The sequence below is a fragment of the Pseudorasbora parva genome, chromosome 6, assembly GCF_024679245.1.
Source record: "Pseudorasbora parva isolate DD20220531a chromosome 6, ASM2467924v1, whole genome shotgun sequence".
NCBI classification, from domain to species: domain Eukaryota; kingdom Metazoa; phylum Chordata; class Actinopteri; order Cypriniformes; family Gobionidae; genus Pseudorasbora; species Pseudorasbora parva.
In genome coordinates this window covers 9,615,887-9,687,975 of record NC_090177.1, presented here as the reverse complement: position 1 = coordinate 9,687,975, position 72,089 = coordinate 9,615,887, and the positions used below count along the sequence as shown (strand labels likewise).

General features: G+C 38.7%; 1 protein-coding gene across 1 annotated transcript; it reads left to right on the top strand.

Annotated features, from left to right (window-relative positions):
• The first annotated feature begins 19,842 nt into the window (after window positions 1–19,842).
• LOC137079149 (complement receptor type 2-like) lies at window positions 19,843–52,303 on the top strand. Its single transcript, XM_067447114.1, has 20 exons — window positions 19,843–19,849; window positions 19,893–20,081; window positions 20,527–20,715; window positions 22,074–22,262; window positions 23,614–23,802; window positions 26,834–27,022; window positions 27,923–28,111; window positions 29,258–29,446; window positions 34,451–34,639; window positions 35,953–36,141; window positions 36,810–36,998; window positions 37,818–38,006; window positions 39,235–39,423; window positions 42,443–42,631; window positions 43,975–44,163; window positions 45,457–45,645; window positions 46,895–47,083; window positions 48,831–49,019; window positions 50,229–50,411; window positions 52,138–52,303. The coding sequence occupies exons 1-19, from the start codon at window positions 19,843–19,845 to the stop codon at window positions 50,408–50,410; spliced, it is 3,402 nt and encodes a 1,133-aa protein (XP_067303215.1). The 3' UTR covers window position 50,411; window positions 52,138–52,303.
• Window positions 52,304–72,089: the final 19,786 nt, after the last annotated feature.

The following is a 72,089-nucleotide window of genomic DNA, read 5'->3' as shown; positions in this document are numbered from 1 at the left end:
GCCTAGAACTGCCTACAATCTGCTAGTTGACACCATGACTAATTGACAACATGACTGGAGCCCAGGAGCTTGCCTTCAAGGAGGCATGACGGGGGCCTACCACCGACTAGCCACTCATGCTAGTGGTACGATGACTGTAGACCAGGAACATGTCCACATGGAGAGACCTATGGGGCCTGTTGCCCAACGGCAAGACTTCTGGGAGGCCTAGTGAGACAATGTGTTTATGCCAGTTACCTGGGCATCTAGATACGGGTCCCTACCTCCAAGGAAACACAATACGGTCTACAACCTGATACCAAGTTTTCGGGGAGACCTGGTAAGGCTTACTACCTGCTAGAAGAGAATGCTAGGTACTCAAACCTCCAAACCCAAGGGTTTACCCTCAGGGAGGCCTACTTAGGCCTGCTACCTGATAGCATCTCATGCTAAATGTCACAGAGACTGGAACCCAGGAACTTGCCCTCTGGGAGGCCTGGTGAGTCACTGAAGCCCATGAGCGGGCAGTAAGGCTTGCTACCCCGCGGCAGGTGTTCAGGGAGGCCTGGAGAGGCCTTCTGGCTGATCTAAAGTCATGCCTGTTGCCTGAGCATGCTGATCCATGAACCCACTTTCAGGAAAGCCTGGTGAGGCCTGCTACCCAATGGCAAGCCTTCAGGGGGGCCTGGTGAGGTCTACTACCTAACAGCCACAAATGCCTGCTGTCAGAGCATCCTGGTCCAGGAACTTGCATCCAGGGGAGGGCTTGTGAGGACTACTACCTGCTAGCAATTCAATGCTAACTGTCACAGTGACTTGCAACTGGGAGCCTGCCTTCAGGGAGGCCTGGTGGGGCTTCCTAACTGATGGAAGGCCTGCAGGGGCGGCTTCCTGATGGCAGGTTGTAAAAACTGACTGCTACGACCCTGGGCTGACATAAGCTCCTCTGCTGGCTGATGAAGAAAATCTGTAAATCCAGTTATTACCTGGGGACTCGTCCTCAGGGAGGCCTCTAAGGGGCTTACTAGTTGACAAGGTTTCCTGCCACTATGCATGTCCCCCAAGGTTGGGACTCTCTTGCAAGTAGGCCTCTTGACTGCCCAGGCTTGGCTGCACATGGCCAGCTGGCCCTAAAACGCCCATCCTAGGGCCTGGTCCATCTTAAAGGCTTCCTATTCCTTCTGAAGCCTGTCTAAGTTATGGCACAGTCTCACTGTCAGTGCCTACGTGCCTGGACCTATTCACATTGCCAATGGCAGTGTACTCAGCAACAAATGCCTTTATTTGGAACCATCTAAAGTGAAGGGGGTACAACTTACACCACCTGCCTTATTAAAGCGGCCCTATTTTCTAGCAGCCTGATATACAAGCAAGGTGCGTTAGCCATGGCAATGCTATGGCTTCAAGGGAGTATCCTACCAAACCATAACAGGGAAAAAATGTTGCAAAGTACTGCTCGACCGAGCCATAAGAGGTGGAGGCAGAAGACACAGAAGTAGGGTAATACTTGAACATATTCTCCACTGGCCTAATTATAAAAGTGGGCCAGGACCTGCTACAAGGTGGCAGCCATACACTAGTCTTTGTGCCAATGAAAGATGGCCTGACCCTGCCTAGTGATCACTGGCTAAGTCGCGCTCCATTCTGCCTCATCACCTATCTGCATTCCTAACATAACCCCAGAATGCTGAGAAGGGGGTGGGCCTTGGCCGGATGACTTTAAAAAGAGAAGGCTCACATTAGGGATGTGGAGCCATCCTTCACATAGTGAAGGGCCAGAGGTGAAGCTTCAATAGAAGGGTCTATGCATCCCTAGAAGCCTAGACCAGCTATCAAGGCGGCTCTGGTCAGGGCCAGCCACAAGCATAGATATAACCTGAGGCTCATACGAACATCGGCCTGAATGACACCCAGGTGATGCAATGTCTACAGTCTACAGAGCTGGACAATTGATCTGAACCACTGAAACCCTGAAGTGGCACAGCCAATGGCTAAAGTTCACAAAGTAAAAACAGGAGAATGCCAGAAAATTACTCTACACTTTAGAGGAAGCCTAACACTGCCTTGCAGGCGCTTGACTGATAATTCCCTCAGCTAAACTGTCCGCATTCTCAAGAGAAATCACTGACCTCTCAATCTCTGTAAGGAGATCAGGAAGCAATGGAGAGCACAACAGAGCCGATAGTTTATGGCCGAGAAAAAATCGATCATTCAATCTAGTACGAGCGATCTCTCCTCAGCCGCAGTCTGCTTGCAGCATGTTCAATGACATTCATCGCCTCAGCATACACGGTCAGGATGGCTGAAAAGATTAAGAGAGCCACTAGATCATCTGCTGGAGAACACCTTGCGACGATCGGTGGGCTCCATCTGAGGAAACCATGATATGCGTCAGTGCTCAGCCTTGGCGTGAGCGGGACTGCATCACCCATCTCAAATGACAAACCTTTCCCTCAAGAAGGGAGCAGACGAGAACAGAGCGATCTCTATTTGACAAACGCTCACATTTCACACATCTACCAACAAACATCTCCATAAGAGCTGACTGTGAATGCTCTTGATCCCAGGCAAAAAACAAAGAATTTGGATTGCCTTAACTTCATTCAGACAGAACAGTCTCTGAAGATGAGAAAGATGGTGTCATTTTTGCAAGGTGCCCTTATATACTTTCTGGTCGGACATTGATGACATCATTGGCTGTCGCTGGTCAATAGGATTGATGTGATTCAATAGTAGTTATGACATCTGTCATGCTGGAGGCATTCCCCATAATGTGTTCTTGGCGCAGTGTCTTGTTCCCTTTTGAAAGGGAACAATAATCAACAGATGCATAAGAAAAAGGAATATACAGTTGTAAAGAGAATATACATTTTAAATGGTGTCCTTACTAAAATAAATTCCTACTCAAGAGAGTGTGTGATTTTGGATGCAGCCCTAGTTTGAATACTTACTCTGAAGCGGAGTTAGACTTCCTCCTAAATTTCAAGTGGTATGAAGAATGCATGCTGCTCACTAAAGGTAGTTTCTTGCTCTAAATTTAATATCAGAAAGACATTGGACTCTTGGTGAAATCAGGTTGACATCAAAACACAACATTGACTTGATATCAACCTCCAACATTGGATAGACATTGAATTTCTGTCACTATATAATTTAACACTGTGTGCATGTTAACATTATGACATTTAGCAGATATTGAGTTTTATTTAGCATAGTTACAATGTTGATATCTGATATTAATATGATGCCATTAGATGTTATCATTATGACAACCATCAGATGTAGGGTTTTGCTTACTGTACATAAAATTAAACTACATGATTGTACATTTGATAGACATTGAATTTGGTGTTGAATCAAAACCAGTAAAATATCAAGGTCAGCTTCTGTCAGTATTCAATTTCAAACTGATGATGGCATTAGACATCACATTGACATTCAAATTTGGTCACTGTTCATCAAAACCTATATTCATGTGCCTTACGATGCCTATGGCCCACTGGTTAGGAATTAAACTTCTAAGTGTAATTCTTGTAATTTATTTATTTGTACTTTTTATGTAAATTGTATAACTTTTATGAGTTGCGATTTTCATTAGTAGATGATAAGATGGGTGAAAGATTAGAACTTGCCTGAACACTTTTTTTAATGGTGTCACATAATCAGGGGTCAAGCAGGGAAGGTCAATGTTTTGGCTTTATTAATAGTTTTTTTCTCCTGGTTTAGATCCTAAGATCTTCTGTTCAGCGCCTGTTGTGGCAAACCGATTGGTAAGACGTGGAGAGAGGCCGCAGTACGATCCCCAAGACAAAGTAACCATCATCTGCATTAAGGGATTTGATCTGTTTGGCTCATCAGTGGTCACATGTGGAGCAGATGGCCAGTGGTTGGACTTGCCTGAATGTCACCCTGAAGGTAATTTAGGCTTTTTTCACACTGCATCTAAAATCAAATACTTCCCTAAGGCTAAAAGACAAAATAATTCACAGTACTCATAAAAGACTCAGCAAAATGTACTCTGATGACCTACTACTTCTGGCGAGATTGAACATTTTACTATACCATGATAGCCTGACTTGGTTATACTCAATTCTAGTCAAAATATGAGTCTGAAACTGCTCCATTGGGCTGTGATTATGTTCGGTTTCAACCGAGTCTTCCCAAGTAAAGACATCAATTGGATAGACCTACAACCAATCAGAGCAAAGAAGCGACACATTGTCAAATATCAACATAGTTAAACTGCAATGTGTTGCCAAGTCCGCGTTTTTTCCCCCGCGGGTTGTTTTTGATGTCCGCGCGTTGAAGCGACTATTATGTGATATATTGACCCATGAGTGCGAATTTTAGCAGGCAACCTTGCCAAAATAACACATTTTACCCTCCAAACACCATTTTTCCCCCAGAGAACCCCCGAGAAGCTATTGATTAGGGCTAGTAGTTGGCAGGTTTTGTTGTAAAAACTTGGCAACCCCGTCTGCAAGCGTGCTGAAATCAGGCTGGAATAAGTGATCTTTGCCGGTGTTGTAAAAAAATAAAATAATTTAATGATACACAGAGTACTTACCCAACATGATCATCATTTCTGAGAGAAATTGTGAAGGTGAATGCATATACAAACAAGCTTTCCGTTTAGGATTTGAAAAAATATAACCCAAGCCCCTTTGATGACGTGCATGATTACGTTACTGTTGATCATCTGTCCATCATCGTCTAAAGACCGCCCTGATGATTTCATTGGTCCGAACAGTTTCTGTTCGAGGATAATTACTCCTCTATGGAGCAAGGCCAGACCCAACTGCCCGACCTAAAAATTTTGTGGACAGGGCTAAATTCGGCTGGCATCTAGGCTAATCCCATGGTACCACAGCGTATAATTTTTTTAAATGATTTTTTAATGATTTTTTTTGGTCAAGGATCAGAAATTATACACTAATTAATGACTAATAACTGCATTTGTAAGTAACTAGTTATGTACTGGAATGCCATTACAATTTATTTATAAGGCCTTTGTTGGCTGTTGTCTTATTTTTGTCTTATATCCCCTTTATACTTGTTTCTGTCCTAACAATGTACTAATTAGCTAAAAATAAAACAAACTAATAGCTTGTATTGTGCCAATTACACACTTTATAAGTTCCCAGTACACTGTATTAATGTGTAGCTAATAAGTATTAAATAGATATAGAATGGGCAATTCAACTGAAATTTAAATTTGTCAGTATTCAATGTCAAGTTGATGAAGGCATTAGACATTGATAAGATAGGTAAAAAGGGAGAACTTGCATGAACACTTGTTTTTAATGGCATCATATATCACCCACTGAGGGTCAAGTTTTTGGCTTTATGATTTGTTTTTTCTCCTGGTTTAGAGACAAAGATCTTCTGTTCACCACCTGCTGTGGCAAACCGATTGGTAAAACGTCGAGAGAGGCCGCAGTACGAACCCCAAGACACATTTACCATCATCTGCAGTAAGGGATATGAACTGATTGGCTCGTCAGTTGTCACATGTGGATCAGATGGCCATTGGCTGAACTTGCCTGAGTGCCACTCTGAAGGTAATTTAGGCTGTTTTCACACTGCATCTGAAATCATATACTTCCCTAAGGCTAAAAATAGTCTATGACAAAAGAATTCACAGTACTCATAAAAGAGTTTGCAAAATTTACTTTGATGACCTACTACTGACGAGATTGGACACTTTACTATCCCAAGATGCAACAAGAGAGAATTTGTTAAGGGAATTGAAATGATGTAACTGATGCTGGTAGGTCAGGAGATTATGTCAACATGTCGGATATATTATTATGTAGTATGTTCTGATTGCCTATATGTAACGGAGGCTAGCTAGTAGTTACTGTGTGAGTAAACCTCACTCCTCTGATCTAAAGAGGTTGAAGCCTTTAGCCTCCTTGTTAAAGCGTCCAGCTCTCATGCTGGCAGACCTGGGTTCAAGTCCCACTTGGAGCGGGTGGTCGGTATGAGGGGTTACATATATAATATACTTTTTAAATGGTCGTCCTTATTCAAAATAAGTACCTACTTAAGAGACTGTGTGATTTCAGATGCATCCCTGGTTTGAGTACTTAATCTGAAACTGAGTTAAACTTTCTCCTAAATTTCAAGTGATATGAAGAATGCATGCTGCTCACTAAAGGTAGTTTCTTGCTCTAAATTTAACACCAGAAATACACCAGACTCCAACATTGGATTGACATTGAATTTCGGTCACTTTATAATTTAATATTGTGAGGATGTTAACATTATGTCATTTAGCAGATGTTGTTTTTTGGTTACCACAGATAAAATGTTGATATTTAATGTTAATATGATGCCATTAGATGTTATCATTATTATGGCCATCAGATGTTGGGTTTTGGTTAGTGTACCGAAAATGTTGGCCTTTGATATTAGTTTGAAATTGCCAAGATACATTTGGTAGACAATGAATTCAAGTGACGTTGACTCAAAAACTTCAGTGTCAAATTGATGATGGCATTAGACATTGTCATTCAATTTTGGTCACCCTTCATCAAAACCTATATTCTCGTGCCTTATACCTGTGGCCCACTGGTTAGGTATAAAAATGATTTTAATGTATTTATTTGTACTTTTTATGTAAATTGTATTACTTTTTATGAGTTGCAATTTTCACTGGTATTTGAGTGAAAAAGGAGAACTTGCATGAACACTTGTTTTTAATGATTTCATATAATTAGGGGTCAAGCATGAGAGGTTAATTTTTTGGCTTTATGAATTGTTTTTCTCCTGGTTTAGATCCAAAGATCTTTTGTTCACCGCCTGTTGTACCAAACCGATGGGTAAAACGTAGAGAGAGGACGCAGTACGAACCCCAAGACACAAAAATCATCACCTGCAATGAGGGATTTGATCTGATTGGCTCATCAGTGGTCACATGTGGATCAGATGGCCAGTGGCTGGACTTGCCTGTGTGTCACCCTGAAGGTAATTTAGGCTGTATTCACACTGCATCTGAAATCACATACTTCCCTAAGACTAAAATAGTCTGTGACAAAATAATTCACAGTACTCATAAAAGAGTTGGCAAAATGTACTCTGATGACCTACTACTACTAGCGAGATTGGACACTTTACTATCCCATGATGCCACAGGAGAGAATTTCTTGAAAGTTTAACTTCCTCCTAAATTTCAATTGATATGAAGAATGCACGCTGCTCACTAAAAATAGTTTCTTGCTCTAAATTTAACATCAGAAAAACACTGGACTCCAGCATTGGACTCTTGGTGAAATCAGGTTGACGTCAAAACCCAACATTGACTTGATATCAACCTCCAACATTAGATAGACATTGAATTCCGGTCACTTTATAATGTAACGCTGTGTGGATGTTAACATTATGACATTTAGCAGATGTTGGATTTTGGTTACCATGGCTAAAATGTTGATATTTGACGTTAAAGGTTAATTACCCCAAAAATGAAAATTCTGTCCATAATTACTTACTCTAATGTCGGTCGACACCCGTAAGACCTCCGTTAATCTTTGGAACACAAATTAAGAAATTTTTGTTAAAATCCGATGGCTCAGAAAGGCTTTCCTTGACACCAAAGTCATCCAAATCAAATCAATGCGATCCAAATCATGAATCAATACACTGATTCATAAGGGTTCGAAACTTTGTTTTGAATTCGGCCCATCACTATATAAGTTGTTACTTAGTATTTTTGCGCACAAAAACTATTCTCGTCGCTTCATAAAATTATTGTAGAGCCACTGTAGTGAGATGGGCTCTGTAACGACGTCTTTAGTGCCTTTATGGGTCTTGAGAGAGGAAATGACATTGGTGTCAATGAAGGCCTTTTTGAGCCATCTGATTTCAACAAAACTATTTTCATTTGTGTTCCGAAGATGAACGGAGGTCTTACTGGTGTCAAAAGACATTAGAGTAAGTAATTAATGACAGAATGTTCTTTTTTTTTTTGGTGAACTAACCCTTTAATATGATGCCATTATAATCATTATTATGACCATCAGATGTTGGATTTTGGTTACTGTACCTAAAATGTTGGCCTTTGGCATTAATATGAAATTGCCATGATACATTTGGTAGACATTGAATTTGACGTTGACTCAAAACCAGTAAAATATCAAGGTCAGCTGATGTCAGTATTCAATGTCAAATTGATGATGTCATTAGACATCGTCCTGACATTCAGTTTTGGTCACCCTTCATCAAAACCTATATTTATCTACCTTATGATGCCTGTGGCACGCTGGTTAGGCATTAGACTTCTTTTAATGTATTTATTTGTACTTTTTTATATAAATTGTATTACTTTTTTATGAGTTGTATTTTTTATTAGTAGATGATAAGATGGGTGAAAAGGGAGAGCTTGCGGGTGCACTTGTTTTTAATGGTGTCATAATTAGGGGTCAAGCATGGAAGGTCATGTTTTTGGCTTTATTAATATTTTTTTCTCCTGGTTTAGGGACATTGATCTACTGTTCAGCACCTGATGTGGCAAACCGATGGATAAAACGTGGAGAGAGGACACAGTATGAACCCCAAGACAAAGTAACCATCATCTGCAGTAAGGGATTTGATCTGATTGGCTCATCAGTGGTCACATGTGGATCAAATGGCCAGTGGCTAGACTTGCCTGAGTGTCGCCCTGAAGGTAATTTAGGCTGTTTTCACACTGCATCTGAAATCACATTGAATCACACTGAAATCACTAAAATTAGTCTGTGACTAAAAACAATTCACAGTACTCATAAAAGAGTTGGCAAAATGTATTTTGATGACCTACTTCTTCTGGTGAGATTCAACACTTTACTATCCCAAAAATGCATGCTGCTCACTAAAGGTAGTTTCTTGCTCTAAATCTAACATCAGAAAGACATTGGACTCTTTGTGACATTAGGTTGATGTCAAAACCCAACATTTCCCTGATATCAACCTCCAACATTAGACACTGAATTCCTTGTCACTTTATATCTTAACATTGTGTGGAAATTAACATCATGACATTTAGCAGATGTTGGGTTTTGGTTACCATAGATAACATTTTGATATTTTATGTTAAAATGCTGCCATTAGAAGTTATTATTATGACGGCTATCAGATGTTGGGTTTTGGTTACTGTGACTAAAATGTTGGCCTTTGGCATTAATATAAAATTGCCATGATACATTTGGTAGACATTGAATTTGGCGTTAACTCTAAAACAGTAAAATATCAAGGTCAGCTGGTGTCAGTATTCGATGTCAACTTGATAATGGTGTTAGTCATCGTCCTGATATTCAGTTTTGGTCACCCTTCATCAAAATCTATATTCCTGTGCCTTATGATATCTGTGGCCTGCTGGTTAGGAATTCAACTTTTTAGTGTAATTCTTTTATCTTTTACTTCTTTATGCAAATTTTATAACTTTTTATAAGTTGTGTTTTTCACTAGTAGATGATAAGATGGGTGAACAAGGAGAACTTGCATGAACACTTGTGTTTAATGGTGTCATATAATTTGGAGTCAAGCATTGAAAGTCAAGTTTTTTGATGTATGAATTGTTTTTTTTCTCCTGGTTTAGAGACAATGATGTTCTGTTCAGCACCTGTTGTGGCAAATCGATGGGTAATACGTCGAGAGAGGAATCAGTACGAACCCCAAGAGACAGTAACCATCACCTGCAATGAGGGTTTTGATCTGATTGGCTCACCAGTGGTCACATGTGGATCAGATGGCCAGTGGCTGGACTTGCCTGAGTGTCGCCCTGAAGGTAATTTAGGCTGTTTTCAGACTGCATCTGAAATCGCATATTTCCCTAAGGCTAAAAATAGTCTGGAACAAAATAATTTACAGTACTCATAAAAGTGTTAGCAAAATGTGCTCTGATGATCTACTAATTCTGGTGAGATTGGACACTTTACTATCCCATGATGCCACAGGAGAGAATTTGTTAATGGCGGTGAAACGATGTAACTGATGCTGAAGGGTGAGTTAATAATGGCAGCATAGTGGATATGTTAGAATATAGTGTTCGGATTACATATATGTAACAGAGACAAGTTAGTAGTTGCTGTGCGGGTAAACCTCACTCCTATGATTTCAAGAGACGCTCTAGTGACTGACCCTAGAAGTTGCAGCCTTTAGTCTCCTTATTAAAGTTTCCACCTCTTATGCTGGCTGACCCAGGTTCAAGAATGTACTTTTAAATGGTCGTCCTTATTCAAAATAGGTACCTACTCAAGAGAGAGTGTGATTTCAGATGCAGAACTGGTTTGAATATTTAATCTGAAACCTCCTAAATTTCAAGTGATTTTAAGAATGCATGCTGCTCACTAAAGGTAGTTTCTTGCTCTAAATTTGACATCAAAGACATTGGACTCCAACATTAGACTCTTGGTGAAATAAGGTTGACGTCAAAACCCAACATTGACTTGATATCAACCTCCAAAATTGGATGGAAATTGAATTCCTGTCACTTTATAATTTAACGCTGTGTGGTTGTTAACATTATAACATTTAGCAGATGTTGAGTTTTGGTTACCATAGCTACTATGTTGATATTTGATGTCAATATGATGCCATGAGATGTTAACACTTTGACGACCATCAGATGTTTAGTTTTGGTTACCGTACCTAAAATGTTGACCTTTGGAATTAATATGAACTTGCAATTATAGATTTTGGTAGGCATTGCATTTGGCTTTGACTCAAAACCAGTAAAATATCAAGGTCAGCTGATGTCAGTATTCAGTGTCAAATTGATGATGGCATTAGTCATCGTCCTGACATTCAGTTTTGGTCACCCTTCATCAAAACCTATATTCATGTGCCTTATGATGCCTGTGACTCGCTGGTTAGGTATTAAACTTTTTTTATTGTATTTATTTGCACTTTTTATGTAAATTGTATTACTTTTTAATGAGTTTGCGATTTTTACTATTAGATGATAAGATGGTTGAAAAGGGAAAACTTGAATATGAACACTTGTTTTTAATAGTGCATATAATTAAGGGTGAAGCATGGAAGGTCAAGTTTTTGGCTTTATGAATTGTTTTTTTCTCCTGGTTTAGGTACAGTGATCTACTGTTCAGCACCTGCTGTGACAAACCGATGGGTAAAACGTGGAGAGAGGACGCAGTACGATCCCCAAGAGAAAGTAACCATCATCTGCAATAAGGGATTTGATCTGATTGGCTCATCAGTGGTCACATGTGGAGCCGATGGCCAGTGGCTGGACTTGCCTGAGTGTCTCCCGGAAGGTAATTTTGGCTGTCTTCACACTGCATCTGAAATCACATACTTCCCTAAGGCTAAAAACAGTCTGTGACAAATTAATTCACAATACTCATAAAAGAGTTCACAATATGTTTTCTGAAGACCTACTACTTCTGGCAAGATTGAACAATTTACTATACCATGATGCCATAGCAGATTTTTAATTTTTTTATTTTTTTACGAAAGGACGTAACTGATGCTGGTAGGTCAGGAGATTATGTCAACCTGGCGGATATGTTAGTATGTAGTTTGCTCGGATTACATATATGTAACAGAGGCCAGCTAGTTGCTGTGCGAGTAAACCTCACTCCTCTAATCTCAAGAGATGCTCTAGTGACTGTTGCAGCCTTTAGCCTCCTTGTTAAAGCATCCAACTATTATGCTGGCAGACCCGGGTTTGAGTTCCGTTTGGAGCGGGTGGTCGGACATGAGGAGTTACATATAGAATGTATTTTTTAAACGGTCGTCCTTGTTCAAAATAAGTACCTACTCAAGAGGGTATGATTTCGGATGCAGCCCTAGTTTGAATACTTACTCTGAAACTGAGTTCAACTTCCTCCTAAATTTAACATCAGAAAGACATTGGACTCTTGGTGAAATCAGGTTAATGTCAGAAACTGACATTGACTTGATATCAATGTCCAGCATTGGATAGACATTGAATTCCTGTCACTTTTTTTTATAATTTAATGCTGTGTGTGTGGATGTTAACATAATGACATTTAGCAGATGTTGGGTTTTGGTTACCATAGTTAAAATGTTTATATTAATATGATGCCATTAGATGTTATCATTATTACGATCATCAAATATTGGGTTTTGGTTACTGTACCTAAAATGTTGGCCTTTGGCATTAATATTAAATTGTAATGATACATTTGGTAAACATTGATTTTGGCGTTGACTTAAAACCAGTAAAATATCAAGGTCAACTGCTGTCAGTATTCAATGTCAAATTGATGATGGCATTAGACATAGTCCTGACATTCACTTTTGCTCACTTCTAAGTGTAATTCTTTTAATTTTATTTATTAATACTGTTTTTATCTAAATTGTATTACTTTTATGAGTTGCAGTTTTCACTAGTAGATGGTAAGATGGATGAGAAGGGAGAATTTGCATTAACACTTGTTTTTAATCGTGTCATATTATTAGGGGTCAAGCATGGAATGTCAATTTTTTGGCTTTATGAATTGTTTTTTCTCCTGTTTTAGAGATTAAGATCTTCTGTTCAGCACCTGTTGTGGCAAACCGATTGGTAAAACGTCGAGAGAGGCCGCAGTACGAACCCCAAGACACAGCAACCATCATCTGCAGTAAGGGATTTGATCTGATTGGCTCATCAGTGGTCACATGTGGAGCAGATGGCCAGTGGCTGAACTTGCCTGAGTGTCACCCTGAAGGTAATTTAGGCTGTTTTCACACTGCTTCTGAAATCACATACTTCCCTAAGGCTAAAAATAGTCTGTGATAAAATAATTCACAGTACTCATAAAAGAGTTGGCAAAAAATACTCTTATGACTTACTACTACTGTTGAGATTGGACACTTTACTTTCCCAAGGTGCAACGGGAGAGAATTTGTTAATGGTAGTGAAACGACGTAACTGATGCTGGTAGGTCAGGAGATTATGTCAACATAGCGGATATGTTAGTATGTAGTATGTTCCGATTACATATATGTAATGTAGGCTAGCTTGTAGAGCTTAGCTTGGGCTCAAAAAATCAAGCCCGACCCTACCCGAGCCCGTGCACATCGTGCCCGAGCCTGGCCCGGAGCGACACATTAAGTGTAATTATGAGCCCAAGCCCTAATTAAACAAGACAATTTTTAATACGTGGGCGTTCTGACGAGAACGAGTCTATAATGATCAAAGCGGACCGGTGCATGTGACTAATGTTAAAACTAACATTGAGCAATTGAAATGAGCTGATAAAATCGTGGTTTTCTCTAGAGCGAATGTACAGCCAAATCAAATTTTGTTGCTATATTTTCCTGTTTAACACTGTGAAGCTGCTTTGAAACAATCATCATTGTAAGCGCTATATAAATAAAGTTGACTTGACCTGACTCAGCTAAATAATCCGCAGGCACACGCTCATGAACCGCTCACCAGTAAAATTATGTTCGCTCAAATCCAGCTCAGGCATGACATTTATCTGTACCTTACTAAATTTGTTGTAGCCATTAAACAATGTTTATTATTTTCATATTTATGTTTAAATATTATAATATTATTTTTACCTATATGATTATGATAAAGATGCGAGTGGGTCAGATATAAGGTTATATTTAGTTTAATATTAAGTTTTGTTTTTTTTAGAAAGCATTTCTTTCGTTTTTTATAAATTGTATCTTAATTTTAATAAAGGTTCCTTTGGCCGGGATTGCCTGGATTTAATAAATAAGAAGCAAATAGCAGACTATAATCATGACATGAAGTCGCGGGAGCGATCGCGTTCATGCTCATGAACTGGAGCGCTCGTTTTATAAATATACCGAAGGTCAGCAGGCTATTTGCCTCACTGACATGAGAAATATGCGTATAGAAAGCTTGAAATATCCACTATTTAAAATGAACGAATGAAAATATTTAATTAAGCAAAGGGCAGTGTTCCTGCGAGCAGCTATTGACACAATGCGTTTCTATTCAGAATGCTGTGCTCCATCAATGCATGGGCTGTGAGTTTAACGTGCATTTTTACACTAAACTTGACTTATGCAACTTTGTAGCCGACAAATTTTTCTCTTAGTTGTACTGAATGAATGAATATTTTTATTTAAGTGTCATGCACTCATGGTGCCCAGCCCACATGGACTTATATGACACTATCCAATCATTTGGAAAGATGACCGTCAAAATTATATACATACAATAAAAAACAATATAATAAGCCCCAACATCCTGACATACTCACAACTAAATTACCTCCTGTCAGGGTACAAAGTCTTTTGTCGTAATGTCCATGCCTTCTCAACAAAGGTTGCCAGACAAAAAATTTCATTTTCAAACAACCAAAACATAATTTCACCTTCAGGCAACCAAAACAAATCTGGATTTTTCTGTTGCATCAAATTATACAAACCGATTCTTAAATTATTATACAGTGGGCAATAAAACATAAAATGAAATTCATCCTCCACCACACATAAATCACATACAGAACATAACCTGTCCTCCTCTGGGAGTCCCTTAAAGCGCCCCACTTCCACCTCTAGGGGCAGCACACCAGCTCTAAGCTGAGCACATAGAGACCTCTGTCTTCTTTTCAAATTATATTTGACATAAGATTCAGTAAAGAAATTTTCCTTAAACTGCACATAAATTCTTAATTTAGGCTTCCGTAGTATCTCTAATTTCCACTGTTCTTTATAAGTATCAAATAATATTTGTCTAATATTGGTGATCTTGCACTTTATACTATTCAAAAACAATTGTTGTAAATTTACCACTGAGAAGATCTCAAGGACCTCCCTGGACCAGGGATGTCCGTGAGCTCTATCCCAGTTAAACACTTTTCGTGTGAGTCTTTCCTCAGGTAAACACACAAGGCGGTTCCATAGCCTAAGGACTTCTGCTCTTTGTGTGACCACACAAGGCTCCCAGCCCATGTCACCCTCTATGGCCGTCCTAGCAGTAAATCTATGTACTCCAAGATAATATCTCATAGCTCTACTTTGGACCATATTACATTCTGGAGCATCTTCAAAGCCCCATACTCCAGCAGCATAGAACAGCACAGGTCTAACAATTGAATCATACAATTTAGTAAATGTATCAAAACTCAGCTCAGGGCAAACCTTCATCTTATTAACCACGGCTCCAAGTGCCCTCCCAGCAGACTCTGATAACACTCGTCTGCCTTCTGAAAAATTCACATTTTCATGAAAAACAAAACCAAGATACTTATAAGTAACAGAATACATCAGTAATGTTTGTCCGAAATAGAATTCATAATTACTCTGAGGTACAAAAGGCTTTCTAAAGTGGACTATTTGTGTTTTATCTCCATTAATGGCAAGTCTCCATTTGTTACACCATTTATACATAATATCCAACATCTTCTGTAGTTTTGCCTCCTCGTCAGCAATCAAAACAATATCATCAGCGTACAATAGTATGTTGACATTCAGATCATCCATGTCTATACCCAAGTTAGCGCTCTTTATTTCTTGAGCTAAGTCATTCACATAGATTGCAAAAAGAGTTGGCGAGAGGACGTCTCCTTGTTTCACTCCAAATGGAGTACGAAACCAACCTGTCCTTAGCTCATTCACCTGTACACAGGCTAATGGAGCCTTGTACAGGGCTTTAATGGATTTATAAAAATGACCATCAATGCCACACATAATTAACTTATATTCCAAAAGGTCTCTGTTTATCCAATCAAAAGCTTTTTTAAAATCAACAAAACAAGCAAAAGTACTTTTACCTTCCTGCAGTCTTGCTCTCACCACTGTGGACAAAACATAAATGTGGTCGATACACGCTCTATTTTTCCTAAATCCATTCTGCTCATCCACCAAGATTTTATTAATTTCTAAAAATTCACAAAGCCGGTTGTTGAGGATACCAGAGAACACTTTATAAACTGTACTTATCAAACTGATGCCTCTGTAATTCAGGGGGTCTCTTGGATCAGCTTGAGAAGACTTGGGGATAGGCTGGATAATAGACTTATACCACACTGATGGTATAAAACCACTTTGAAAACAATATTTAAATAAACAAAACAAAGTCCTTAACAACTTAGGACATTTAAGGACCTCATTAGACAATTCATCCACACCAACAGCTTTATATGGTTTAGTCTTTTCAATAACAATCTGCACCTCCTCCAAAGTAATCTCACGATTTAAAACATCATTAATAAAGGGCAGAAATGGACGTTTATGTTCAAATAACATTTTAGATCTGAAAGTATTTACTAAAAACTCATCATCAAACTGCTGGGTGGCGTTGCATGCATACAAGTTACTATAATCTGTCTCCCATCTACTCATCACTTGCTCTGTTGTAAATATAGATTCCCCTGTGTCTATGACAATCTCATGTGGAATTAGCTTTTTCCTTTTCGGTCCAAGCTTATTAATTTCTCTCCAGAACAGCTGTGAATTGTTACTCTGCAGATACTGTTGTAGCTGAAGAGCTTTTCCTCTCCTAAAGCGTCTTTTATAAAATCTCAATGTTTTATCAAAATTATTCTGACGGTTTTTAAATACAGCAAATAGATCTCTTTTCAAAATCTGTTCTTTGCAATATAAATATTTTTTCTCTGCCATACGAAGATTTAGCCACATACTCTGTAGTTCATTATTCCAATAGGGTTGTTTAATTTTGTATGTCTTTTTATTGCCTCTTCTACTCGATTTGGGTCTATATTTAGCAATTTCTCCATGTAAAGTCCCACAAAGCCGGTCATAGCAATGATTCACATTTTCTTGTGTTTTTTCCCCATTCTCTAATTGGTCTGCAATGTCATTCAGAGCTTTATAGCAGACCTCAGACTCCAGAAAATTATCATGCAACATTCTCATTGGACTTTTACTTTTCAAACCAATATATATGCTTTTTATAAAGCCTGCATCTTGTGTTTTAAAACGTAAATATAACACAGAATGATCAGGGAGCCTACTTCTATCATCTATCAGGTTGATCACCTGCTGCTCATTTTTTCCTACTAGGCCCAAAGGGGTGAAAACTTTAAATTCTACACAGGTATTTAAATCTACATGTGGCGTCACAATATAATCAACCACTGCTTTACCTCTGACAGATATAGAAGTAAAATTATCATTTTCTGGGGTTACTCTTCCATTCAAAACACAACATTTAGAATCTTTAAGAAATTCAATAAACGTTCCCCCATGTTTATTTGAGCTTGTGTCCAACACCACCCTTGAGGGAATATCATCATCCTCAACATAATCTTTGAGGTGCGCGATGCGACTATTTAAATCTCCACAAATATAAACAGAGTCAGCATCAGTCGCATATATTAATGAAAGTAAATGTGCAAAGAAAGGATCCGCATTACGACCCCATGTCGAGGTTTCAGGGGACAAATAACAAGAGATTACCACAAACGAATATCGTGACACATCATGCTCAAAGCGTAAACACAGTAATCCCTCATAAGTCTTGTCAGTTCTCATTGAAAAATTATCCAAAATAGTGTTTTTAACAAAAACACCCACACCACCAGAGCCTTTAACAGCTCTTTTATGCACAGCGCGGTTATGCCCAATCCAGGTAAAGCCATCAAGCTCAGGTACAAAATTATATAGATGAGTCTCGTTTAAAGAGATTATATCTGGCTCCAGCGAAAGGAGAAGATGCGCTCTAAGTTTACAGTTATTTGGCGTCCATCCATTTACGTTCCAATGAACCAAAACAAAGTCGGTACTTACAGGCTGGGCATAATCTCGTCACACCCGTGGCCCTCTTTCCACATCATTCTCCGAACGTTTAATCAGCCTCCCGTTACCCGCCAAATAGTAATCCTTTGCCGATGGGATCTCTCGAAGGAGAGTTCGCAGATTGAAATCCATGAGCCGCTCAGCGTGCGATTTCGCAGACGATACATACACTCTTCGGTAGTTGTCGTGATCCTTAAGCTTAGACTTCCTACGAAGCACAGCCACTTTGTCCTGTACTGTCTTGAGCTCCGCTTTCACCAGCCCTGGTTGTCGACCTCTCGGCCTTACGCGCTCCACGGCCACCAGCTTTGGCACCGGGTCACAGCGCAGACCCTCACGCAACAACTCTTTAACTTTGGCCTCCACGTCTTCTCCTTCCACTTGCGGCAGCCCGACAATAACCAATGAGACGTCTGGATCAAAGGGCTTGCCCCTCACCTCCCTTGTATTCATTTTTTTTTCAATGCTTTCCATTCTAGAACTTAAAATACTGACTTCCAAATCCAAGTTGTTGCGCATTTCGTTGACCACCTTCTCCAGCTCACTTTTAAAAGCGGCTTGTCCATCGGAGATTAATTTCTCCAAACTTCCGCGGAGTGTGTTAATCTTCACATCCATCTGTGTTTCAATTTTGATTTGCATGTTGTCCATTTTGGTCTGCATATTGTCCATTTTAACACTTAGCGCACGCAATTCATTCATTAAAGAGGACTGTTCACCGTCGGCGTCCTTCTTATGGCGTTGACGCGTATTATCAGCCATAATACAACTCCAAACAATTCAAAATTCCCAAGAGTTCGAGGCACAATCTTAAATAGTCAATTACTTACTTATTTAGACAATATAAACACCTAGATATATAATTATTTAAGGATTTGTACTGATCAGGAGAGGACAAACGTGTTCATGCGGCCATCTTCCCAGCATGCGTCAATGATAAAACATAATGATCTGCCAATGGGGGCCAATGTACTATTAGTTCTTACTTTGCTAAAAAAAAAAAATATTGTTTTTGATTATGGCATAGCTTTCTGCTCGCCCAATTAGACTAATAAAGTAATGATTTAAAAAACAAACGCTTGATCAAGGGCCTGGCCCGAACTGAGGATAGTGCCGGGAAATCTCAGACTGACCAGGCCCGCAGTTTCGTTTGGGTCAGGTTTGGCTCGGGAATCTAAACTCTACTAGCTAGTAGTTGCTGTGCGAGTAAACCTCACATTTCTCTGATCTCAAGAGACTCTCTTGCGGCTGATACTAGAGGTTGCCGACTTTAGCCTCTTTGTTAAAGCCTCCAACTCTCATGCTGGCAGATCTGGGTTTGAGTCCTCATTGGAGCGGGCTGTCGGACTTTTTAAACATTTGTCCTTATTCAAAATAAGAACCTACTCAAGAGAGTGTATGATTTAAATGGAGCTCCGTTTGAATACTTAATCTGAAACTGAGTTCAACTTCTTCCTAAATTTTAAGTGATATGAAGAATGCATTAAGCCCACTAAAGGTAGTTTCTTGCTCTAAATTTAACACCAGAAAGACATTGGACTCTAACATTGGACTCTTGGTGAAATCTGGTTGATGTCAGAACCCAACATTGACTTGATATCAACCTTCAACATTCGATAGACATTGAATTCCGGTCACTTTATAATTTAAAGTTGTGTGGATGTTAACATTATGACATTTAGCAGATGTTGGGTTTTGGTTACCATAGATAAAAGTTGATATTTGATGTTAATATGATGCCATTAGATGTTGTCATTATTATGACCATCGGGTGTTGGTTATTATACCTAAAATGTTGGCCTTTTGCATTTTTATGAAATTACCATGATACATTTGGTAGACATTGAATTTGGGCATTGACTCAAAACCAGTAAAATATCAAGGTCAGTTGCTGTCAGTATTCACTGTCAACTTGATGATGGCTTTAGACATCGTCTTGACATTCAGTTTTGGTCACCCTTCATCAAAACCTATATTCATGTGCCTTATGATGCCTGTGGCCCGCTGGTTAGGTATTAAACTTTTAAGTGTAATTCTTTGAATTTATTTATTTGTACTTTTTTTATGCAAATTGTATTACTTTTTATGAGTTGCAATTTTTACTGGTAGATGATTAGATGGGTGAAAAAGAAAAACTTGCATATGATTATAATGTCATATAATTAGGGGTCAAGCATGGAAGGTCAGGTGTTTGACTTTATGAATTGTTTTTTCTCCTGGTTTAGACCCAAGGGTATTCTGTCCACCACCTGCTGTGGCAAACCGATTGGTAAAACGTCGAGAGAGGCCGCAGTATGAACCCCAAGACACAGCAACCATCATCTGCAGTAAGGGATATGAACTGATTGGCTCATCAGTGGTCACATGTGGATCAGATGGCCAGTGGGTGGACTTGCCTGAGTGTCGCCTTGAAGGTAATTTAGGCTGTTTTTACACTGCACTTGAAATCACACCTTCCCTAATACTAAAACAGTCTGTGACAAAAGAATTCATAGTACTCATAAAAATGTTAGCAAAATATACTCTGATGACCTACTACAACCGGTGAGATTGGACACTTTACTATCCCAAGATACAAAGGGCGGGAGAATTTGTTAATGGCAGTTAAAACAATGTAATGTAACGTATCAATGGTAGGTCAGGAGATTATGTCAAAATGGCAGATATGTTAGTATGTAGTATATTCGGATTATATATATGTAACAGAGGCCAGCTAGTAGATTGTGTGTGAGTAAACCTCACTCCTCTGATCTCAAGAGATGCACTAGCGACTGATGCTAGACGTTATTGCCTTTAGCCTCCTTGTTGAAGCGTCAAAGTTTTGTGTTTTATGAATTGTTTTTTTTCCTCCTGGTTTAGAGACTAAGATCTTCTGTTCAGCACCTGTTGTGGCAAACCGATTGGTAAAACGTCGAGAGAGGAATCAGTACGAACCCCAAGACACAGCAACCATCATCTGCAGTAAGGGATATGATCTGGTTGGCTCATCAGTGGTCACATGTGGAACAGATGGCCAGTGGCTGAACTTGCCTGAGTGTGTCCCTGAAGGTAATTTAGGCTGTTTTCACACTGCACTTGAAATCACATACTTCCCTAAGGCTAAAAATAGTATGTGACAAAATAATTCACAGTACTTATTAAAAAGAGCTGGCAAAATGTACTCTGATGACCTACTACTATCAGCAAGATTGGACACTTTACTATCCCAAAATGCTAAGGGAGCTAATTTGTTAACGGCAGTGAAACGACGTAACTGATACTGGTAGGTCAGGAGATAATTTCAACATGGCGGATATGTTAGTATGTAGTATGTTCATATTACATATATCGTAATTCCTTAAATAAAGACCAGGGCCTTTATTTACCCGAACTGCCGAAGGGAACCGGCTTTTATTTGAAGCAGGCTTTTATTAGGGGCAGGCCTGAATTTCTAATTACATCTGATTGGTAAATAATTGCTTTAAATAAACCGTTTAAATTAATAGCGATAGCGTTCCAGTGGACAGAAGTCATTGATTTTTTTTAAGAAACATGCAAACAAATCACCATTTACTACAACAGCCAGAAAGGCGACAAAGCAATTTCGGTCAGAATTACTGTAGCCTAATCGGTAACCACCACTGAGACTGTTTGAAAAATGTAAAATGTTTATTCCGAGCTTAAATTTTATATTGCACGTGAGGTTATAGCCAGACTCAGCTTTCTACAGGCTATTGGTTGCACATGAGGGAAAAAAGCTTCCTTCCACTTAAGAGTTGTATACTTTTAAGCACTTTTTATTTTAATATATCTCTTTAGATAAATATTATTGTCTACTTTAAAAAACCCTTAATCTTGTTATTTTTCTAACCCAACTAATCACATATCTGCGCTTTCTGTAGCCTATTGCACATAAGGAAAAAAAGCTTTCTTCCACTTTAGAAGAGTTATGAAATTTTAAACACTTTTTATTTTACTATATCTCTTTACATAAATATTTTTTATACTTAAACTATAATTTTGTTATTTTTCTAACCCACCTAATTACTCAGTGCTTTAAAAAGGTTGCACGTGAGGGAAACGCTTCCTTCTATTAAGAAGAGTTGTATACTTTTAAGCACTTTTTAAATTAATATATTTCTTTACATAAACCTATATTAATGTGCCTTATGATGCCTGTGGCCCATTGGTTAGATATCAAACTTATTAATAATTAAAATATTAATAAGTGGAATTATTTTATTTGCACTCTTTTATGTAAATTGTATTACTTTTTATGAGTTGCGATTTTCACTAGTAGGTGATAAGATGGGTGAAAAAGGAGATCTTGCATGAGCACGTTTTTAATGGTGTCATATTATTAGCAGTCAAGTATGAAAGGTCAAGTTTTTGCCTTTATGAATTGTTTTTTTTTTCTCCTCGTTTAGATCCAATAATCTTCTGTTCAGCACCTGTTGTGGAAAACCGATGGGTAAACCGACGAGAGAGGACGCAGTACGAACCCCAAGAGACAGTAACCATCACCTGCAAAGATGGATTTGATCTGATTGGCTCATCAGTGGTCACATGTGGATCAGATGGCCATTGGGTGAATTTGCCTGAGTGTCGCGTTGAAGGTAATTTGGGCTGTTTTCTCACTGCATCTAAAGTTGCACACTTCAATAAGGCTAAAACAGTCTGTGACAAAAGAATTCAAAGTACTCATAAAAGGTTTGGCAAAATGTACTTTGATGACCTACTACTTCCAGCGAGATTGGCCACTTTTCTATCCAATGATGCCACAGGGAGAATTTTTTGATGGCGTTGAAACAATGTAACTGATGCTGGTAGGTCAGGTAATAAAGTCAACTTGGTGGACATGTTAGAATATAGTATGTTTGAATTACATATATGTAATGGAGGCATGCTAGTAGTTGCTGAGCGAGCAAACCTCACTCCTCTGATCTCAAGAGACGCTCTAGTTACTGGTGCTAGAAGTAGTAGCTTTTAGCCTCCTTGTTAAAGCGTCCAACTCTTATGCTGGCTGACCCAGATTCAAGTCCCGCTTGGAGTGGGCGGTCAGATGTGGGGTTGCATATACAATATATATTTTTAAATGATCATCCTTATTCAAAATAAGAACCTACTCAAGAGAGTGTATGATTTTAAATGGAGCTCCGTTTGAATACTTAATCTGAAACTGAATGAATCTGAATGAGTTCAACTTCCTCCCAAATTTCAAGTGGTATGAAGAATGCATGCTGCTCACTAAAGGTAGTTTCTTGCTCTAAATTTAACATCACAAAGACATTGGACTCCAACATTGGACTCTTGGTTAAATCAGGTGGTCATTAAAACCCAACATTGACTTGATATGAACCTCCAACATTGGATAGACATTGAATTCCTGTCACTTTATAATTTAACGCTGTGTGGATGTTAACATTATGACATTTAGCAGATGTTGGTTTTTGGTTACCATAGATAAAATGTTGATATTTGATGTTAATATGATGTCATTAGATGTTATCATTATGACGACCATCAGGTGTTGATTATTGTACCTAAAATGTTGGCCTTTTGCATTTATATGAAATTGCTATGATACATTTGGTAGACATTGAATTTGGCATTGTTTCATAACCAGTAATATATCAATGTCAGCTGCTGTCAGTGTTCATTGTCAAATTGATGATGGCATTAGACATTTTTTTGATATTGATTTTTGGTCACCCTTCATCCAAACCTATATTCATGTGCCTAATCATTCCTGGCACACTGTTGAGGTATTAAGCTTGTTTTAATTTATTTATTTGTACTTCTTTGTGTAAATTGTTTTACTTTTTATGAGTTGCGATTTTCACTGATGAGATCGGTGAAAAATGAGAATTTCCATGAACACTTGTTTTTAATGGTGTCATATAATTAGGAGTCAGCCATGGAAGGTCACGGTTTTGGCTTTATAAATTGTTTTTTCTCCTGGTTTAGATCCTAAGATCTTCTGTTCAGCACCTGTTGTGGCAAACCGATTGATAAGACGTAGAGAGAAGACGCAGTACGAACACCGAGACACATTTACCATCATCTGCGGAGATGGATATGAACTGATTGGCTCATCAGTGGTCACATGTGGATCAGATGGCCAGTGGCTGGACTTGCCTTTGTGTCACCCTGAAGGTAATTTAAGCTGTTTTTACACTACATCTGAAATCACATACTTCCCTAAGGCTAAAAACAGTTTGTGACAAATTATTTCACAGTACACATAAAAGGTTTGGCAAAATGTACTCTGATGAACTACTACTTCTGGTGAGATTAAACACTATCCCATGATGCCACAGGAAGTTATATTTTTTAATGGTGGTGAAACAAAGTAACGTATGCTGGTAGGTCAGAAGTTATGTCAACATGGTGGATATGTTAGTATGCAGTATGATCAGATTACATCTATATGTAACAGAGGCCAGCTTATAGTTGCTATTTGCGTAAAGCTCACTTCTCTGATCTGAAGAGACACTCTAGTGACTGACGCTATAGATTACAGTCTTTAGCCTCCTTGTTAAGCGTCCAACTCTCACGCTGGATGACCCGGGTTCAAGTCCCGCTTGCAGTGGGTGGGTAGACATGAGAGGTTACAGAATATACTTTTTAAGTGGTCATCCTTATTCAAAATAAGTACCTACTCAAGAGAGTGTATGAATTCAGACGCAGCCCTGGTTTGAATACTGTTAAGAACCCAATTGGTCTAGGGCCGGATTGCAGCAGAAATAGATGTGGTGGGTGGTAAATTAATGTGCAACAGCAGAGGAAACCCCATCTCCAGAACGCCCAGAATGACTACAATAAGCCCACAAAATATAGAAAACGAAATACAGAAGGCTAAACTAACTCCCTATCTAACATAAACAGGAGATAATAGGGAATACAAAACAAAAAGGCACCCACCTGCCTACTAACCTCAACAAAGGAAAAGAAAAGACATCATATAATAAGGCTAGATCAGTATTTACCTTAGACAACTCAAATCAAGGGTCACTTCTCTCTTTGAAATCACAATCATAGATGTAAGCAATAAGACAATGGACAGAGGTTCTACTTAGGCCTAACACAATGGAGACAGATACAGCAAATAAAACTAAAAGCTTGATCACAGCCAAAGTCAGTCTGGAGATGAAGATGAGACCTCAGCCATTGCACACCATCAGGCCACCACCAATCAGACCACAGTTCTGTAGGTAGCTGCAGTTTAAATATGCTCTCCTCTCTTCCATCATCCAATCACAGCAAATCTCCAATTAGTAGCATCAGGTGGTGACAATGGTTCTGCAGCGACAAAGGAAGAGAAACAACAAGAGCAGAGTTTGGCCCAACAAAAGAACCTTATGGCTCTGGACTAGGGCTGCACGTTTTCAAGTTTTTCATTAACTGTTAACCGAGGTTCTTAAAGGTTAATACTCGGTTAACCATAGTGTGCGTCGCCGTCAGGGTTATTATTTTTAGTTTATTAATTTGATGACCGCCATCTCCGTATAGTGAACGCGCCTATAGAGAGAAATGCACATCATGGATTACATAATCAGAGAGTAGCCTATTTCTTTTCGTTTTAAATTGTTAAAAGACATTTCAAGCTTTCTTAAGACATATTTCATGTTTGTGAGGCCTACGCTGAGTTTCGTTAAATTAGGATGAAATGCGCTCCAGTTCACGAGGAATGCAAGTGGCCGCGAGGGCGCCTGCATGATTAGGGCATTAGTAAAATATGCAGCCGAGAATGATTCACACAGCGTTTGACTCGTTCTCCTGGCAGAGAGTTCAAGCATCTGTGGACTCGTTCCTTCAGCTCTGGCCATCTTGCTTTCAGTCCGCGATTAGCTTTTTTTGTTTTCTTCATTACAGTTAAAGTAACCTCTGCTTTTCGCTAGTCCCTCACAAGTTTCTCGCTTCAAACTTTCTTTCCTCTGCCCCGTTATGCACCGCGGGCGCGGCTCCCGCTCTGCTTCTGCCCTAATGCGACTTATAGTCCAGTGCAACTTGTGTTATTTTCCTCTTCATGACGCATTTTTTGACTGATGCGACTTATACTCCGGAGCGACTTGAAAATGCGGTAAGCACTGCATTGCAATACTTGCATTTTGCCCCGTCACTCTCAATTTTAAAGTGCTCCCACGCTGTACTTTTCTTTGCCCGCTTCATGTTAGAAAGCTGGTCATGACTTCTTCTTGTGGATATTACAAATGTCTGGGAGCGCTCTGGCGGTCTCTAGTGGTGCAAAAATATATTACAACTAAATTCAAAGCACGTCATTGACGCCACTTAACCGAGCAAAATGTTTCACTCGGTTACGCAATTTTTAACGGTTAATCGGTTAACCATGGACACCCCTACTCTGGACATAAAAATACTTAATCTGAAACTGAGTTCAACTTCCTCCTAAATTTCAATTGATATGAAAATCGCATGCTCCTCACTACAGGTAGTTTCTTGCTTTAAATTTAACATCAGAAAGACATTGGACTCCAACATTAGACTCTTGGTGAAATCAGGTTGACGTCAAAACCCAACATTGACTTGAATTGAACCTCCAACATTGGATAGACATTGAATTCCTGTAACTTTATAATTTAACGCTGTGTGGATGTTAACATTATGGCATTTAGCAGATGTTGGGTTTTGGTTATCATAGATAAAATGTTGATATTTAATGTTAATATGATGACATTAGATGTTATGATGACAATCAGATGTTGGGTTTTGGTTACTGTAACTAAAATTTTGGCGTTTGGCATTTAATATGAAATTTCCATGATATATTTGTTAGACATTAAATTTGGTGTTGAATCAAAAACACGAAAAATTTCAAATTCAGCTGCTGTCAGTATTCAATGTCAAATTTATGATGGCATTAAACATCGTCCGGACATTCAATTTTGGTCACCCTTCAACAAAACCTATATTCATGTACCTTATGATATATGTGGCCCGCTGGGTAGTTATTACGCTTATAAGTGTAATTCCTTTAATTCATTTATTTGTTTTTTATGTAAATTGTATTACTTTTGTTATACACAGTTGTGATTTTCACTAGTAGATGAATAAGTTGGGTGAAAAGGGACAAATTGTATGAACACTAAATTATGTCATATAATTAGGGGTCAAGCATGGAAGGTCAAGTTTTTGGCTTTATAAATAGTTTTTTCTCCTGGTTTAGATCAAAAGATCTTCTGTTCAGCACCTGATGTGGCAAACCGAGTGGTAAAACGTCGAGAGAGGACGCAGTACGATCCCCAAGACACAGTAACCATCGTCTGCAGTAAGGGATTTTATCTGATTGGCTCATCAGTGGTCACATGTGGATCAAATGGACAGTGGGTGGACTTGCCTGTGTGTCAACCTGAAGGTAATTTAGGCTGTTTTTCACACTGCATCTGAAATCATATTCTTCCATAATTCACAGTAGTCAAAAAAAAAGAGTTGGCAAAATATACTCTGATGACCTACTACCAGCGAGATTGGATATTTTACTATCCCAAGATGCAATGTGAGAGAATGAGTGAATTTGTTATCAACATTGAAACGACATAACTGACGCTGGTAGGTCAAGAGATTATGTCAACATGGCGGATATGTTAGTATGTAGTTTGTTCAGATTACATATATGAAACAGAGGCCAGCTAGTAGTTGCTGTGCGAGTAAACCTCACTCCTCTGATCTCAAGAGACGCTCTAATGACTGACGCAGCCTTTAGCCTCCTTGTTAAAGTGTCCAACTCTCATGCTGGTAGACCTGGGTTTGAATCCCGCTTGGATCGGCTGTTCGGACATGTTGGGTTACATATAGAATATATTTAAAATAAGTACTTACTCTGGATAGTGTGTGATTTCAGATGCAGCCCTGGTTTAAGTACTTAGTCTGAAACTGAGTTCAACTATCTGCATTTCAAGTGATATGAAGAATGTATGCGACTCACTAATGGTAGTTTCTTGCTCTAAATTTAACCTCAGAACAACATTGGACTCCAACATTGGACTCTTGGTTAAATCAGGTGTTCTTCAAAACCCAACATTGACTTGATATCAACCTTCAACATTCGATAGACTTTGTATTCCTGTCACTTTATATTTTAATGAATTGAAATGTATTACTGTGTATGAGTTGCGATTTTAACTAGTAGATGATAAGGTTGGTGAAAAAGGAGAACCTGCATGAACACATGTTTGTAATGGTGTCATATAATTAGGGGTCAAGCATGGAAGGCAAGTTTTTGACTTTATGATTTTTTTTTCTTCTCCTGTTTTAGGTACAGTGATCTACTGTTCAGTACCTGATGTGGCAAACCGATTGGTAAAACGTCGAGAGAGGCCGCAGTACGAACCCCAAGACACATTTACCATCATCTGCAGAGAGGGATTTGATCTGATTGGCTCATCAGTGGTCACATGTGGATTAAATGGCCAGTGGCTGGACTTGCCTGAGTGTCGCCCTGAAGGTAATTTAGGCTGTTTTCACACTGCATCTGAAATCACATACTTCCCTAAGGCTAAAAACAGTCTGTGACAAAATAATTCACAGTACTCATACAAGAGTTGGCAAAATGTACTCTGATGACCTACTACTTCTGGTGAGATTGTATACTTTACTATCCCATGATGGCACAGCAGAGAATTTGTTAATGGCTGTGAAACAACGTAATTGACGCTGTCAACATGGCAGATATGTTAGTATGTAGTATGTTCAGATTACATACATGTAACAGTGGCCAGCTAGTAGTTGCTGTGTGAGTAAACCTCACTCCTCTGATCTCAAGAGACGCTCTAGTTACTGACGCTTGAAGTTGCTGCCTTTAGCCTCCTTGTTAAAGTGTCCAACTCTCATGCCAACTGACCGGGGTTCAAGCCCTGCTTTGAGCGGGTGGTCGGACATGTGGGGTTACATATAGATAGATATACTTTTTAAACAGTTGTTCTTATTCAAAATAAGTAACTACTCAAGAGTGTGTGTAATTTTAGCTGCAGCCTTGGTTTGAATACTTAATCTTAAATTGAGTTGAACTTCCTTCTAAATTTCAAGTGATATGAAGAATGCATGCTGATCACTAAAGGTAGTTCCTTGCTCTAAATTTAACATCAGAAAGACACTGGACTCCAACATTGGATAGACTTTGAATTCCTGTCACTTTATAATTTAATGCTGTGTGGATGTTAACATTATGACATTTAGCAGATGTTGGGTTTTGGTTTCCGTACCTAAAATGTTTATATTTGACATTAATTTGATGCCATTAGATGTTATTATTATGATGACCATCAGATGTTGGGTTTTGGTTACTGTACGTAAAATATTGGCCTTTGACATTAATATGAAATTGCCATGATACATTTCATAGTCATTGAATTTGGTGTTGATTCAAAACCAGTAAAATATCAAGGTCAGCTGTGTTCAGTATTCAACGTCAAATTAATGATGGCATTAGACATCATCTTGACATTAAAGTTTCGGATTTCAATGTTTTATTCAGAATACAACATAGATGACATATCAAATGTTTAAACTGGGAAAATTTAGAATTTTAAGGGAAAAATAAGTATATTTTAAATGTCATTGCATCAACACATTGTTTTTTTTCCTGGTTTAGCGCCAAAGATATTCTGTTCAGCACCTTCTGTGGCAAACCGATTGATAAAACGTGTAGAGAGGACACAGTACGATCCCCTAGAGACAGAAACCATCATCTGCAGTAAAGGATTTGATCTGATTGGCTCATCAGTGGTCACATGTGGAGCAGATGGCCAGTGGCTGGACTTGCCTGAGTGTCGCCTTGAAGGTAGATAAAATGTTGATATTTGATGTTAATATGATGCCATTAGATGTTATCATTATGAAAACCATCAGGTGTTGGGTTTTGGTTACTGTACCTGAAATGTTGGCCTTTGGCATTAATGTGAAAATGCCATGATAGGTTTGGTAGACATTAACTTTGGCGTTGACTCAAAACCAGTTAAATATCAAGATCAGCTGCTGTTGACATTCAATGTCAACTTGATGATGGCATTAGACATCGTCCTGATATTCCATTTTGGTCACCCTTCATCAAAACCTATATTCATGTGCCTTATAATGCCTGTGGCACGCTGGTTAGGTATTAAACTTCAAAGTGTAAATCTTTTATTTTAACTTTTTTATGTAAATTGTTTTACTTTTTATTAGTAGATGATAAGACGGGTGAAAAAGGAGAACTTGCATGAACACTTGTGTTTAATGGTGTCATATAAATTAGGGGTCAAGCATGGAAGGTCAAGTTTTCGGCTTTATGAATTGTTTTTTCTCCTGGTTTAGAGCCAATAATCTTCTGTTCATCACCTGTTGTGGCAAACCGATGGGTAAAACGCAGAGAGAGGACGCAGTACGAACCCCAAGAGACAGTAACCATCGCCTGCAGAGAGGGATTTTATCTGGTTGGCTCACCAGTGATCACATGTGGACAAGATGGCCTTTGGGTGAACTTACCTGAGTGTGTCCCTGAAGGTAATTTAGGCTGTTTTCACACTGCATCTGAAATCACATACTTCCCTAAGGCTAAAAACAGTCTGTGAAAAAAACAATTCAAAGTACTCATAGAAGAGCTGGCAAAATGTACTCTGATTAACTACTACTTCTGCCGAGATTGGACACTTTAATATCCCATGATGACATAGGAGAGAATTTTTTTTCATGGCGGTGAATGATGTAACTGATGCTGTTAGGTCAGGTATTAATGTCAACATTGCAAATATGTTGGATTGTAGCATGTCCAGGTTACATATATGTAACAGAGGCCAACTAGTAGTTGCTGTTCGAGTAAACATCACTTCTCTGATTTCAAGAGTAGCTTCAGCGACTGATAGTAGATTTTGCAGACTTTAGCCTCCTTGTTGATGTGTCCAATTCTCATGCTGGCTGACCTGGTTTCAGCTCCTGTTTGGAGGAGGCAGTTGGAAAATGGGGGGTTACATATAGAAAGCACTTTTAAAAATGATTGTCCTTATTCAAAATAAGTACCTACTCAAGAGAGTGTGTTATTTCAGATGCATCCCTGGTTTACATACTTAATCTGAAACTGATTTCAACTTCCTCCTAAATTTCAAGTGATATGAAGAATGTATTCTCCTCATTAAAGGTAGTTTCTTGGTCTAAATTTAACATTGACTTGATATCAAACTCCAACATTGGATAGACATTGAATTCCTATCACTTATTAATTTAACACTGTGTGGATGTTAACATTGACATTTAGCAGAATTTGGGATTTAGTTTCCATAGCTAAAATGTTGTTATTTGACGTTAATATGATGCAATTAGATGTTATCATTATGATGACCATCAGACGTTGGGTTTTGGTTACTGTACCTAAAATGTACCTATACCTAATATTAATGTGTAATTGCCATGGTACATTTGGTTGACATTGAGTTGACTCAAAACCAGTAAAATATCAAGGTCATCTGCTGTCAATATTCAATGTCAAATTGATGATGGCATTAGACATCGTCTTGACAATAATTTTTGGTCACCCTTCATCAAAACCAATATTCATGTGCCTTATGACGCCTGTGGCCCGCTGGTTAGGTATTAAACTTTTTTAATTTATTTATTTGTACTTTTTATGTAATATGTATTACTTTTTATGAGTTGCAAATTTCACTAGTAGATGATAAGATTGGTGATAAGGGAGAACTTGAATATACACTTGTTTTTAATGGTGTCATATAATTAGGGGTCAAACATGGAAGGTCACGTTTTTGGCTTTATGTATTGTTTTTTCTCCTGGTTTAGAGACAAAGACCTACTGTTCAGCACCTGTTGTGGCAAACCGATTGGTAAAACGTCGAGAGAGGAATCAGTACGAACCCCAAGACACATTTACCATCATCTGCAGTAAGGGATATGATCTGATTGGCTCATCAGTGGTCACATGTGGATCAAATGGCCAGTGGCTGGACTTGCCTGAGTGTCTCCCTGAAGGTAATTTAGGCTGTTTTCTCACTGCATCTCAAATCGCATACTTCCCTAAGGCTAAAAATATTCTATGACAAAATATTTCACAGTACTCATAAAAGAGTTGGCAAAATGTACTCTGATGACCTACTACTACTGGTGAAATTGGACACCTTACTATATCAAGATCCAATGGGAGAAAAATTGATAACAACAGTGAAATTACATAACTGACGCTAGTAGGTCAGGAGATTATGTGGACATGGCAGATATGTTAGTATGTAGTATGTTTGGATTACATATATGTAACAGAGGCTAGATAGTATTTTGCTGTGTGCGTCAACCTCACTTCTCTGATTTCAAGAGATGCTCTAGCGACAAACGTTAGAGGTTGCAGCCTTTAGCCTCCTTGTTAAAGCATTCAGCTCTCATGCTGGCTGACCTGGGTACGAGTCCCACACAGAGCGGGCGTTCGAACATGAGGGGTTACCTATAGAACAGTGGTTCCCAACCTGTGGGCAATGGCCCACTAGGGAGCCTCAGTGATTCTCTTGGTGGGCCGTGAGAACTTGAAAAAAGATTCGTTGATTTTGCTGAACGAGATTCAAAGATCCGAGTCAGTAAAATGATCTGAACTTCCCACTACTAATTCAGAATTATTTTATTTTTCATTTATATTTTTATGTGTTTATTCATTATGAATGTATACATATAGTAGTTATATGCGATTCTTTGGCATCTCTCTGTGGTCTTCTTGGTATGGCAGGTTGACTTGAACTTATTTGTATTTATTGTACTGTATAACTGAGCTGAGTAATTACTTTGAAATTGTAAAGAATGTCTGCAATGTATGTTTGCCAAAAAGAAAACCTAAGGAAGGTTAATGTATAGTGAATTTATTTTGTTAAAAAAATTATGTAAAAAGTAAAAAAGGTTAGAAATCACTGACAAAGAATGTACTTTTTAAATGGTCGCCTTATTCGAAATAAGTACCTACTCAGATGTGATTTTAGATACAGCCCTTGTTTGAGTACTTAATCTGAAACTGAGTTAAGCTTCCTCCTAAATTTCAAGTGATATGAAGAATGCATGCTGCTCACTGAAATAAGACAATTTACATTAAAAAAGTACAAATAAAAGAATTACACTTAGAAGTGTAAAAACCCATCAAAACCTATAGTCATGTGCCCTGCTGGTTAGGTATTAGATTTCTAAGTGTAATTATTTTATTTGTACTTTTTTATGTATATTGTGTTACTTTTCATGAGATAAGATAGGTGACAAAGAAGAACTTGAATGAGCACTTGTTTTTAAGGGTGTCAAATAATTATTCTTCAAGCATGAAAGGTCAAGTTTTGTGTTTTATGAATTGTTTTTTCTCCTGGTTTAGAGACTAAGATCTTCTGTTCACCACCTGTTGTGGAACACCGATTGGTAAAACGTCGAGAGAGGCCGCAGTACGAACCCCAAGACACATTTACCATCATCTGCAGTAAGGGATTTGATCTGATTGGCTCATCAGTGGTCACATGTGGAGCCGATGGCCAGTGGGTGGACTTGCCTGTGTGTCAAACTGAAGGTAATTTAGGCTGTTTTCACACTGATTCTGAAATCACATATTTCCCTAAGGCTAAAAACAGTCTGTGACAAAATAATTCACAGTACTCATATAGGAGTTGGCAAAATGTACTCTGATGACCTACTACTAGCTGGCGAGATTGTCCACTTTATTATCCCATGATGCCACAGGAGAGAATGTGTTAATAGCAGTGAAATGACTTAACTGATGCTGGTAGGTCAGGAGATTATGTCAACATGGCTGATATGTTAGTATGTGGTATGCTTGGACTACATATATGTAACAGTGGCCAGCTAGTAGTTGCTGTGCAAGTAAACCTCACTCCTCTGATCTCCACAGCCTTTAGCCTCCTTATTAAAGCGTCCAACTATCACGTTGGCAGACCCAGGTTTGAGTCCCACTTGGAGCAGGTCAGAGATATGGGGTTACAAATAGAATATACTTTTTAAATCGTCTTCCTTTTTTAAATATTGACCTACTCAAGAGAGTGTGTAATTTCAGATACAGCCCTGTTTGAATACTTAATCTGAAACTGAGTTCAACTTTCTTCTAAATTTCAAGTTATATGACGAATGCATGCTGCTCACTAAAGGTAGTTTTTTACTCTAAATTTAACACCAGAAAGACATTGGACTCTTGGTGAAATCAGGTTGACGTCAAAACTCAACACTGACTTGATATCAACCTCCAACGTTGGATAGACATTGAATTGCTGTCACTTTATAAGTTAACAGCTGTGTGGATGTTAACATTATGACATTTAGCAGATGTTGGGTTTAGATTACCATGGATAAAATGTTGATATTTGATGTTAATATGATGCCATGAGATGTTAGGTTTTAGTTACTATACTTAAAATGTTGGCCTTTAGCATTAATGTGAAAATGTCATGATACGTTTGGTAGTCATTGAATTTGGCGTTGACTCAAAACCAGTAAAATATCAAGATCAGCTGCTGTCAGTATTCAATGACAAATTGATGATTGCATTAGACATTGTCTTGACAATATTTTTTGGTCACCCTTCATCAAAACCTATATTTATATGCCTTATGATGCCTGTGGCCCACTGGTTAGGTATTAAACTTCTAAGTGTAATTCTTTTAATTTATTTATTTGTACTTTTTATGAGTTGTGATATTCACTAGTAGATGATAAGATGGGTAAAAAAAGAAAATTTGCATGAACACTTGTTTTTAATAGTGTCATATAATTAGGGGTCAGTCATGGAAGGAGAAGTTTTTGGCTTTATGATTTTTTTTTTTTCCTGCTTTAGAGCAAACGATCTTCTGTTCAGCTCCTGCTGTGGAAAACCGATTGGTAAAACGTGGAGAGAGAATGCAGTACGAACCCCAAGACACAGTAATCATCATCTGCAAAAAGGGATTTGATCTGATTGGCTCATCAGTGGTCACATGTGGACTAGATGGCCATTGGCTGAACTTGCCTGAGTGTGTCCCTGAAGGTAATTTAGGCTGTTTTCACACTGCATCTGAAACCGCATACTTCCCTAAGGCTAAAAATAGTCTATGACAAAATAGTTCACAGTACTCATACAAGTGTTGTCAAAATGTACTCTGTGACCTATTACTTCTGGCAGGATTGCACACTTGATTATCCATGATGCCACGGTGGATTTTTTGTTTAATGGCTGTGAAACTATGTAACTGATGCTGGTAGGTCAGCTGATTGTCAACTTGGGAGATATGTTAGTATGTAGGGCCCCACTTTATATTAGGTGGCCTTAACTAGTATGTACTTACATTAAAAAATAAGTACAATGTACTTATATTGTATTGCAAAACACTTTTGCTGATATTGAGGTGGGAAAGGTGTAGATTTAGGGACAGATGTTGTTTTTGGGTCAGTTTAAGGGAATGGTTATGGGTAGGGGAAGTGTCAAAAATGTAATTACAAATGTAACTACAAAAATGTATTACAGATTTAATTACATGCAGGTATTTTTAAAAAATGTAAGTACAATGTAAAAACATGTATGTACAAAATAAGTGCACTGTATCAAATTATTAATTAAAATGTTAGTACATAGTAGTTAAGGCCACCTAATATAAATTGTATCTATACAATATAAAGGGGGTCCATAGTAGGTATGGAATACATATGTACTGGAGGCCAGCTTGTAGTTGCTGTGCCAGTAAACCTCACTCCTCTGATCTCAAGAGATGCTCTAGCGACTGACACTAGAGGTTGCAGACTTTAGACTCCTTGGTAAAGCATTCAATTCTTATCCTGGCAGACCCATGTTCGAGTCCCGCTTGGAGCAGGCGGTTAGACATGAGGGGTTACGTATAGAATGTACTTTTTAAACGGTCGTTGTTATTCAAAATAAGTACCTACTCAAGAGAGTGTGTGATTTTAGATGCAGCCCTGGTTTGAATACTTAATTGGAAACTAGTGATATGAAGAGCGCATGCTACTTACACTTTTGCTGTAAACAAATCACAGACTGGCTTAGCCACCTGGCATGCTATTGGCGGGTTTAACACGATGACAGATAGACAATGACAGACAATGTAGTCTGCTGATTAGCTATTAAACTTCCAAATGTAAATCTTTTTTTCTTTTCTTTTTTTACTTTTTTATGTAAATTGTATTACTTTTTATGAGTTGCAATTTTCACTAATAGATGATATGATGGGTGAAAAAGAAGAACTTGCATGGACGCTTGTTTTTAATGGTGTCATATAATTAGGGGTCAAGCATGTAAGTTCAAGTTTTTGGCTAAATTTATTTTATTTATTTTTTCACCTGGTTTAGAGCAAATGCACTTATGTTCAGCACCTGTTGTACCAAATCGATGGGTAAAACGTAAAGAGAGGATGCAGTACGAACCCCAAGAGACAGTAACCATCATCTGCAGAGATGGATTTGATCTGATTGGCTCATCAGTGGTCACATGTGGATCAGATGGCCAGTGGCTGGACTTGCCTGAGTGTCGCCATGAAGGTAATTTAGTTTTCACACTGCATCTGAAATCAACATTGGATAGACTTTGAATTCCTGTCTCTTAGATTTTAATGCTGTCTTGATGTTAACATTATGACATTAAGCAGATTTTGGGTTTCTGTTATTAATGCTAAAATGTAGATATTCGACGTTAATATGATGCCATTAGATGTTAACATTATAACGACCATCAGAAATTCGGTTTTTGGTTACTGTACCTAAAATATTGGCCTTTGGCATTAACATGAAATTGCCATGATACATTTGGTAGACATTCAATTTGGCGTTGACTCAAAAACAGTAAAATATCAAGGTCAGATGCTGTCAGTATTCAATGTCAAATTGATGATGTCATTAGTCATCGTCCTGACATTCAGTTTTGGTCACCCTTCATCAAAACCTATATTCATGTGCCTTATGATGCCTGTGGCCCGCTGGTTAGGTATTACATTTCTATGTGTAATCATTTATTTTGTACTTTTTTATGTAAATTGTATTACTTATTATGAGTTGCCATTTCCACTAGTCGATGATAAGATGGGTGAAAAACGAGAACTTGCATGAACACTTCTTTTTAATGGAGTCATATAATTAGGGTTCTATGGAAAAAACTATGGAAGGTCAAGTTTTTGGCTTTATGAATTGTTTTTTTTTTTCTCCTGATTTAGATCCAAAGACCTACTGTTTAGCACCTGTTGTGGCAAACCGATTGGTAAGACGAGGAGAGAGGCCGCAGTACGATCCCCAAGACACATTTACCATCATCTGCAGTAAGGGATATGATCTGATTGGCTCATCAGTGGTCACATGTGGAGCCGATGGCCATTGGCTGGACTTGCCTGAGTGTCGCCTTGAAGGTAATTTAGGCTGTTTTCACACTGCATCTGAAATCACATTCTTCCCTAAGGCTAAAAACAGTCTCTTACAAAATAATTCACAGTACTCGTAAAAGAGTTTACAAAATGTACTCTGATGACCTACTACTTCTTGCGAGATAGAATACTTTACTATCCCATGATGCCACGGCAGATACTTTTTTAAATGGCTGTGAAACAACGTAACTGATGCTGGTAGGTCAGGATATTATGTCAACATGGTAGATATGTTAATATGTAGTATGTTTGGATTACATATATTCAACGGATGGTGATGCTCCCTCCTATCTCAAGGAACTCCTCACCATACAAACATCCACACGTAACTTCCGCTCTGTTTCAATATATCTTCTTAAAACTCCCACGACCAAACTCCGTGCTATGGGAGATCGGGCCTTCTGCTCTGCAGCCCCCAGTCTATGGAATGCTCTCCCTGACCACTTGCGGACGCCACAGACTGTAGATGCTTTTAAGCATGGTCTTAAAACCCACCTTTTTAGCGGAGCTTTTGATTGATTTGTTACTTCTTAATTTTTCAGTTTTAATTATTTTATTTTGTTTACTTATTTATTGTTGTTGAATGTTTTAATTATGTAGCACTTTGAGATTTTGTTTAATATAAAGTGTATTACAAATAAAATGTATTATTATTATTATTATTATTATTATTATTATTATTATAAGATGGGTAAAAGTGAGAACTTGTATGAACACTTATTTTTAATGGTGTCATAGAATTAGGTGTTGAGCATGGAAGGTCAAGTTTTTGACTTTATTAATAATTTTTTTCTCCTGGTTTAGAGACTAAGATCTACTGTTCAGCACCTGTTGTGCCACACCGATTGGTAAAACGTCGTGAGAGGTTGTATTATGAACCCCAAGACACAGTAACCATCATCTGCAGAAAGGGATATGATCTGATTGGCTCATCAGTGGTCACATGTGGACCAGATGGCCAGTGGCTGAACTTGCCTGAGTGTCGCCATGAAGGTAATTTAGGCTGTTTTCACACTGCATCTGAAATCACATATTTCCCTAAGGCTAAAAAGAGTCTGTGACAAAATAATTCACAGTACTCATAAAAGAGTTGGCAAAATATACTGACCAGCAAGATTGGACACTTTACTATCCCAAGATGCAACAAGAGAGAATTGTTAAACGGCAGTGAAATGACATAACTGTCGCTGGTAGGTCAGGAGATTATGTCAACATGGCGGATATGTTAGTATGTAGTATGTTCGGATTACATATATTTAACGGAGGTTATAGCCAGTAGTTGCTTTGCAAGTAAACCTCACTCCTCTGATCTAAAGAAATGCTCTAGCGACTGATGTTATAGAGTTTAGCCTTTAGCCTCCCTGTTAAAGCGTCCAACTCTCATGTTGACCCAGGTTAGATGTTTCACTGGTTTGATTACTTAATCTGAAACTGAGTTTATCTTCCTCCTAAATTTAAAGCGATAGGAAGATTGCATGATGCCCACTAAAGGTAGTTTCTTACTCTAAATTTAACATCAGAAAGACATTGGACTCCAACATTGGACTCTTGGTGAAATCAGGTTGATGTCAAAACCCAACACTGACTTGATATCAACCTCCAACATTCGATAGACATTGAATTCCTATCACTTTATATTTTAAGGCTGTGTGGATGTTATCATTATAACATTTATCGGATGTTGGGTTTTGGTTACTGTAACTAAAATGTTGGCCTTTGGCATTAATATGAAATTGCCATGATACATTTGGTAGACATTGAATTTGTCGTTGACTCTTTGTTAAAGCATCCAGCATTTATGCTGGCAGACCCGGTTTCAAATCCCGTTTGGAGCAGGCGGTCAGACATGAGGGGTTACTTTAAACCTGTAAAATACCAAGGTCAGCTGCTGTCAGTATTCAATGCCAAATTGATGATGGCATTAGGAATCGTCTTGACATTCAGTCTCGGTCACCCTTCATTAAAACCTATATTTATGTGCCTTACGATGCCTGTGGCCCACTGGTTAGGTATTAAACTTCTTAGTGTAGTTCTTTTATTTGTACTTTTTATGTAAATGTTATTACTTTTTATAAGTTGCGATTTTCACTTGTAGATGATAAGTTGGGTGACAAAAAGAGAACTTGCATGAACACTTGTTTTTAATGATGTCATATAATTAGGGGTCAAGCATGGAAGGTCAAGTTTTTGACTTTATGAATTGTTTTTTCTCCTGGTTTAGAGACACCGATCTTCTGTTCAGCACCTTTTGTGGCAAACCGATTGGTAGACCGTGACGAGAGGCCGCAGTACGAACCCCAAGAGACAGTAACCATCACCTGCAGAGATGGATTTTATCTGACTAGCTCATCAGTGGTCACATGTGGATCAGATGGCCAGTGGCTGAACTTGCCTGAGTGTATCTATGAAGGTAATATATGCTGTTTTTACACTGCATCTGAAACCGCATACTTCCCTAAGGCTAAAAACAGTCTGTGACAAAATAATTCACAGTATTCATTAAAGTGTTGGCAAAATGTACTCTGATGACCTATTACTTCTGGCAGGATTGAACACTTGATTATCCATGACGCCACGGCAGATAATTTTTTTAATGGCTGTGAAACGATGTAACTGATGCTGGTAGGCCAGGTGATTGTCAACTTGGGAGATATGTTAGTAGTATGTCCGGATTACATATATGTAATGGAGGCCAGCTAGTAGTTGCTTTGTGCGTAAACAAATCAATTCCAAAAGGGCGTCACCAACGGACGTCGCTTAAATGCCTCTGGGCACAACTGGATAGACCTAAAACCAATCTGAGCGATGAAAGAGATGATGTATGCAGAGCGACAGAGAAACATCTGAGACAGCAATTCTCTGTTTGTGATTTCCAGAAAGATTTAGCGGTGACTTCTGACAGCTTTTACCATTGTTGTAAAATAAATATGATAATAGCTGTTGTCCACCGCCGCTCCATCATCATTTTTGATAAATTCGGAACACCTTTTAGTTGTGGGCATTTCAGACTGACTGAAACATCTTGGATTGATCGTTGAACAGAAAACATCAAGCTCCGATCATATTTGCCCCCGTTGTAAAGCATTTGTATTGCGATTAGAACACAATATGCAATATTTTGAAAATAAAATAATATTGATGACTCTTTGGAAAATTGTGTCTCACAAACTTAATTCAAATTTAGTAATTTCAGATTAGAACATTTTCAGACTTGAGCATAGTTACGCTAGTTATTTATTTACAATTATTAAAATTTTTACATGATTACCAGATCTAATCTGAGAAAATAAGCAGAGAAAGACCAGATCCAGAGCTGCTGTGTGGTGTTAGCACATGATCACACTCACCACCCTCCTCATCAAAGTAGCCGCTGTAATGCACATCTGGTAGCCGAGTGTTGTTCTTTGCTCGGGATTTAACGAAATGGAAAAGTTTAAATCGCTTAAAACAGACGCGATAGCTGATTCGAATGAGTAATGTTCCACGGTGGCATCCATCTTTGTAATGTACAAGATCTGCTTCAACGGCGATGCCTGACGTCATCGTTTAAATGCCCGGTCCAAAGTTTCTGATTGGTGCCGTGATTTATGATGGATTAGAAATGGGCTCGAATGGGCTCTTTGCCAGACTTCATGCAGAGCAAATCTAAATTTGCCAGAAGTTATTTTATTATTGACCTTTATTTAACCAGAATTATCTCACTGAGATTAAAAATCTCTTTCAAGCCCCTTTCACACTGCACGTCAGACCCACAATATTCCCGGAACATTGCCGGGTCGCCTTCTGTGTGAAAGCAACCACGTCCAGGGATTGATTACCGAATTCGACCCGGGGGACCTAGTAATATTGCGGGATTCGACCCGGGACGAGCGCTGTGTGAACAAAAGCCGAAATTAATGCCGCAACGTGTACGTAGTTATCGTGCGACTCCTAGAGCTTGTTTTTTTTAATAATACAACCCTGCAGTGCCAGAAGAGCTAGTCGGTGTTTTAAACGCAGAGAGTGTTCGTATACAAAAGAAACTAAAATTAAACAAGCAGAAATGTGCACAAACTGGACACAAGTCGAGACCACGGAGCTCCTTACTATCCGCACTGAAGCTGAGATCGCTCGCCATTATACGTCACATCAGGATGTCACGTGTCAACTCGACCCGGGACCGTTAGGCGTTGTGTGTGAGAGCGCACATATTACGGCATTTCGCTGGCAGTGTGAATGGACCAAATCTAGCGGCCCGGGAACAAATGCCGGGTCGCATTATCCGTGTATTTGCCGGAATCGCAGTGTGAAAGGGGCTTCAGAGGAGAGTCCTGGCCAAGAATGGGGAGCAATTACAAACACAAACTTACAAGACCAAACAAGACAATTTTTAAAACACTTAAAAACAATTACACATCATTGAGTCTTCTCCAAGTGACTGAATAATAGATCTAAAGTGTTCCAAGGAAACCAGAGTTTGTAATTTCAATGTCATCTGGAGTAGATTCCAAGCAGATGGTGCTGCGTATGCAAAACCCCTTTTTCCTAGTTCTAACAAATGGAACAGAAAGAGTATAACAAATGTGAGACCAAAGGGAATATTTCCCAACAATTTTCTGTTTTCGGTCCCAAACATTTTCTGGGTTTTTTTAGGCTAAAACTGAGTTCAACTTCCTCCTAAATTTCAAGTGATATAAAGAATCCATGCTGCTCACTAAAGGTAGTTTCTTCCTCTAAATATAACATCAGAAAGACATTGGACTCTTCGGAAAAATCAGGCTGTCAAACCCAACATTGACTTGATATCAACCTCCAACAACGGATGGACATTGAATTCCTGAAAACTTTAAAATTTAACACTGTGTGGATGTTAACATTATGATATTTAGCAGATGTTGGGTTTTGGTTACCATAGATAAAATGTTAACATATGATGTTAATATGATGTCATTAGATGTTATCATTATTATGACCATCAGATGTTGGGTTTTGGTTACTGTACCAAAAATGTTGGCCTTTGGCATTAATATGAAATTGCCATGATACATTTGGTAGGCATTGAATTTGGCATTGATTCAAAACCAGTAAAATATCAAAGGCAGCCGGCTGTCAGTATTCAATGTCAAATCGATGATGGCATTAGACATAGTCCTACATTCAATTTAAGTCACCCATCATCAAAACCTATATTCATCTTCCTTATAATGCTTGTGACCTACTGGATAGATATTACACTTCTAAGTGTAATTCTTTTAAATTATGTATTGGTACTTTTTATGTAAATTGTATTACTTTTTATTATTTGCGATTTTCACTAGTAGATGATAAGATAGATGAAAAGGGAGAACTTGCATGAACACTTGTTTTTAATGGTGTCATTTAATTAGGGGTCAAGCATGGAAGGTCAAGTTTTTGGATTTATGAATAGTTTTTTTTTTCTCCTGGTTTAGACCCATTGAGCTACTGTTCAGCACCTGATGTGGCAAACCGATTGGTAAAACATGGAGAGAGGACGCAGTACGAACCCCAAGACACATTTACCATCATCTGCAGTAAGGGATTTGATCTGATTGGCTCACCAGTGGTCACATGTGGATCAAATGGCCAGTGGCTGGACTTGCCTGAGTGTCACCCTGAAGGTAATTTAGGCTTTTTTCACACTGACTCTGAAATTACATACTTTCCTAAGGCTAAAAACAGTCTGTGACAAAATAATTCACAGTACTCATAAAAGAGTTGGCAAAATATATTCTGATGACCTCCTACTACCGGCGAGATTGGACTTTTCACTATGCCAAGATGCAACATGAGATACTTTGTTAACGGCAGCGAAATGATGTAACTGATGCTGGTAGGTCAGAAGATTATGTCAACATGGCGGATATGTTAGTATGTAGTATGTTTGGATTACTAATATGTAACAGAGGTCAGCTAGTAGTTGCTGTGTCCGTAAACCTAACTCCTCTGATCTCAAGAGATGCTCTAGTGACTGCCACTAGAGGTTTCAGCCTTTAGCCTCCTTGTTAAAGTGTCACAACTCTCATGCTGGCAGACCCAGGTTTGAGTCCCGCTTGTAGCAGGCAGTCAGACATGAGGGGTTACATATAGATAGATATACTTTTTAAATGGTCGTCCTTATTCAAAATAAGTAACAACTCAAGAGAGTGTTATTTCAGATGTATCCCTGGTTTAAATTTTTAATCTGAAACTGAGTTCAACTTCTTCCTAAATTTCAAGTGATAGGAAGAATGCATGCCCCTCACCAAAGGTAGTTTCTTACTCTAAATTTAACATCAGAAAGACACTGGACTCCAACATTGGACTCTTGGTGAAATCAGGTTAATGTCAAAACCCAACACTGACTTGATATGAACCTTCACCATTGGATCGACATTGAATTCCTGTCACTTATTAATTTAACACTGTGTGGATGTTAACATTATGACATTTAGCAGATATTGGGTTTTGGTTACCATAGATAAAATGTTGATATTTGATGTTACTATAATGCCACTTAATGCTATCATGACAACCATCAAATGTTGGGTTTTAGTTTCTGTACCTAAAATGTTGGCCTTTGGCATTAATTTGAAATTGCTATGATACATTTGGTAGACATTAAAATTTACGTTGACTCAAACCCAGTAAAATATCAAGGTCAGCTGATGTCAGTATTCAGTGTCAAATTGATGATTGCATTAGACATCGTCTTGACAATCACTTTTGGTCACGCTTCATCAAAACCTATATTCATGTGCCTTATGATGCCTGTGGCCCGCTGGTTGGGTATTAAACTTCTAAGTTTTATTTGTAAGCAAATTATATTGTTTTTTATGAGTTGTGATTTTCACTAGTAGATGATAAGATGGGAGAAAAGGGAGCACTTTCATGAACACTTGTCTTTAATGGTATCTTATAATTAGCGGTCAAACATGGAAGTTCAAGTTTTTGGCTTTATGAATTGTTTTTTCTCCTGGTTTAGAGACACCGATCTTCTGTTCAGCACCTGATGTGCCAAACCGATGGGTAAAACGTAGAGAGAGGACGCTGTACGAACCCCAAGAGACAGTAACCATCATCTGCAGAGATGGATTTTATCTGATCGGCTCATCAGTGGTCACATGTGGACCAGATGGCCAGTGGCTGAACTTGCCTGAGTGTATCTATGAAGGTAATATATGCTGTTTTTACACTGCATCTGAAATCGCATACTTCCCTAAGGCTAAAAACAGTCTGTGACGAAATAATTCACAGTATTTATAAAAGGGTTGGCAAAATGTACTCTGATGAACTACTACTTCTGGCGAGATTGTATACTTTACTATCCCATGATGGCACAGGAGAGAATTTGTTAATGCCGGTGAAACAACATTACTGATGCTGGTAGGTCAGGTAATAATGTCAACTTGGCAGATATGTTAAAATGTAGTATGTTCAGATTACATACATGTAACGGAGGCCAGCTAGTAATTGCTGTGCGAGTAAACCTCACTCCTCTGATTTCAAGAGACGCTCTAATGACTGACGCAGCCTTTAGCCTCCTTTTTAAAGCCTCCAACTCTCATGCTGGCAGACCTGGGTTTGAGTCCCATTTGGAATGGGTAGTCGGACATGTGGGGTTACATATAGAATATACTTTTTAAGTATATTATCATTATCCTTAAGTCGTCCTTATTAAAAAAAAAAAAGTACCTAATCAAGAGTGTGATTTCAGATGCAGACCTGGTTTGAATACTTAATTTTAAACTGAGTTTAACTTACTCCTAAATTTTAAGTGATATAAAGAATGTATGCTGCTCTCTCAAGGTAGTTTATTGCTCTAAATTTAACATCGGAAAGACACTGATATCCAACATAGGTCTCTTGATGAATTCAGGTTGACGTTGCAACCCAATGTTCACTTGATATAAACCTCCAACATTGGATAGACATTGAATTCCTGTCACTTTATAATTTAACACTGTGTGAATGTTAACTTTATAACATTTAGCAGATGTTGGGTTTTGGTCACCATACCTAAATGTTGGCCTTTGGCATTAATATGAAATCGCCATAATACATTTGGTAGACATTGAATTTGGCGTTGACTTAAAACCAGTAAAATATCAAGGCTTAGCTGATGTCAGTATTCAATATAAATTTGATGATGCAATTAGACATCGTCCTGACATTTAATTTTGGTCACCCTTCATCAAAACCTATATTCATGTGCCTTATGATGCCTGTGGCACGCTGGCTAGGTATTAAACTTCTAAGTGAAATTCTTTTAATTTATTTCCTTTACATTTTTCATGTAAGTTGCATAACTTTTTATGAGTTTAAATTTTTTCTAGTAGATAATAAGATGGGTAAAAAAGGAGAACTTGCATGAACACTTGTTTTTAATGATGTCATATAATTAGTGGTCAAGCACGGAAGGTCAAGTATTTGTCTTTATGAATTGTTTTTCTTTCTCCTGGTTTAGAGCCGAAGATCTTCTGTTCAGCACCTGCTGTTGCAAACCGATGGATAAAACCTAGAGAAAAGACGCTTTACAAACCCCAAGAGACAGCAACCATCACCTGCAATCAGGGATTTGAACTGATTGGCTCATTAGTCGTCACATGTGGACCAGATGGCCACTGGCTGGACTTGCCTGTTTGTCGCCCTGAAGGTAATTTAGGCTGTTTTCACATTGCATCTAATAACGCATACTTCCCTAAGGCTAAAACAGTCTGTGACAAAATAATTCACAGTACTCATAAAAGAGTTGGCAAAATATACTCTGAGGACTTACTACTTCCGACACTTTACTATCCCAAGATGCCACTGGAGGGAATTTGTTAATGTTGGTGAATCGATCTACCTGAAGCTGGTCGTTCAGGGGATTATGTCAACATTGCGGATATGTTAGTATGAAGTATGTTCGGATTACAAATATGTAACAGTGGCCAGCTAGTAGTGGCTGTGCGAGTAAACCTCACTCCTCTGATCTCAAGAAGCGCTCTAGTGACTGACGTTAGAGATTGCAGCCTTTAGCCTCCTCGTTAGAGCGTCCAACTCTCATGCTGGTGGTCCCAGGTTTGAGTGCCTTTTGGTGCAGGCGTTTTGAACAGGAGGGGTTACATATATAGCATACTTTTTTAGTGGTCTTCTGTATTCAAAATAAGTACTTACTCAAGAGAGAGTGATTTCAGATGTATTCCTGGTTTGAATACTTAATCTGAAACTGAGTTTAACTTTCTCCTAAATTTCAAGTGATATGAAAAATGCATGCTGCTCACTAAAGGTAGTTTCTCGCTCAAAACTGACATCAGAAAGACATTGGACTCCAACATTGGACTATTGGTGAAATCAGGTTGATAATATCAAAACCCAACAATGACATGATATCAACCTCCAACTTTGGATAGACCTTGAATTCCTGTGACTGTATAATTCAACGTTGTGTGGATGTTAATATTATGACATTTAGCAGATGTTGGGTTTTGGTTACCATAGATAAAATGTTGATATTTGACATTAATATGATGCCATTAGATGTTATCATTATGATGACCATCAGATGTTGGGTTCTGGTTATTGTACCTAAAATGTTGGCTTTTGGCATTAACACTTTCTCTGCCAAACACGAAATGTTCCATTTTTATTGATAAATATCATATTTATCAAAACTGCCTAATGTTACTCACTAAAATGTGGACCCAGGATGAGCTACATGACTGTGCAAGGTGTTGATGGACTCGATTCTTTTATTTGTATTGTATTTTTTATGAGTTGCGATTTTCACTAGTAGATGATGAGATCGGTAAAAAAGGAGAACTTGCATGAACACTTGTTTTTAATGGTGTCATATTATTAGGGGTCAAGCATGGAAGGTCAAGATTTTGGCTTTATGAATTGTTTTTTTTCTCCTGATTTAGGGCCAATGATCTACTGTTCAGCACCTGCTGTGACAAACCGATGGGTAAAACGTGGAGAGAGGACGCATTACGAACCCCAAGACACATTTGCCATCATCTGCAGAGATAGATTTGATCTGATTGGCTCACCAGTGGTCACATGTGGAGCAGATGGCCAGTGGCTGGACTTGCCTGAGTGTCGCCCTGAAGGTAATTTAGGCTGTTTTCACACTGCATCTGAAATTACATAATTCCCTAATGCTAAAACCAGTCTATGACAAAATAATTCACAGTACTCATAGAAGAGTTGGCAAATGTACTCTGGTGACCTACTACTTCTATCAAGATTAGACACTTTACTATCCCATGATGCCACAGGAGAGAATTTGTTAAAGGCAGTGAAACGATGTAACTGTAACTGATGCTTGTGCTAATGTCAACAACATGGTGGATATGTTAAAATGTAATATGTTCGAATTACATATATATATATATATATATATATATATATATATATATATATATATATATATATATATATATATATATATATATATAAAACGGTAGGCCTGCTAGTAATTGCTGTGTGTGTAAACCTCACTCCTTTGATCTCAAGAGACACTCTAGTGACTGATGCTCGAAGTTGCAGCCTTTAGCCTCCTTGTTAAAGTGTCCCACTGACCCAGGTTCGAGTCCTGCTATGAGCAGGTGGTCGGACATGTGGAGTTACATATAGAATATATTTTTTAAACAACCTTCGTCATTCAAAATAGCACCTATTTAAGAGAGTGTGTTGTTTAAGATTCAGCCCAGGTTTCAATTCTTAATCTGAAACAGTTCAACTTCCTTCCAAATTTCAAGTGATATGAAGAATGCATGCCCCTCACCAATGGTAGTTTCTTGCTCTAAATTTAACATCAGAAAGACATTGAACTCCAACATTGGACTCTTGGTGAAATCAGGTTAATGTGAAAACCCAACATTCACTTGATATCAACCTCCAACACTGGTTATACATTGAATTCCATGTGACGTTATAATTTAACACTATGTGGATGTTCACATTATGGCATTTATCAGATGTTGTGTTTTGGTTACTCTACCTACTACCTAAAGTTTTGGCCATTGGAATTAAAATGAAATTGCCATGATACATTTAGTAGACAATACATTTGACATTGACTCAAAACCAATAAAATATCAAGGTCAGCTGCTGTCAGTATTCAATGTCAAATTAATGATGGCATTAGACATCGTCCTGACATTCAATTTTAGTCCCCCTTTATCAAAACCTATGTTAATTAGCTTATGGTGCCTGTGGCCCACTAGTTAGGTTTTAAACTTCTAAGTGTAATTCTTTTAATTTATTTACTTTTTCGTGTACATTTCATAAATGAAGTTTGAGGGATTGAAAGGAATTCAAGCATAGTTCAGGCAGACCACTGATCGCTAAACGATATCAGCTGCTCAGCTGATTTGTTACTCCACCTTCTCTAATTAACTATAGTATTTAAGATCATTCAAACTCATGTTCCTCAATCTGTCACACAGATATTTACACCCATCTCTACCCCTTCACCTCCTAGTATCTTAATAACTGATTATTGGATTATGCGTAGAATGTATTATGTGTATTGTTATCATTGTATATCTTTCTTTAATATGTGTTCAGAAACTTTTTGTTGTTATGAAGGCTGGGGGGTTTATATTTCAAGGATGTATCTCAAGCTGCCTAGTATGACAGCTCGGGCACCTTGGAGCCTAAGACTTTTGCCAAATCAAAGATTGTCAATAATTTTAATTCTCAAAGTTAACTTTTTATAAGTTTTTATTTTTACTAGTAGATGATAAGATTTGTGAAAAAGCAGAACTTGCATGAGCACTTGTGTTTAATGATGTCATATTATTAGGGGTCAAGCTCAGAAGGTCAAGGTTTTGTTTTTTTCTCCTGGTTTAGAGATTAAGATCTACTGTCCAGCACCTAATGTGGCAAACCGATTGGTAAAACGTGGAGAGAGGACGCAGTACGAACCAAAAGAGACAGTAACCATCTTCTGCAGAGACGGATACGATTTGTATGGCTCATCAGTGGTCACATGTGGATCAGATGGCCAGTGGCTGGACTTGCCTGACTGTTGCCATAAAGGTAATTTATGCTGTTTTCACACTGCAAATAAGTAACTACTTATTTTGAACAGGGTGTGTGATTTTAGATGCAGCCTACTTAGTTCAACTACCTTCAAATAGGGATGAACAATTAATTGCATTTGCAATAACATCGCAATATGATAAAACACAATTTTGTAACCGCAAAGGCTGGATTACAGTCTGGTCACGTGACACGCAAGCAGTCTGCAGAAGAAGCATCAACGTTATGCCTACAGGCCTGGGCTAAAGCCACAGGAAAGAACAGTTTGTGTTTAATTGATCTAATATGTGTTGCTCATTAAACAATAGGGGAGGGAGATATGATTCTCTCTTCAATGATACTGGACAAATTCTAGACCAATTCTTTAGAATGCTTGTGTTTTATAAACACACATATTTTGCTTGCTTCCATTTTCCCTCTCTCTCACACACAAACAAACCATAAAATAATATTTAATAAAGTTTAGAAAGGTTGATGTGAATCACAATGACATCTTTGGGCTTCACAGAATATGCGCTGTGAGAAACTTTGCTTGATGTTACGCCTACAGTGTGTTCTCGCCCGGCGGTATTTTCCTTACAAATCCTCTACGAAAGCTTTATTTGTGCCGTTTGTAATGCAGTGTGCTTATTTATTAAAAATAGATAACCTGAAATAAAGTCTTTCAGTTTCAAATGCTTGTGCCACGCTTTGTGAAGAGTGCCCACGCATCTATGCGCGTCTTAAAATGATTTTACGCAAAATGTATGTAAACACAGTCAGTAATGTCTTAAGGGATTAAATAGACAGGACATACCACATCTTATATTTTAAAGGGGATCTATGCATTAGTGTGAATGCAAATCTCCCACTGTCTATGATGTCATTAAAATAATCAAACAACAGTAATGGTGAGAAAATCACTCACAGCTTTTGAATGGAAAACATTCAGATACTCTTAAATACTGAAAGCACTCTTTGTTCATTGCCCGTAACATGTTTTTGTTCCTCTTTATTTATGTAATTCTTTTAATAAATTTATTTGTACTTTTTATGTAAAATGTTTTTCTTTTTATGAGATGTGATTTTCACTAGTAGATAATAAGATGGGTGAAAATGAGATCTTGCATGAGCACTTGTTTTTAATAGTGTAATATAATTAGGGGGGTAGCATGGAAGGTCAAGTTTTTGGCTTTATGAATTGTTTTTTTTTTTCTCCTGGTTTAGATGTCTTCTGTCCAGCACTTTCTGTGGCAAACCGATGGGTAAAATCTGGAGAGAAGACACAGTACAAACCCCAAGAGACAGTAACCATCACCTGCAGTAAGGGATATCATCTGGTTGGCTCATCAGTGGTCACATGTGGATCAGATGGCCAGTGGTCGCACTTCCCTGAGTGTCGCCTTTAAGGTAATTTAGGCTGTTTTCACACTGCATCTGAAATCACACACTTCCCTAAGGCTAAAACCAGTCAGAAGAATTCACAGAACTCATAAAAGAGTTGGGAAAATGTACTCTGATGATCTCCCAGATAGTATGGTGACAATGTTATGATGTTGAGTTTTGATCCAAACCATCATTTTGGTTCTATTGATTGACATTTCAATATTTAAAGTATTTGGATCAGCATAAAAATTGTAATGAAAGTCAACAGCACCCATCGGTAGAGACAATAGCTGTGTCCCAGTGTGAAGGCTCCATTAAGTGTGATTGCATCACAGCGACCCAACACAGGCCGTCCTCATTAAAAGGCCTCATTAGAAGGCAGATTGTATCACCGCAGTGCGACGAAGGCTGCCGAAATTTCAAAGCGACTTTAAAATGCACCCTCCATTTCTCAGGCAATAGAACACAGCCTTTGAAGCATGTCAAAATCCAATAAAAAGCCACAACATAAATACTCTGCTCTACTTCTCTTTTTAAAATCCTTTCACAAACATCCGCTGTCAGTTGTCACACACCTGCTATAGGCCATTTAACAACGCTCAGTTTAGTGTTGCCAAATCTGGGCTGCTGTGGGTTGCTTGTAGCCTGTAGTCCACAGGTTTAATTTGTCTTTACTTAAAGATATTTATTCCCCCCCCATCCCCCCCCCCCCCCCCCCCACACACACACACACATTTTGCCGTATTTTAGCCGTGATTCCACTAGTATTGAATAACAGTTGGAGGGGTTTTGTTCGGTTAGGCCTTCGTGAACTTTGAAAACACATTTGTCCACGGCCTTCGAAGCACGCAGCTATTGGGACACAGCTTTATTGAACTATGGCCCTGTCCGAAATGGCACCCTAAACCCTCACAGTCTCTCAGTCCGCACTTTCACGACTTAATGCCACTTTGAATACCACGTCCTCTGCATAGCTTGGGAACTTGCTGAAGTGCGCATCGAGGACACATAATGGCCGCAAAGAGGGAAGCTCACGAGCACCCTTCTTTAAGCTTAAATGACAAATGGGACACCCTACGGTCTTGTGGGCTTAACGGACATGGGCACGCAGCGGCAGTTGTGAATCCACAAGGCCTAAAGTGCATATGAAGTGTGCCATTTGGGGCGGGGCCTAACAGTGATTTGTAGTTGATGAGCATAAGATCATGCAGGTGTGTCTCTGCATGATTAGAATCAATGAAAACTTCAGGCAGGTGTGTTGGAGATACAAATGGTATTCCAGAAAGCAACGTACTGTCACATATTTTGTTACTATATTGGAATGTATTATACATGGTGTGTGTGTGTGTGTGTGTATATATATATATATATATATATATATATATATATATATATATATATATATATATATATATATATATATATAAAAAATAAACACACACAATATATTTCCAAAAAGCTACATTTTCGTTGACTTAAAACGCAATCTCAGTGTGGACGGAGGGCCAAAACGGAGAGAAAATGATGCATTTTCAAACGAAAACGTATTATTGTGGACATGGACATAGAAGCATTCATAGATTTTAGAAAACTAGTATACATACATAATTTAACTGTACTATATTCATAGTTTTAATATTTTGTGTATTTTTAAGTGAATCATATTGTGATTAGTACTATATTAACAATCTTGAATGTGAAAATGACAACTGAATTTACGTTCTTAAGTAACATCATTTTTTTTTTTCAGATTACAAAGAACCCAAATTAAAAGAGGCAGTCGTCTGATGCAAGCCAGATTTGGTAACCTGTTAACCTGCAAAGATGTCGACGCACTTAACCTTTCTTTGTTTAAATTCAAAATTATTGTCTGATGTATGTAATTACCTTGAGAAAACTATACATCATTAAAAAGATCTAAGACTAAAGTTTCAATGTTTTCCTCTTTTTTATTCTCAATTTTTGTTAATATGTGTCAGGAGTTATGAATATGAAAACCAACATCGGTACCTTTTGTTTGAAATAGTGTGCAGATGTGGAGAAATATTGATATATATACTCAATATATATATGGAGAAATGTTGATATATGTCAAATTTCTACACAAGTAACCCCTCCTGTTCGAACCACCCACTTTATACGGGTCTCAAATCCGGGTCTGCAACCTTTAGTGTCAGTCGCTAGAGCGTCTCTTGAGGTCAGAGGAGTGAGATATACTAGAAACAGTGATTTCTAGCTGGCATCTGTTACACAGAAAGGAGTAATATTTATTTAATATTTACCCAAAATGCGCAGATGTAATTATTATGAGCGCTGGATACTCTGGTGTGCTGTGTTTTCAGTTCATACAGACTGGCTGAGGGTGCACTAATGCACATTAAGTCCATATATGACACTTATGAAGAACAGGCAGACCATGTGACATTCTAGGAACTCCCTGACATAAACAAAGCTTCCTTAAACCACAAGATTTGAACTGCAGATAGACACGTTTGAAGACAATAAACACACAAAGGCAAGAATATATGGTTTGTCTTGTTTTTTTATGCCATGTTGGGTGTTTTCATAATAGATTATATTAATAATGCAAGACATAGCTTTTATTATTGTGCAGAATACTAAAAAATAATGTTTTCTGTCAGATTTTTGACCCAAAGTCACAAGATCACGGAAGCTTATTTAAAAAAGCATACAGTAAATTTGAAGTAAAAAAAATTAAATACAAAAAAACAACCTCATAAACCTTTAATCCTAATAAATTGCTGTGTTTTGAGGGTGTGCTAACATGCTAGCTTGCCCTAAGATGCACCTGCCACTGAGCAAATATTTTATTTTTATGAACATTAAAAAAGAGAGTAAAACTACTAAAATGTTTATTTGCAAGAAAGTCATTTGATAGAGTCTAAGAAAAGTTAAAGTGAGAAATTTGATAAAAGCAATGAGGTTTGAATAGAACAGTTTGGATATAGAGTCGTTAGTAATTACAATAAAGACAGAAGAATATAAAAATTAGAGTCATAACCAGACCAGAGAGATGTGCATGTGTGCTAAGGAGACTGAAACTAAATGGGGCAGTTTACACCTCTAAATAATAGAGGCAATACACTGAATGAAAGCTCAGAAGAGATGCCAATAAAAATCAGTTAACATTTTAGAGAAATCTCAAAATAAAATCACATGACACGATCTTGTAAAACATTTAATACAATTCAGAGTTTTAGACTTATCATCTTCAGATTTTTAATTTAACATGGTCAGACATATGGCATTAGCTGTGGTGCCTTTCTAGATTCCTCCAAGGCCAACTTCCGATTGTGAAAATCTTTTTTACTTTTTTCTTAAGTGTCTGTTTTCAAATGAGACCTCACTTGTGCTTTTATGATTTTAGTGCAAATGATTCATGAACTGTATCAGTTTTAGTATGATTATGCCATTTCTTAGAATTCTTTTCAAAAACGGGGTTCTTAATAACTACAAACAACCTAGATTTTATGCATCTATGGATGAGAAATTGGAAATTGGAAATATCCAATCCTAGCTGTGGGCGTTTACTTCCAAGTCTCTAGTGCTGCACGCCCATCAAAACCCAGCGTTCAGGAGAGAGCCTCAAAACTTGTGTAGAAAATAGCCTATTGCTTGTTAGTTGTGACGTTTTTGAATGTAAAAACCACACAAACATCATTGATTGACCTTAGACAACAGTATAAAAAAATAAAAAAGCCAATTCATGACACCTTGAACATTCACATATATAATGCAAAAACCAATATGGCAAAATAAATCATAACTGTTTTAAATACTTTTAATTTGACTTAATATGTACATGGATCCACACATCATCATGGACAGTGGACACACTATTTACTTATCAGTAAGGGTCTAAACATTTCATTGATTGTTATTAAGGATGTGGCACTGTCTGATCATTTCTGTATCGTCTTATATTGATCTCCCCTGCCATTGATCTCCCCTCCCCTGTCTCTGTCAAAAAGAGATGCTTAAATGAGAACACTAATGTGCTGTTTATGAAGGCTATATCTCTAACACCAAGCATATCAACAGACTCTGTTAATTTTCTCCTTTACTCTTTTTACTCAAAGTTAAGAGTGTAATTGATGATATTGCTCCTCTGAAAGTCAGGCAGAGTGGCAGACAAAAACCCCTTGGAGAAACTCAACAGCAGGGCAAATAATGAAAAGACAGTGCAGAAAGTCTGAGCGCATGTGACGGAAGACAAAATGTGTAGTCCATTATAACATCTATAAAGGCAGTTTTCATGCCTAGTGTGGAACTAGGCAAAGCTAGACAGACCTTCTTCTCAAATATTGTAAACAGAAACATTAACAACACACGCACTCTTTTTGCTACTGTCGAGAGACTAACAAACCTTTTTAGAGACTAAAAAAAACTTTTAAAAAAAGTCACATTCCTAGTTAAATGCTCTCAGACAGCAAATGCAGTGAGTTTGCAATAATTCAATTAGGCGATCGTCAGATCAGACCACAACCTCAGAAAGTTACTATGTCTAATTTCGAAGCAAGTGATGGTAAAATTTAAGAAGAAACGGTACAGCACAAACTGTAACAATAAAATGGTAACATCAACCTGCACCCTTGACACACTCCCCACCTCTTTTCAAAAGTGTGTTTAGCTGTTTAGAAACAGATCTCCTAGAAGTGGTAAACTCCTCACTTCTTTGGGACTTTTCCAAAACTCCCTTAAAACTGCGGTAGTTAAGTCTCTGATGAAAAAAGCAATCTAGATGACATCATATTGAGCAACTACACACCAATCTCAAATATCCCCTTCATGGGCAAGATCATTGAAAACATTTTCAATCAGCTGAACAAATTCTTAAGCTCGGACACAGACACTTTTCAATCTGGTTTCCGACTGCATCACAGCACAGAGACAGCGCTTATAAAGATTATAAATTATATTTACTTAAATACTGATACAGGCAAAACATCAGTTCTGGTACTACTCAACCTCAGAGCCCACAAGAACACACAAAAAAGGGAGCGTGGTCTTGTTGCTCTCCCACGTGGAGAAGAGCGCGCATTCAGCGCTCTGGTAAGATGCGGGACCTTTCCGGGCAAAGTGCGCTAAGCTGCTGTCCAATCACAACACGGGAAGCGCTGGCCCAATCAGAACTCGTTACGTGTTTCCGAAGGAGGGACTTCATAGAACAAGGAAATCATCAGGCCGTTTTTAGGACAGAGGGAACAGCGCTGTACAGATTAGTAAATTGTGTGAAAAATACTGTTTTCTTTACACGCGAAACATGAACTCATGTTATATTGCACACTGTAAACATAATCAAAGCTTCGAAAACACGTTAAGAATGGGACCTTTAATTATTATTATGAATTATCTCTACTTTTTGGTACTTATACTTTATTCACTTTTGTACAATAAATCCCTTTTCTTATACATTATTTTCTTTGTTGGGTTATCTCTTGCCAAACATTCCCAGCCCATTTTCCCACAACCTCAATGTTATTATTTTAGTTAGTACAACAGTACAGCCAACTGATTGCACTTTGTCTTATCTATGTAGCCTATAATCTTTTTTATTCTTTTTATAACTGATTTAATTTAACTTTGTTTGTATCTTCAATTATGATTTTTATTATTATTGTTATTTACTTTCTTAAATATGGTATTTTTATTTCTTATGCATATGTTGTGATTACCAATATTTCAATACCTTTTCTATGAAAACACTTTGAATTTAGACTGAGGAAACCCAGCCTGATTTCCGGCGATTTGATTTCGCCCTGCAACTCAATCTGGAAACCTCTGATCATTCAAGCTCAAACTGATGCTAAACGTTTGCTATGGTTTCCAGGTTGAAAAAGCAACAATTGAAGATATTAGATTAGAAGACATGATTGTCGTAAGAGTTTTATAGTAAAAATATATAATAAACATGATGACATAGTTGTCAAATATACCAAATTTCATACACAATGGTAATTAAGTGCTTATAAAACACAAGGTATTAAAAAATAAGGACTAGAAATAAAATGATTTAAATTAGAATTGATTACCAGGAAATAAAACATTAATTAAATGAAATGAAATGGGGATGTTCTCTTTTATTATGGACAGCAAGGGTAGTGACTGTAACATCGATCTTATTTTGCACTATAAAACACGTATTTATACGGATTACAAATATTATAAAAGCCATTTACAAATGAGGAATAGATTTATCCAAACACAGGAAGAACTCAAAATACAGATTTTACATAGAATAATGTTAGCTATCTTAAACCATAGAGGGATGAAAGAAAAGAGAAAGCATATTTTTTATATAATAAATGAGTCAGTTGTTTATTGTTTTATTAAAAATATATACCGAATGTTTTAATGTGGATTTACACTGAAATGAGGGCAGGGTTTGAGCTTTCGTCATGACAGCAGTAGTGTGTTATAGCTTAGCACTTTGCAAGTGTAATTTGTACGCATTGTTCTGCTTCAGAGTTCAGATTCCTACACTTCTGCTGGAGAAATCTGTGAATATGGTGACTGTTTGGGGGAATATACTCATACTTGTGTATGCACACTTTGTAGGTGAGTATCGTTTAAATACAACAAGGTTACATTAAATGTCTTTGTAAGAAGATCTCTTTATTATAATCACAGACCTGCCAACCTTGAAGAAATTTTATGAGTTACATTTTCCATGCGTATAGTGCTTAAACTGTGTTGGAAACACTTTAGAATAATGGTCATTAGTTAACTACATTTTCACAGGTGAAAAAGTGAAAAAGCCCAAAGTGCACCCCAAAGGGACCATGTCCCACAGAAAACACTGTTCACCATATACACACACACACACACACACACACACACACACACACACACACACACACACACACACACACACACACACACACACACACACACACACACACACACACACACACACACACACACACGGCTATTTTAAATTAATTAATTAATTTTATTTTGGAGAAAAGGGGTGAATGCAGAATGGTGTGCTTTATTGGAAAACCATAGATGTTCAGACATTTCCAGGCCTGTTAGATGTTCAGTTTAACGTTATTGGCTGAAAACCGCAGTTTGATCCCGCCTCTCGTCCGTTAGGGCAACTGTGATTGGTCAGTGCTCATGCGAATCAAGGATGGTAGGAGAGAGAGGGGAGTAGGAAAAAAAAGTGCATGTTGTCGGCATGATAAGCACTCAATGATTGAGTGCGCGCTGATTTTTTTGTGGAAAAACTAGTCTGAATTGTATGGTTTCAGTGTTAAACAGCATAGTATTGTGCTGTGAAGTCAGCAAGACGACACAATGAAGTCCAATCCTCTTAATTAGGAGGAACTGTCGTTTCAACGCTGACCGTCATTGAAGTGACGTACATAGCCTACTAATCTATTCAGGGTCCCGATGAGAAACTTTAATCAAGTTCATCGCGTATGTCAGCGAGTGTATGGCCACCAAGGTAATCTAAACGTTTGCCCAGAACTTTATTGCATTGATTAACAGCAGCTGAGAAGGAATCCAGATAGCGCTCCTAATCGCCGAGTGGTTAGGCGTTCCTCTGGTGTCGCGGGAGCATCACGCAGTTTCCTGACTGAGGACAGCTGGGACGGATGGATCTGACGGGTGACAGAAATCGCTAAAGTCAGCCAAGCTCCCTCAGGTACATTTTGTTTATTTTATTTGTGCTCTCATAGAGTGAAGCGGCCAGTTTGCATTTCACTCGGCCTCAACGCACACAAGCCACGTTTCGGGGGTTTGTGTGTGTGCGCACCCACAATAAGTTTATTTTTCTGTTCAACGATTTGATGGTTTAATTTTGATTACTTTGATTCATTGTGCATTTAAGGGCTACAATTTGTATTGCTTATTGAAACTAAAGTTTGTTTACATTCTTTATTTTTGTACCATGTATTTGAATACATAATATTGGTATATTGGGTTAGACTATGTGAAGACCAATTCATGCTTTTGGTGTAGAAGAAGTGAAAGTAACTTTAAAACGTGATTCATTGGAAAAACCTTATTTTCAGAGCAGTTTAAAAGATTAACCCTTTAGTGTCAGTTGTTGTGCACAAAAGAGATAAGCAAGATCTTTATTTGAAAATACTGATTTATTTAGAAGTTGACTGAGCTGATTGTATTCATATATTTGTTAGCTCATTTTTGTTTTTTAATAAATCCATTGTTTATTTCTGGAATATAGTGTGATCACTTGCATATATAAATAGTGGTAATCAGTGACAAACGAGAGAGAGAGAGAGAGAGAGAGAGAGAGAGAGAGAGAGAGAGAGAGAGAGAGAGAGAGAGAAAGAGAACTTGCATTAAGTAAAGAGCAGTTGTATAAATCAAGGATAAAAGATCAAAAGATCTCATCGGGAGACACAATTAAAAGAATCCGGTTACTAGCCTCAATTCTAAAAAGGGTTTATACACCTGGGCGCTACATAAAGTGGGGGCTCGTCTGGGATAGTCCTTGTTAGTACACTGCTTGAAAACCTGAAAAGCACTAAGAAAGTATTCTGCTTACTGGAAAGCTGATGTTTCATGTGAGTTAGATAATCATGGATGTTGATGATTCTCTCTTACAAGCTGAAATTGACGATTGGTGTCAGAAAGCAACCACTGATCCAAAATAAACAGTGTTACTGTTGGGAGTGCCCATAGATGCGGAGGTGGCATGCATTAAAGAAATTACAGAAACAGTAAAAGCTTTGGGAAGAGTGAGAGTCAGGGATTCTAAAGAAAGGCCAATTCCAGTGTTTCTTCCTGTGCTATGTGAGTGCAAGGAAGTGGTTGATTCTTCTTGTACACCTAACGAAGTAGTACCTGAGGGGGGTGGGAAATCATGGAAGATGATTGTAGCCAAAAGTTCTGACTTCTGAGTCACCGCCTGCTGGGTTTGCTGAGAAACTTTCAAAGCTGTTAATTCAAGAAGGAAAGTCATTCTCTGATCTTCAAGCCATGTTTTCTATACCCAGTTCCAATGCAGGGTCTCCAGAAGCAATAATCCGTGCGGTGGGTGAATTGCTGGAAAAGACTTCAAAACCTGTCAGTGATGGGAGTGCTTACCGACGCTTAAGAACCTTTTCAGGTATTGTTCCTACTCCGACAGAAAAAGAGGGCTTGGAGAGTTGGATGGTCTTGGAGTGTGAATGCTCAGAGAAAGAGAAGCGTCGACGCATCATTGAGAGCCTAAAGGGTTCAGCCCTGGATGTTGTGAAGGCTGTCTGAATTTCTAGCCCAGATGCGACTTCCCTTCAGTATCTTGAGGCTTTGGAGGGTGCTTTTGGAACTTCTGAAACAGGAGAAGACTTATATTTTGCGTTCAGATTATTGAGGCAGAATCCTGGGGAAGCTCTTTCGGATTTCTTAAAGAGAATGGAGAAATCTCTGACCAAAGTAGTGCAAAAAGGTGGGCTACCCTGGGAAAATATGGACAGAACAAGAGTTGAGCAGCTAATTTGGGGAGCTGTGGAATCGGACTTGCTGTTGCTCCAGCTGCGATTGAGGGAGAGACGAGAAAATCCACCTACTTTTCTAGCTCTTCTAAATGAGATCAGGGAGGCTGAGGAAAGCAAAGCTGCCAGACATAGTCTGGGTGTCACAGCAAAGCCTGTCCCCCGACCACGACAGAAACTGACTGATTTAGCTGCGGTGAGAGGATTGAAAGCTGAAATTCAAGAGCTGTGGACAAAAGTAACAGAGAGACCTTCTAAAGTATCAGAGGTGAGGTTGGAGTCAAAGACTGTACCAAGTAAGAGAGGAGATGATACACCAACAGACCCAGAAGTCCACGTGCTAAGAAGGCAGGTACAAAGACTAGAAGAGCAGTTGGTTTCACTAAATGTCAGACAGTCATCACAGTCAACAAGAGAACCACAACCGCTGGAGCAGACTGATACTTCTGTTAAACCCAGACTCGAAAAGGCTAAAGAAGACTACTTCTGTTACAAATGTAGGGAAGATGGCCACATTTCTCCGAGGTGCAAAGCTCCTGAGAATTACAGTCTGGTGATACAAAAGCTTTTTGTGCGATCATTGAGAAAGGCCAGAAATGAGAGGAAGGATCCCAGTAGTAGTAAATACACTGCTGGAAATGCCAGACAGTTGTGGTTGAGAAGAGTAGCCTTCCCATAGGGTTGGTGGGTCCAGCTCTGGCCATCATTATGAAGATCATTGGGCAGCCCTGTGAATCCTTATTAGATAGTGGATTGCAGGTCACTATCATCTTTGAATCATGGTACTCTAAGCACCTGTCTTATTGTACCCATTCAGCCCATCTCTGGTCTGTACATTTGGGGCCTTAGCACAGCCAGTTTTCCCTACAAGGGATATATCTTGGTAGATGCTTTCTTTCCTGCTTCTTTCATGGGTGTTGAAGATACTGTTTCCATCCTTGTGTTGGCTTGTCCTGAGCCTGAGGGTCCTGAACAAGTGCCTGTGATCGTTGGGACTAATGCAAGCGTTTTCCAACGTTTTATTGGATTCAGCAAACCTGGTCATGAGGCAGATGTAGCACATACATTAAGAATTCAACTTCAAGAGACAGAACTAAAGTCACCTACAAACATTGTGGAGGAGAAGACTGTTGACATACCTGTTGGAGAAGTGAAGTGGGCTGGTCCAGGTGCCTGTATCATACCATCCAGAGGAGAAATGTGTGCTGTCTGTACAGTTAAGTCACAAAAACTGCTGGAGAAGGAAATTTTCCTTGTAGACACCCCTTCAGATAATATGCTGCCTGCTGGACTGTTTATTCTACCAGTTGTACTGCCCTCTTCTGCTGTGGAGGAAAACAAATGCAAAGTGCTGATTAAGAACAAGACATGCAAAGATATAACCATCCCAGCTGGAACAGTTGTAGCTCACATGTTTCCTACAGATACTGTGACTGTAGCATCTGAAACCCCAACAAAGTCCAAGATCATTGATCCAGAGCTGTTTGATTTCAGTAAGTCCACCCTTCCAAAAGAGTGGGAAGATCAACTCCGTCAGAAACTGTCTAAGAGAGGTAATGTCTTTTCTGTGGAAGAATGGGATGTGGGATTAGCAAAGGATGTCCAGCATCATATTCGTCTGATTGACTCTAGACCATTTAGAGAGAGATCTTGGCGCATTGCACCAGCTGACGTGGACGATGTCCGTCGACACCTCAAAGACCTGTTAGCTTCGGGAATTATTAAAGAATCCCGAAGTCCTTATGCGTCCGCAATTGTGATTGTTTGTAAAAAGAGTGGAGCGATACGCATGTGTATCGATTATCGTACCCTGAACAGCAGAACGCTTCCAGATCAGTACACTACTCCACGCATAGATGATGCGTTGGACTGTCATGCAGGAAGCAAGTGGTTTTCTGTCTTGGACCTTCAGAGTGGTTACTACCAAATAGCCATGGCTGACGAAGATAAGGAGATGACCACCTTCATATAACCTTAAGGGTCCTATGAGTTTGAAAGGATGCAGCAAGGAGTTAGTGGAGCACCTGCGACATTCCATAGGCTCATGGAGTGTGCAGTGGGGGACATGCATCTGCTAGAAGTGATAGTGTATCTTGATGATATTATTGTCTTCGGGTCCACTCTATAAGAACATGAACAGAGGCTTCTAAAAGTCTTGAAACGTTTGTAGGAATATGGTTTGAAAATCTCACTAGATCAGTGCCAGCTCTGTAAGTCACAGGTCAAGTACGTGGGCCATATTGTCTCCTCTAATGGTGTTGCTCCTGACCCGGCGAAAATAGAAGTCTCTAAATGGAAGATGCCCACAGACATCAAAGCTTTGAGGTAATTCCTAGGATTTTGTGTTTTTTTTCGGCGGTTTGTCAGAAACTACTCTGCAATTGATTGACCACTGATAGAACTCACCAAAGGTTATCCTCCAGCCAAAGGGGGTGGGAAAGGTCACCACAGAGGGAAAGTACTTCAAAGAGTCCGAGCCGTTTGGTGAGCGGTGGGATGAAGATTGTACTCAGGCCTTTAAATTCATTATTCACTGTCTTACTCATGCTCCTGTCCTGGCATTCGCTGACCCTACCAAAGCCTATGTCCTACATGTGGATGCAAGTCACAATGGCCTAGGTGCAGTGTTGAACCAAGAGTATCCGGAAGGACTCCGACCAGTCGCATTCGCTAGCAGGAAACTGAGTACCACAGAGCAAAGATATCATACTCACCAACTGGAATTATTGGCATTGAAGTGGGCGGTAGTAGATACATTTCATGACTACCTTTATGGGATGAAATTTGTAGTCAAAACTGACAATAATCCGTTCACATATGTCCTCACTACAGCAAAGTTGAATGCAACAGGACATCGCTGGCTGGCAGCGTTAGTCACATATGATTTCAGTCTCCAATATAAGCCAGGATGCCATAACACAGATGCTGATGCGTTGTCTCGTTATCCTTTAGATGGTAAATCATCTGATGAATGGACAGAAATATCTAAGTCAGGAGTGAAAGCTATTTGTCATATGGTGGTAAATGCCAGAAATGAGGAATTTTCCACCAGACTGGTTGATCAGTTGGGAGCTGATTCAACCATTGTTCCACCTGTCTATGTCATCCAGATTCCAAAGGTGTTGATGTCCTGGTCATCACTGACCATTTTACACGCTATGCCCAAGCTTACCCTACTAAGGATCAGAAAGCAGTGACAGTTGCGAAGATTCTCTGGGAGAAGTTCTTACTATATTATGGACTACCAGCCCGTATACACTCAGACCAAGGCAGAGACTTTGAGAGTAAGCTTATAAAAGAACTCTTGGGAATGCTAGGGATTAAGAAATCAAGGACAACTCCTTACCATCCTCAGGGAGACCCACAGCCTGAATGATTTAATAGGTCACTACTCTCAATGTTGGGTACTTTGGATGCTGCAGAGAAGAAAATTATTGGAGTCAGCACATCAGCCAATTAGTACATGCATACAATTGTACAAAAAATGAAGCTACAGGGTACTCACCTTACTTTCTTCTGTTTGGAAGAGAAGCCCGCTTGCCGATTGATGTGTGCTTTGGTACTTCTTCAGAAGGAGCAGAAGGACAGACATACCAGAAGTATGTTGAAAACCTGAAAACCGATCTTCAGAAAGCCTATCGACTAGCCTCTGAAACTGCACTGAAGAATCATCAGAGAAACAAACTTCTCTATGATCAAAAAGGTGAAATATCAGAGCATAATACCTGGAGACCGTGTACTAATAAGAAATCTCAGTTTTACCGAAAAAGCACAAACTTGAGGATAAGTGGAACTCAAACCCCTACATTGTTCTTGAAAAGTTGGACGACTTACCTGTACAAACTCAAACCTGAGAAAGGACCCGTAGGAGTCAGGACCATGCACAGGGATCATCTCTTGCCTATTGGAGGATCAGTAAGGATGTCAACACCTGATAAAAAACAAGAAGTTCCTCAAAGGCCAGTTACCAGGTCTAGAGCTGCTAAAGAGCATAAAGAACCGTTGAGAGGGAAAAGAGCATTGGAAATTGAAACTGCAGATAATGCCTCAGGAAGTGAAGATGAGAGCTATGAGTACCACTCGCCAGACTGGTCTAGAAAATGGACACAGTTAATTCCTGATCTCCAGTATAAGCTTGAAGATAAAGAGGATGAAGTAGCTGTCCACACAGACAGTGAATTTCAGCATTCTGGAGAAGAGGAAGTGATGGAGGAAACCTATGGAAATGAGGATTCCAGAGAGAATTTGCACCCAATTGCAGACTCAGAAGAGGAAAAAGATAGCTCTAGAAATGTTTGACTCAGAGGATGAATTCATGGACATCGTCCTAAAAGGAGGCTGAAACCTGTCTCTAAGTTAGGCTACGATGAGCTAGGCCAAACCAGTGAGAGACCTGTAACTGTTGTACACAGAGGAATAGTTATTCATCTGCCAGATTCCTCAAAGATTGAACTTTGCCCTTCAAAAAAGTATCGCCCTTCACCTAAGTGTGCCAGGTGTACTAGAATAAGTGCAGACTCTGAGAATAAGGCCATCCTTAAAAATATTCTTGTTTGCCGTAACCCTGTCAATTTAGGGCCCTCTCTGTCTCTGTCTCTCTCTCTCTCTTTAAGACTATTAAAGCCCTGTCGGAGATTTCGCCACATTTTGTGACAGGAGTCAGGACCGTGGACACATTACACACACCAGGCAAGTACACTGCAGAGGGGAGGGCTTTGGGGGTTTGAGCCCCTGCCCTTTTTGAAAATTAATCAAAAGTGCCCCTCTCAACATTCATCATTACTATATTGTGGCCAATAAAACAGAATTTGAATTATAATATAATATAACAACGTGTACAAAACAGTAACAAATGGCGGAAAAGCCGTTTATCTTGTATCTGTCCGTTTGAAATGTCTGTTTGCTCCACTACGCGCAACGCATGATGGGAGCGGCGGCACTTGTAACTTGAAAAATAATACTTTATGTATGGTTTTGTCGATGGATGCACGTGCTGGTTTTTCAGTGATAGGCTACACTACAACAGCGATTAATAAAAGAAAAACATGGGCAAAATGGTCTATCTTTGTTAATTGTGTTCAATGCATGCGAGTGCTGCCGTATGACCAGTCATTTTCGCCATCATCACCCGGGTATATTCGCAAGAAGACGCGAATGAGAACTCTGCAGTGTGAGAAGATCTATCTCTTTGCGCTTGTCCAAAAGTGCGTGCGCTCGTCCAAAAACTTGCTCTACTCACAGCGTGCAAATATTGAGTTCTCTTTTAAGTCTTGCACTTGAACGGACAAACTCACACAAAAAGTATGTCAATATTTCGATCTTGATGAGTAGCCAAGCAGACATAGCCTGTATGCCTTAAGTGAACTGTATACAGTCGAGAAAGACGATGCATAACCTGTAATAGGTCTTAAAGGGGCAGTAGCCTTTACTGCTGTTTGTTTAATTTCAAACAAAAGATAAGGACATCACTCACTGCTTTTGATTGAATAGCTTTTGTAAGTTTAATAAGGATTAATTTTTAATTTAAACAGTTAAATGTGCAGTTATTTTACATTTGATTATTTTATTCAATTTCTCTACCTACAAATGAATGTTAGACCAACCTGAAAAATCTGAAAAGCATTGTTTATTTTATTAGTGTCTTTGCTGAAACCTTACTGAAACCGTGAACCTAAAACCGTGATACAAACCGAACCGTGAACAATCCGTACTGTTACACCCCTAGCGTAACATATGTATATGCCACAAAATTAGAACATTTTCAAAGGGTGCCATGACTGAAAAAAGGCTGTGGCTGGATGGCAGGAAAAACAATCCAAACAATCACGATTTTTAAACCTTTTTCATCATTAACGTTAATCAAAGCTATTATTCTAAATGTAGGCTGTCAAGAAGAAGGAAAGAGGGGCAGTGTCTCTTAAAAAAAACCTGAGAGACAATACATAATATTACAAAAATTAAATAACGTCTGAAAAAAATGGTCTGCCATTGTCTGTAATGTTTGTTTACTGTAGTATTTACCAGTAAAGTGTAGGTTATAGCTACTAAATTAATTTAATTCATAAAAACAACTTTTTACTTTTTAATATTCAAATACACTAGTCTATATCACCAGATGCATTGGTCTAGCAACAAGTGCAAGCCACTTCAGAGACACAGATAGTTGCGTGTTCTGATTTAACACAATCAAGCGTAAAAATACGAAATGGGAAAATACTAAAAATACTACAGGAAAGTACTAAAATGGGAAGACAGTGGGAAAAGAGATAAAATACGGAGAAACCCGAAAAAAAAGGGAGGGTTGACAGCTATGAGTCAATGACAGCTAGCTGGTGGTTGGAACCTTTTCTTAATGAATGCAGCTGAAATTTATGCAATAAGCATGTTTTTGACAAATATTTCAATTTGTTAATGGTCTATATAGCCTATGCGCCCAAAGGCACGGCTTGAAGACCCAGTCAGTGACGTCACGATATGCTAATTTGTTTAAATTCATACCTGCATAATCACCATCACCAAAAATGTCCCTTTTTTTTTTTACAATAAAATTTGAAAAAATAAAAAATAAATTAGACCTACCTACCGACCCTTTTTTTTTTATTTTTTATAACTGTTACTGCAAACCAAAATACTTTTAAGGCTGGCCTAAACTCATTATTCATATTTAAAGTCTGTGTACTCATGGGGACATGAGAGTTTAGAAGTGTAACCCTGGGTTATTTTATACAAGGTTATGTAAGAGTATTACTTTAATTAATTTTATTTTGGAGAAAAGGGGTAAATGCAGAATGGTGTGCTTGTTTATTGTAAAACGAAAGTATACATGTTCAGACATATCCAGGCCTGTTATATGATCAGTTTAACGTTATTGGCTGAAAACCGCAGTTTGATATTGCCTCTCATCCGTTAGGGCAACTGTGATTGGTCAGTGCTCATGTGAATCAAGGAGGGTAAGAGAGAGAGGGGTGTTGTGAAAAAAAATTGGGAGTGCATGTTGTCGGCATGAGAACAGAGTGCGCGCTGATTTTTTTGTGGAAAAACTAGTCTGAATTGTATGGTTTGAGTGTTAAACAGCATAGTATTCCGTTGTGAAGTCAGCACGATGACACAATGAAGTCCAATCGACTTAATTCAGAAGAACTGTCATTTTAACGCTGACCGTCATTGCAGTGACGTACATACTATTCAGGGTCCTGATGAGAAACTTTAATCAAGTTCATCGCGTATGTCAGCGAGTGTATGGCCACCAAGGTAATCTAAACGATTGCCAAGAACTTTATTGCATTGATTGACAGCAGCTGAGAAGGAATCCAGATCGCGCGCCTAATCGCCGATTGGTTAGGCGTTCCTCTGGTGTCGCGGGAGCATCACGCAGTTTCCTGACCGAGGACAGCTGGCACGGATGGATCTGACGGGTGACAGAAATCGCTAAAGTTAGCCAAGCTCCCTCAGGTACATTTTGTTTATTTTATTTGAGTGAAGCGGCCAGTTTGCTTTGCATTTTACTCGGCCTCAACGCACACAAGCGACGTTTCAGGCCTGCAACGGGGGTTTGTATGTTTGTGTGCCTGTGTGTGCGCACGTGCCTATTTGGTGGGCCCACAATAAGTTTATTTTTTTGATTAACGATTTGATGGTTTAATTCTGATTGCTTTGATTTATTGTGCATTTCAGGGCTACAATTTGTATTTATTGAAACTAAAGTTTGTTTACATTCTTTATTTTTGTACCGAGTATTTGAATACATAATACTGGTATACAGTGGTGGAGGAAGTACTGAATCTCAGTACTTAAGTAAAAGTACAAATAACCAGAGCCATATTTACTTAAGTAAAAGTAGAAGTACTACAACGACAATCCTACTTAAGTAAAAGAAAAAAAGTACTTGATTTTAAATGTACTTTTAGTATTAAAAGTAAAAGTACTTGTATAACAATTTCTTCTCTTAATGTCTATATTCTAATAATTAAAAAAGAAGAAAACAAGCTGTGGCGTTTTAATTAAGTTAGTTTTGGGTTAATGTAGGCTAATTATGCGTATCATCTGTTGCCCAGTTTACATTCTGACTCACAATATCAGGGCGATCTGCAGAGTTAAATATCTATATTCAGAAGAACATTTTCATCAGCTTTGATGCATTTAAATCTTCATATTTATGAGGATTAATCTTAAATATAAGATATGCTTCAGCTTTCCTTTTATATTCTTAAATTTGATCGATAAATTAAATTAGAATAACGCTATCCGGTTGTTAAATTAAATAATTTATGCGGACAAATTACAACTGTATTAAATAATGTTAAGAGATTGTCTTAACTATATATTTTTTATACAATAAGAAACGTTGGAAAGAATGTTTAAACATGAAACTAAACTACCAGTAGGTGGCGGCAGGTCTTAATGAGTGAGTCATTGAGTCGGTTCGTTCAAACGGCTGATTCGTTCATGAATGAGGCAGTCATTTACGAACAGGTCATTGAATCTTTGATTCAACCAATTCATTCAAACGCTAAATGATTCATTAACACACTTTTGCTATGAGATGCGTTGTGGTTCTGATGTGGAAATATGATCTGATCTTGGAAATATTTTTGCTGCTGTAATAGAACAAAAGCAGTTTATATTGCATCTAAAATGTAAGTGACTAATTTTAATTGTTTAATGAACTGTCATGAAATCAGTGTCACATTTTCAGTCGTGATGGTATTCAGGAAAACAGCACTCTTGGTCGTGTCATGTGATGTTTTTTAACTGTATTATACGTTATAAAATATAAATGGAAATGGACTGCATTTATATAGCGCTTTTATCCAAAGCGCTTTACATTTTTGCCTCACATTCACCCATTCATACACCGACGGCGATGTCGGCCATGTAAGGCGCCATCCAGCTCGTCGGGAGCAGTTGGGGTTAGGTGTCTTGCTCATGGACACTTCGACACTTGGTCAGGTGGAACCGGGGATTGAACCACCAACCTTCTGGTTTGTAGACAACCTACATGAACCACTGAGCCACTGCCACCCGCCAACCTATAAAAACCTAAGCATCCTTGACATTGAGAAACACCTCTCTCGGCTCAGCGGCAGAATCAACGTCATAGAAACTGAAACCGGCAAAATGCGTACCTAGAGACCAACGAATCGTACAAGCGTGCTTAAGGGTCAAAATGCGTGCTGAGTACGAAAAATGCGTACATTTTGGCAGGTCTGTAATCAAGATCTTTAAACCTGTAGACACTGCAAGCTCTCGATGTTGCACTGTTTCTGTACTATCACCAAACAACATTGGCTTTGATGCATTGTTAGTTTTTGTGACGCATCAGATTTAAATGTTTTCTCGTTCATTTATTCCGTGTGGCTATTTTTGCCCCAATGACTTCCATTATAACCACATTTTTTTATTGCTAAGCCATGACACCATAAACTCATGCATTTTTGATGGTTGATGATTTTCCCTGTTGGGAAGAGGTAAAATGTTTAATTTTTACAGTAGATAACCAGGTGGTACCATTAACCCTTTAGATAGGACTGTGCAAAAAAAGTTTACAGGGAGTGCATAATTATTAGGCAAGTTGTATTTTTGAGGATTAATTTTATTATTGAACAACAACCATGTTCTCAATGAACACAAACTCATTAATATCAAAGCTGAATATTTTTGGAAGTTTTAGTTTTTAGTTTTAGCTATTTTAGGGGGATATCTGTGTGTGCAGGTGACTATTACTGTGCATAATTATTAGGCAACTTAACAAGAAACAAATTTATACCCATTTCAATTATTTATTTTTACCAGTGAAACCAATATAACATCTCAACATTCACAAATATACATTTCTTACATTCAAAAACCAAACTAAAACAAATCAGTTACCAATATAGCCACCTTTCTTTGCAAGGACACTCAAAAGCCTTGGATTCTGTCAGTGTTTTGATCTGTTCACCATCAACATTGCGTGCAGCAGCAACCACAGCCTCCCAGACACTGTTCAGAGAGGTGTACTGTTTTCCCTCCTTGTAAATCGCACATTTGATGATGGACCACAGGTTCTCAATGGGGTTTAGATCAGGTAAACAAGGAGGCCATATCATTAGATTTTCTTCTTTTATACCCTTTCTTGCCAGCCATGCTGTGGATTACTTGGACGCGTGTGATGGAGCATTGTCCTGCATGAAAATCATGTTTTTCTTGAAGGATGCAGGCTTCTTCCTGTACCACTGCTTGAAGAAGGTGTCTTCCAGAAACTGGCAGTAGGACTGGGAGTTGAGCTTGACTCCATCCTCAACCCGAAAAGGCCCCACAAGCTCATCTTTGATGATACCAGCCCAAATCAGTACTCCACCTTGCTGGCGTCTGAGTCGGACTGGAGCTCTTTGCCCTTTACCAATCCAGCCACGGGCCCATCCATCTGGCCCATCAAGACTCACTCTCATTTCATCAGTCCATATAACCTTAGAAAAATCAGTCTTGAGATATTTCTTGGCCCAGTCGTGACGTTTCAGCTTGTGTGTCTTGTTCAGTGGTGGTTGACTTTCTGCCTTTCTTACCTTGGCCATGTCTCCGAGTATTGCACACCTTGTGCTTTTGGGCACTCCAGTGATGTTGCAGCTCTGAAATATGGCCAAACTGGTGGCAAGTGGCATCTTGGCAGCTGCACGCTTGACTTTTCTCAGTTCATGGGCAGTTATTTTGCGCCTTGGTTTTTCCACATGCTTCTTGCGACCCTGTTGACTATTTTGAATGAAACGCTTGATTGTTCAATGATCACGCTTCAGAAGCTTGGCTATTTTAAGACTGCTGCATCCCTCTGCAATATATCTCACTATTTTTGACTTTTCTGAGCCTGTCAAGTCCTTCTTTTGACCCATTTTGCCAAAGGAAAGGAAGTTGCCTAATAATTATGCACAGCTGATATAGGGTGTTGATGTCATTAGACCACGCCCCTTCTCATTACAGAGATGCACATCACCTAATATGCTTAATTGGTAGTAGGCTTTCCAGCCTATACAGCTTGGAGTAAGACAACATGCATAACGAGGATGATGTGGTCAAAATACTAATTTGCCTAATAATTCTGCACTCCCTGTAGTTTCTGGCTTTTCTATGGAGTTTTCTATGGATTATAAGTGAAGTTAATAAACATAATTTCGGGAGGAGTACGCCCATCTAATCTTTCAATTAATACCAAGGTATAAAACCAGCAGCTTACCTCTTCCTCTTTTTAGTTCCTGAATCATTTGGCCTGCCCAAATCTGCTGGCTGACTTCGCTGCTCATTTCACCTGTTGATTGCTAGATCGCCGGTCTCTCTGCTCCACATAACACCTCGCTCAAGAAGATCTCTCTCTTCCTACATCTAGAATCATCACAGGGCTCGGTCGATCCTCCTCGTGATGCATCGAGGCCTTCATCATCTTCATCCTCTTCAGCAGTAACGTTGTCTTGTACCTCCTGCTGAGAAATGGTCTGTCAACGCACTCAGTCAAGCGTTATCTATCACGGGTTTTCCATTTATCCCAGAGGAATTCAAAAGTGCAACTTCACGACCTGCTCGTGTTCTCACCGAAAGTCTCACTCTCACGCTGCATTCAGCGTTCTGCCGGCAACACGCAAACATCAACACAAACAACTGCGCGATCTATATGGTCAGTTTCTGTTTCAGCCGGCAGCCACAGCTGCCAACGCTTTCACGTCCGCCACTTATTTCGGACGGCGTTATAGTGGCCACAGTCATTAGTTCCGTGGCTGCTCGCAATAGTTCCACAGCCTATTCAACAGTGGCTGCGTCTGAAAACCTAGGCAGATGACTCGTTGCCTCGCTGCCTTATGAGACAATGACTTGTAAGGCAGCGTTTTGTGCATGAAGGCACCTCACAAAACTAATTTCGGACAGACTTCTACGGCAGTGTAACAGTTTAATGATCTACAGCAAAATGGAGAGAGCTTTGGTGAGAACCAAACACAAATTTAATTACTATAGTAGTGATTTCTCACTAGAAATGACACAAGAAGTGTAATATGTTGGTAAAAACTGTACATTTACACACAAACTGACCCGCAAACGCAACTTCTGGACGCCATCTTTTTCCCCCAGCTCAACCCCTCCGAATGGAAAGCACAGGATTGTGGGATATCAAAGGCAGCAAAGGATACAAGTATGCTGCCTTCAAAAAATTGATCAGATGAAGGTCTCTCAGGAGGCAGGAAGTGAAGCTAACATTAGATTTGGACGCAGC

Excerpts from the sequence above, each read along its gene's own strand:
- LOC137079149 (XM_067447114.1), top strand. Across the intron at positions 20,716-22,073 it reads GCCTGAGTGTGTCCCTGAAG|ATCCAATAATCTTCTGTTCA; the intron begins GTAATTTAGGCT and ends CTCCTCGTTTAG. Across the intron at positions 27,023-27,922 it reads GCCTGTGTGTCAACCTGAAG|GTACAGTGATCTACTGTTCA; the intron begins GTAATTTAGGCT and ends CTCCTGTTTTAG.